Source organism: Heteronotia binoei, chromosome 5, assembly GCF_032191835.1.
Source record: "Heteronotia binoei isolate CCM8104 ecotype False Entrance Well chromosome 5, APGP_CSIRO_Hbin_v1, whole genome shotgun sequence".
NCBI classification, from domain to species: Eukaryota; Metazoa; Chordata; class Lepidosauria; order Squamata; family Gekkonidae; genus Heteronotia; species Heteronotia binoei.
Window position 1 is genome coordinate 5,270,937 of NC_083227.1, and position 62,776 is coordinate 5,333,712.

The following is a 62,776-nucleotide window of genomic DNA, read 5'->3' on the forward strand; positions in this document are numbered from 1 at the left end:
GTGGCTTTCAGCTTGAACTCCTTCTCTTGAGTAAACCTGGACTCTGTGGGCTGCTTTGAAATCTCACGAAGGCCTGACATGAAAGGGTGAGATGCAGTTCACCAGTCCCTCTCACGGTTTAAAATTTAGTCTCCTTTTAAAACACCATGTTCCAAACAGGCTTCTTTAAGTCGTATCTGAAAGCCAACATGGGGAGAGAGATTTTTTTTTTCCATTGGCCTGATCCAACATGGCTTCTCTTCTGTTCTTTTGTGACTCAGAGTGTTGGACTGGAAGGGCCATTGGCCTGATCCAACATGGCTTCTCTTATGTTCTTATGTGACACAGAGTGTTGGACTGGATGGGCCACTGGCCTGATCCACCATGGCTTCTCTTATGTGACACAGAATGTTGGACTGGATGGGCCATGGGCCTGATCCAACAGGGCTTCTCTTATGTTCTTATGTGACACAGAGTGTTGGACTGGATGGGCCATTGGCCTGATCCAATAGGGCTTCTCTTATGTGACACAGTGTTGGATTGGATGGGCCATGGGCCTGATCCAACATGGCTTCTCTTATGTGACACAGAGTGTTAGACTGGATGCGCCATGGGCCTGATCCAACATGGCTTCTCTTATGTTCTTATGTGACATAGAGTGTTGAACTGGATGGGCCATGGGCCTGATCCACCATGGCTTCTCTTATGTGACACAGAGTGTTGGACTGGATGGGCCATTGGCCTGATCCAACATGGCTTCTCTTATGTTCTTATGTGACACAGAGTGTTGGACTGGATGGGCCACTGGCCTGATCCACCATGGCTTCTCTTATGTGACACAGAGTGTTGGACTGGATGGGCCATGGGCCTGATCCAACAGGGCTTCTCTTATGTTCTTATGTGACACAGAGTGTTGGACTGGATGGGCCATTGGCCTGATCCAATAGGGCTTCTCTTATGTGACACAGTGTTGGATTGGATGGGCCATGGGCCTGATCCAACATGGCTTCTCTTATGTGACACAGAGTGTTAGACTGGATGCGCCATGGGCCTGATCCAACATGGCTTCTCTTATGTTCTTATGTGACATAGAGTGTTGAACTGGATGGGCCATGGGCCTGATCCACCATGGCTTCTCTTATGTGACACAGAGTGTTGGACTGGATGGGCCATGGACCTGATCCAACAGGGCTTCTCTTATGTTCTTATGTGACACAGAGTGTTGGACTGGATGGGCCACTGGCCTGATCCACCATGGCTTCTCTTATGTTCTTATGTGACACCGAGTGTTGGACTGGATGGGCCATTGGCCTGATCCAATAGGGTTTCTCTTATGTGACACAGTGTTGGATTGGATGGGCCATGGGCCTGATAAAACAGGGCTTCTCTTATGTTCTTATGTGACACAGAGTGCTGGACTGGATGGGCCACTGGCCTGATCCAACATGGCTTCTCTTATGTGACACAGAGTGTTAGACTGGATGCGCCATGGGCCTGATCCAACATGGCTTCTCTTATGTTCTTATGTGACATAGAGTGTTGAACTGGATGGGCCATGGGCCTGATCCACCATGGCTTCTCTTATGTGACACAGAGTGTTGGACTGGATGGGCCATGGACCTGATCCAACAGGCCTTCTCTTATGTTCTTATGTGACACAGAGTGTTGGACTGGATGGGCCACTGGCCTGATCCACCATGGCTTCTCTTATGTGACACAGAGTGTTGGACTGGATGGGCCATGGGCCTGATCCAACAGGGCTTCTCTTATGTTCTTATGTGACACCGAGTGTTGGACTGGATGGGCCATTGGCCTGATCCAATAGGGCTTCTCTTATGTGACACAGTGTTGGACTGGATGGGCCATGGGCCTGATCCAACAGGACTTCTCTTATGTTCTTATGTGACACAGAGTGCTGGACTGGATGGGCCACTGGCCTGATCCAACATGGCTTCTCTTATGTGACACAGAGTGTTAGACTGGATGCGCCATGGGCCTGATCCAACATGGCTTCTCTTATGTCCTTATGTGACATAGAGTGTTGAACTGGATGGGCCATGGGCCTGATCCACCATGGCTTCTCTTATGTGACACAGAGTGTTGGACTGGATGGGCCATGGGCCTGATCTAACAGGGCTTCTCTTATGTTCTTATGTGACACAGAGTGTTGGACTGGATGGGCCATTGGCCTGATCCAACATGGCTTCTCTTATGTGACACAGACTGTTGGACTGGATGGGCCATGGGCCTGATCCAACATGGCTTCTCTTATGTGACACAGGGTGTTGGACTGGATGGGCCATTGGCCTGATCCAACAGGGCTTCTCTTATGTGACCCAGTGTTGGACTGGATGGGCCATTGGCCTGATCCAACATGGCTTCTTTTCAGTTTTCTCTCTCTCTCTCTCTCTGGGGCAGTGATGCTCTGTATTCTTTGTGTTTGGGGGACCACAGTGGGAGGGCTCCTGGAGTTCTGACCCCACTGGTGGGCCTCTTGATGGCACGTGGTTCTTTTGGCATAGTTTGGTGTAGTGGTTAAGTGTGTGCAGACTCTTATCTGAGAGAACCGGGTTTCATTCCCCACTTCTCCACTTGCAGCTGCTGGAATGGCCTTGGGTCAGCCATAGCTCTCGCAGGAGTTGTCCTTGAAAGGGCAGCTACTGTAAAAACTCCCTCAGCCCCACCCACTTCACAGGGTGACTGTTCTGTGGGTGGGAAGGTAAAAGAGATTGTGACTACTCTGAGATTCAGAGTATGTGGCAGGATATAAATATCCAATATCATAAGAACATAAGAGAAGCCATGTTGGATCAGGCCAACGGCCCATCCAGTCCAACACTCTATGTCACACAGTGGCCAAAAATTTTATATACACACATACACTGTGGCTAATAGCCATTGATGGGCCTCTGCTCCATATTTTTATCTAAACCCCTCTTGAAGGTGGCTATACTTGTGGCCGCCACCACCTCCTGTGGCAGTGAATTCCACATGTTAATCACCCTTTGGGTGAAGAAGTACTTCCTTTTATCCATTTTAACCTGTCTGCTCAGCAATTTCATCGAATGCCCACGAGTTCTTGTATTGTGAGAAAGGGAGAAAAGTACTTCTTTCTCTACTTTCTCCATCCCATGCATTATCTTGTAAACCTCTATCATGTCACCCCGCAGTCGACGTTTCTCCAAGCTAAAGAGTCCCAAGCGTTTCAACCTTTCTTCATAGGGAAAGTGCTCCAGCCCTTTAATCATTCTAGTTGCCCTTCTCTGGACTTTCTCCAATGCTATAATATCCTTTTTGAGGTGCGGCGACCAGAACTGCACACAGTACTCCAAATGAGACCGCACCATCGATTTATACAGGGGCATTATGATACTGGCTGATTTGTTTTCAATTCCCTTCCTAATCATTCCCAGCATGGTGTTGGCCTTTTTTATTGCAAACGCACACTGTCTTGACATTTTCAGTGAGTTATCTACCATGACCCCAAGATCTCTCTCTTGGTCCGTCTCTGCCAGTTCACACCCCATCAACTTGTATTTGTAGCTGGGATTCTTGGCCCCAATGTGCATTACTTTGCACTTGGCCACATTGAACCGCATCTGCCACGTTGATGCCCACTCACCCAGCCTCAACAGATCCCTTTGGAGTTCCTCACAATCCTCTCTGGTTCTCACCACCTTGAACAATTTAGTGTCATCCGCAAACTTGGCCACTTCACTGCTCACTCCCAACTCTAAATCATTTATGAACAAGTTAAAGAGCATGGGACCCAGTACCGAGCCCTGCGGCATCCCACCGCTTACCGTCCTCCACTGCGAAGACTGCCCATTTATACTCACTCTCTGCTTCCTATTACTCAGCCAGTTTTTGATCCATAAGAGGACCTGTCCTTTTACTCCATGACTCTCAAGCTTTCTAAGGAGCCTTTGATGAGGAACTTTATCAAAAGCTTTCTAGAAGTCAAGGTAAACAACATCTATCGAGTCTCCTTTGTCCACATGTTTGTTCACCCCCTCAAAGAAATGTAACAGGTTAGTGAGGCAAGATTTTCCCTTGCAGAACCCATGCTGAGTCTTCCTCAATAACCCGTGTTCATCAATGTGCCTACTCATTCTGTCCTTGATAATGGTTTCTACCAACTTTCCCGGTATTGAAGTCAGACTGACTGGCCTGTAATTTCCCGGATCTCCTCTGGAACCCTTTTTAAAGATGGGGGTGACATTTGCTACCTTCCAGTCCTCAGGAACGGAGGCAGATTTCAATGAAAGATTACAGATTTTTGTTAGAAGATCCACAAGTTCAACTTTGAGTTCTTTCAGAACTCTCGGATGTATGCCTTCCGGACCCGGTGACTTATTAGTTTTTAATTTGTCTATCAGTTGTAGGACCTCCTCTTTTGTCACCTCAGTCTGACTCAGGTCTTTCAACACCCCTTCCAAAATTTGTGGTTCTGGGGCGGGCAAAAAGTTCTCGTCTTCCACAGTGAAGACGGAGGCAAAAAATTCATTTAGCTTATCAGTCATTTCCCTATCCTCCTTCAGTAATCCTTTTACCCCATGGTCATCCAAGGGCCCCACTGCCTCCCTGGCTGGTTTCCTACTTCTAATATATTTGAAGAAAGTTTTATTGTTGGTCTTTATGTTTTTTGCACGCTGTGTGATACAGAGTGTTGGACTGGATGGGCCACTGGCCTGATCCAACATGGCTTCTCTTATGTTCTTATGTGACACAGAGTGTTGGACTGGATGGACCACTGGCCTGATCCAACATGGCTTCTCTTATGTTCTTATGTGACACAGTGTGTGGGAATGGATGGGCTCTGGGCCTGAACCAACATGGCTTCTTTTACGTTCTCAAATCTGCTGTCCCAAACCTCCAGGAATTTCCTCAGTCTAGAGTTGGCAACCGTACCTCCGAGGCATGCAACTCCCAGCCTCAAAAGCTAAAAACGAGCTCACTGAGCTGAGCCAGGTGACCTAATTGGATAAATCCCTCCCTGCTTCCTGTGCCTCTCTTGCAGGTGATGGAAGGAAACCCCCAGTCCCCTCTGGGCCTTCTCCTCTTGCTGGCAGCGTGGAAACCATCTCTGTGCAGCCACATCAGGTAGGAGTAGAATCTCTGGAAACACAGGCAGGGGTCTTCCTGCATCCTTCTTGCCGCAGACTTTAAGACCTGCATGGTAGTAAGCACCACCGGATAAAATGGGACTTTCTTCTGAGTAGACCTGTTGCTACCTAACAGGGAAACTCTGAATCCCATTGACATGAGGGGAAGCTTCGGCCTCTCTTCCCTGTTGTTGGTCCTACGGAGGAACCGGTTGCCCACTGAATGAGACAGGAGGTTGGACTAGATTAAGGTTCCCAATCCCCAGATGGGGGCAGGAGATACCCCGGTTTGGAGGCCCTCCCCCCGCTTCAGGGTCGTTAGAAAGTGGGGGGAGGGGAGGGAAATGTCTTCTGGGAACTCTATTATTCCCCGTGGAGATTTATTCCCATAGAAAATCAAGGAGAATTGATCCGTGGGTATCTGGGCTCTGGGGGGGCTATTTTTTAGGGTACAGGCACCAAATTTTCGGTAAAGCATCTAGTGCCTCTCCCCAGAATACCCCCCAAGTTTCAAAACGATTGGACCAGAGGGTCCAATTCTATGAGCCCCAAAATAAGGTGCCCCTATCCTTCATTATTTCCTATGGAAGGAAAGAATTGAAAAGGTGTGCTGTCCCTTTAAAGGTGATGGCCAGAACTCCCTTTGGAGTTCAATTATGCTTGTCACAGCCTTGATCTTGGCTCCACCCCTAATGTCTCCTGGCTCCACCCCCAAAGTCCCCAGATATTTCTTGAATTGGACTTGGCAATCCTAGACTAGATGGACCCTCTCTGGTCTGATCCAGCAGGGGTCTTCTGATGCTCTTCTCAGGTGAAGGCCTCGGCCTCTCTGCCCTGTTGTTGGCCCTCCAGAGGAACTGGCTGGCCACTCTGTGAGACAGGAGGCTGGACTAGATGAACCCTCCCTGGTCTGATCCAGAAGGGCTCTTCTGAGGTTCTTATGAAGGCCTCGGCCTCTCTGCCCTGTTGTTGGCCCTCCAAACTGGTTGGCCACTGTGTGAGACAGGAGACTGGACTAGATGGACCCTCACTGGTCTGACCCAGCAGGGCTCTTCTGGTGTTCTTCTCAGGGGAAGGCTTCGGCCTCTCTGCCCTGTTCTTGGCCCTCCAGAGGAACTGGTTGGCCACTGTGTGAGGCAGGAGGCTGGACTAGATGGACCCTCACTGGTCTGATCCAGCAGAGCTCTTCTGATGCTCTTCTCAGGGGAAGGCCTTGGTCTCTCTGCCCTGTTGTTGGCCCTCCAGCGGAACTGGTTGGCCACTGTTTGAGACAGGAGGCTGGACTAGATGGACCCTCACTGTTCTGACCCAGCAGGGCTCTTCTGATGTTCTTATCTGGGAATGGCCTCGGTCTCTCTGCCCTGTTGTTGGCCCTCCAGAGGAACTGGTTTGCCATTGTGTGAGATAGGAGGCTGAACCCTCACTGGTCTGACCCAGCAGGGCTCTTCTAATGTTCTTATCTGGGGATGGTCTCAGCCTCTCTGCCCTGTCCAAGAGACAGCTGTGTAAACAGACACGAACAGAGAAGCCCCGAAAGACACACAACCAATAATTCTGCAAAGACGTATACAAAAGGTGCGTACATTTGAAAATGCATTACTCATACGTGCTGACTTGTTGAAAACACTTAGCACAGTTCATACAGAGCACTCGCTCAGTTTCACACAAACCCTTAAAAGTATATGATCAATAAATTCTGGAAATGATTTATACTGGCTCCGTAGAGCTCCCATTGATTAATTCAAAGTCCGAAAAAGATCCAGAATCCCGTTTGGTGGCGGTCTTGCGTGACAGGACACTGGTAAGACCCCGTCTCCCAGAATTGCTTCCTCAGGCGCATACGTGCTCCAGTCTACCTGTTTCAAGGGACTAACGTTGCCATTGATATTTGCACAACGCTTACTTTGAGCTCGGAAACGTTAGTCCCTTGGAACAGGTAGACTGGAGCACGTATGCGCCCGAGGAAGCAATTCCGGGAAACGGGGTCTTACCGATGTCCAGTCACGCAAGACCTCCACCAAACGGGACTCTGGATCTTTTTTGGACTCTGAATTAATCATTGGGAGCTCTACGGAGCCAGTATAAATCATTTCCAGAATGTATTGTTCATATACCATTAAGGGCTTGTGTGAAACTAAGCGAGTGCTCTGTATGAATTGTGCCAAGTGTTTTCAACAAGTCAGCACGTACGAGTAGTGCATTTTCAAATATAGTTTTGTATAAGTCTTTGCAGCATTATCAGTTGTGTGCCTTTCGGGGCTTCGCTGTTCGTTCCTCCAGAGGAACTGGCTGGCTGCTGTGCAAAACAGGAGGCTGGACTAGATGGACCCTCCCTGGTCTGATCCAGCAGGGCTCTTCTGACGTTCTTCTCAGGGGAAGGCCTCAGCCTCTCTGCCCTGTTCTTGGCCCTGCAGAGGAACTGGTTGGCCACTGTGTGAGACAGGAGGCTGGACTAGATGGACCCTCCCTGGTCTGATCTAGCAGGGCTCTTCAGATGTTCTTCTCAGGGGAAAGCCTCGGCCTCTCTGCCCTGTTGTTGACCCTCCAGAGGAACTGGCTGGCCCTTAGGTGAGACAGGAGGCTGGACTAGATGGACCCTCCCTGGTCTGATCCAGCAGGGCTCTTCTGATGTTCTCCTCAGGGGAAGGCCTCGGCTTCTCTGCCCTGTTGTTGGCCCTCCAGAGGAACTGGCTGGCCACTACGTGAAACAGGAGGCTGGACTAGATGAACCCTCCCTGGTCTGATCCAGCAAGGCTGATGTTCTTCTCAGGGGAAGGCCTCAGCCTCTCTGCCCTGTTGTTAGCCCTCCAGAGGAACTGGTTGGCCACTGTGTGAGACAGGAGGCTGGACTAGGTGGATCGTCCCTGATCTGACCCAGCAGGGCTCTCCTGATGTTCTTCTCAGGGGAAGGCCTCAGCCTCTCTGCCCTGTTGCCGGCCCTCCAGAGGAACTGGTTGGCCACTGTGTGAGACAGGAGACTGGACTAGATGGACCCTCACTGGTCTGATCCAGCAGGGCTCTTCTGATGTTCTTCTCAGGGGAAGGCTGAGTCAACCTTGGGCCAGCTATCTGAACCAGCTTTCGCTGGGATAGAACTCAGGTCCTGAGCAGAGAGTTCAGATCACAGTACTTGCAGTACTGCTGCTTTACCACTCTGCGCCACGGGGCCATCCATATATAGGGATACATCTCTCTCCTCCTTTTGGCATGATTTTAATGGGTTTAACCGTTTTAATGTATTATTTTAGATGGTATTGACTATTTTTAATATCCTACATACTGGGATTTAATGGGGCTTTTGTTTTATTTGGGATGGCTGTAATAGGGTTGCCAAGTCCGATTCACGAAGTATCTGGGGACTTTGGGGGTGGAGCCAGGAGACATTGAGGGTGGAGCCAGGAACAAGGGTGTGACAAGCATAACTGAACTCCAGAGGGAGTTCTGGCCATCACATTTAAAGGGACGGCACACCTTTTAAATGCCTTCCATCCATAGGAAATAATGAAGAATAGGGGCACCTTCTTCTGGAATTTAAACCCCTGATCCAATCGTTTTGAAACTTGGAGGGTATTTTGGGGAGAGGCACTAGATGCTATACTGAAAATCTGGTGCCTCTACCTCAAAAAACAGCCCCCCACCAGAGCCCCCGATACCCATGGATCAATTCCCCATTATTCCCTATGGGAATAAATCTCAATAGAAAATAATAAAGTTCGCAGCAGACATTTCCCTCCCCTCCCCCTGCTTTCTGATGACCCTGAAGCGGGGGGAGGGCCTCCAAACCGGGGGATCCCCTGCCCTCACCTGGGGATTGGCAACCCCACAACTTTTTTGGGAGCAGGAACTCCTTTCCATATTAGGCCACACCGCCCTGATGTAACCAATCTAGTTTGGTGAGCCAGTCTGGTGTAGTGGTGAAGTGTGCGGACTCTTATCTGGGAGAACCAGGTTTGATTCCCCACTCCTCTACTTGCACCTGCTGGAATGGCCTTGGGTCAGCCATAGCTCTCTTATCTGGGAGAACCGGGTTTGATTCCCCACTCCTCCACTTGCAGCTGCTGGAATGGCCTTGGTTCAGCCATAGCTCTCTTATCTGGCAGAACCAGGTTTGATTCCTCCCTCCTCCACTTGCAGCTGCTGGAATGGCCTTGGGTCAGCCGTAGCTCTCTTATCTGGGAGAACCGGGTTTGATTCCCCACTCCTCCACTTGCAGCTGCTGGAATGGCCTTGGGTCAGCCAGAGCTCTCTTATCTGGCAAAACCGGGATCAATTCCCCACTCCTCCACTTTCACCTGCTGGCATTGCCTTGGGTCAGCCATAGCTCTGGCAAAGCCTGCCTTGGCGCGGGAGGGCGGGATATAAAAATATTATTATTATTATTATTATTATTATTATTATTAGTATTATTATTATTATTATTATTATTATTATTATCCTTGAAAGGGCAGCTGCTGTGAGAGCCCTCTCCAGCCCCACGTACCTCACAGGGTGTCTGTTGTGGGGGAGGAAGGGAAATGACATTGTAGGCCACTCTGAGCCTCTGTCCTTGAAAGGGCAGCTGCTGTGAGAGCCCTCTCAGCCCCACCCACCTCACAGGGTGTCTGTTGTGGGGGAGGAACGGAAAGGAGTTTGTGGGCCACTCTGAGACTGTCCTTGAAAGGACAGTTGCTGTGAGAGCCCTCTCAGCCCCACCCACCTCACAGGGTGTCTGTTGTGGGGGAGGAAGGGAAAGGAGATTGTGGGCCACTCTGAGACTGTCCTTGAAAGGGCAGTTGCTGTGAGAGCCCTCTCAGCCCCACCCACCTCACAGGGTGTCTTTGCAGGGGAGGAACGGAAAGGAGATTGTGGGCCACTCTGAGACTGTCCTTGAAAGGACAGTTGCTGTGAGAGCCCTCTCAGCCCCACCCACCTCACAGGGTGCCTGTTGTGGGGGAGGAAGGGAAAGGAGTTTGTGGGCCACTCTGAGACTGTCCTTGAAAGGGCAGCTGCTATGAGAGCCCTCTCAGCCCCACCCACCTCACAGGGTGTCTTTGCAGGGGAGGAAGGGAAAGGAGATTGTCGGCCACTCTGAGACTGTCCTTGAAAGGGCAGTTGCTGTGAGAGCCCTCTCAGCCCCACCCACCTCACAGGGTGCCTGTTGTGGGGGAGGAAGGGAAAGGAGTTTGTGGGCCACTCTGAGACTCGTGAGTGGAGGGCGGGATATAAATCCAGTGTCGTCGTCTTCTTCTTCAATCCTCCTGGAGCTTACAGTAGGCCCTGTGCGAAGAGCCCTGTAAACTCTTGAAGGATTGGCTACATCAGGGGTGTGTGGCCTAACATGCAAAGGAGTTCCTGCTCCAAAAACATAAAAGAGCTCTGGCTGTAGCGATATGTAAATAGGTGTTAATGGTGATTGACCATAAATAAAGCTACAACTGAGACTTTTCCCACTCAGAGCAGACGCTCCCCACCAAGATAAACCGAGGTCTGATTCAGCACAGAAGCAATTTCATGTCTATACTGTCTGAGAGAAGACAATGTTTCTTTCTTTCAGGGCTTGTTGACTTCCGTGGAAGAAGCATCTGTGTATTTCTCCAAGGAGGAGTGGGATTTTCTGGATCCTGGCCAAAGGACTCCGCCCAGGGAAGCCATGATGGAGAACTGCAGGACTCTGACCTCTTTGGGTATGGCTCTCTCCAGGAATGTAGCTACAGGGGGCCTGAGGGGGGGCTGCCTTCGGACTTCCAGGCAGGCCCTTCCCCCCCCCCCCCCCCCGGCTTCCAGAGGGCCTCTGGCATGCAGTACGCTTTTTCGGGGTTTTTTGCCATGACTGAGTCTGCAAAGCGTCATCAGAGAAGCCATGTTGGATCAGGCCAGTGGCCCCTCCAGTCCAACACTCTGTGTCACATAAGAACATAAGAGAAGCCATGTTGGATCAGACCAGAGTGTTGTACTGGAGGGGCCATTGGCCTGATCCAACTTGGCTCCTCTTATGTTCTTCTGTGACACAGAGTGTTGGATTGGATGGGCCATTGGCCTGATCCAACATGGCTTCCCTTATGTGACACAGAGTGTTGGACTGGATGGGCCATTGGCCTGATCCAGCATGGCTTCTCTTATGTTCATATGTGACTCACAGTGTTGGACTGGATGGGCCATTGGCCTGATCCAACATGGCTTCTCTTATGTTCTTATGTTAAACAGAGCATTGGACTGAATGGGCCACTGGCCTGTTCCAACATGGCTTCTCTTATGTTCATATGTGACTCACAGTGTTGGACTGGATGGGCCATTGGCCTGATCCAACATGGCTTCTCTTATGTTATGTGACACAGAGTGTTGGACTGGATGGGCCATTGGCCTGATCCAACATGGCTTCTCTTATGTGACACAGAGTGTTGGACTGGAGGGGCCATTGGCCTGATCCAGCATGGCTTCTCTTATGTTCTTATGTGACACAGAGCATTGGACTGGTTGGGCCATTGGCCTGATCCAGCATGGCTTCTCTTATGTTCTTATGTGACACAGAGCATTGGACTGAATGGGCCACTGGCCTGTTCCAACATGGCTTCTCTTATGTTCATATGTGACTCACAGTGTTGGACTGGATGGGCCATTGGCCTGATCAAACATGGCTTCTCTTATGTTCTTATGTTAAACAGAGCATTGGACTGAATGGGCCACTGGCCTGTTCCAACATGGCTTCTCTTATGTTCATATGTGACTCACAGTGTTGGACTGGATGGGCCATTGGCCTGATCCAACATGGCTTCTCTTATGTTATGTGACACAGAGTGTTGGACTGGATGGGCCATTGGCCTGATCCAACATGGCTTCTCTTATGTGACACAGAGTGTTGGACTGGAGGGGCCATTGGCCTGATCCAGCATGGCTTCTCTTATGTTCTTATGTGACACAGAGCATTGGACTGAATGGGCCACTGGCCTGTTCCAACATGGCTTCTCTTATGTTCATATGTGACTCACAGTGTTGGACTGGATGGGCCATTGGCCTGATCCAACATGGCTTCTCTTATGTTCTTATGTGACACAGAGTGTTGGACTGGAGGGGCCATTGGCCTGATCCATTGGCCCTGTTGTTGGCTTTTCAGAGGAACTGGTTGGCCACTGTGTGAGACAGGAGGCTGGGCTAAATGGACCCTCCCTGGTCTGATCCAGCAGAGGTCTTCTGATGTTCTTAAGAAGGCCTCGGCCTCTGTGCCCTTTTTTCAGTCCTGCAAAGGAACTGGTTGGCCTCTGTGTGAGACAGGATGCTGGACTGACTGGACCACTGCTCTGATCCATCAGGGCTCTTCTGATGTTCTTCTCAGGGGAAGGCCTTGATCTCTATGCTTTGTTCGTTGAACTTCAGGAGCAACTAGTTGGCCACTGTGTGAGACAGGATGCTAGAGTAGAGGGACCACTGTTCTAATCCAGAAAGGCTCTCATTATGTTCTTGTGTACACAGAATGCTGGACTTGATGGGCCCTTGGGTCTGATCCAGCAGGGCTCTTCTTATATTCTTTTTCCTGTTCTAAGATGGTTTACTGTCACTAAAAATGGCTCTTCAGAGACTCATTCAGAAGTTGTGTTCTTTTACTGGAAGAACCCTGGGATTGAACCTGGAATTTTGTGCATGCAGCAGATACAGAATGTTACCCATCGCTTCACACTGATCCCCTCCTGGTCTCTTCTCTTGACCATCTCTTCTCTTTACTGCGCAGCCTGCCGGATTCACTTTGAGGTGCTGGTTATCACCTTTAAAGCCCTATATGGCCCTGTTTACCTTAGGGACCGTCTCTCCCCATGTCGGTGCGGGAGTTAGCAGAGTGAGCGTGGTGACCTGCCCAACACAGGGCTCCAGGAAAGAAATCAGCCAGACACCTGCAACTAGTGCCAAAATAGTGTATTTACAGATATATACAATAAGTGCTCACTAGTGCAGTCCAATATCTTACTCTAACAGACAAAATGCTCCGCCTACACACCAACTCTCGGAGAGAGACCTGTGTGGTCCACACACAGTCTACTTATAGTCCTACTAGCCAATCAAGGCTGTGCACTGTCATGCTGACTCAGCAGGTTTCTTCTCTTGGCTTCTGCCGGCTCAAACCGGCCTGCTGATAAGGTCATTGTGACCTAGCATGCCTGCTAGATCACCAGCTGTCAAAACATAGCTGTCAGACTGGGTGCAGATAGATTCATTACTCCAACACCCCACACTTCCCCAGAGGGTACTTAGATCTGGGACGCAAAATCTATTAGTGGTCCTCAGTGGGCCGAGGGAGGCTAGATTCAAGTCCACCAGAGAGCGGGGCCTTCTCGATTGCTGCCCCCTATTGGTGGAATCAGCTGCCGAAAGAGGTTAGGGCCTTGTGGGATCTCACTCAGTTTTGATTTTACTGGTTGTGAGCTGCCCTGAGCCTCTTTCGGCGGGGAGGGCGGGATATAAATCCGATAAACCTTAAACCTTATTATTTATTTCTGCAGATGATGGAAGAGGCAGTGAGGAGGAAGTCGAACCGCAGAGAAGAAAAGCTGAAGCAGAACAGAAGTGGAGGAAGAATCCCAGTCTTTCTGAAAATGCTGGCTCCCGTGATATTCCCGTTGGAGAACGAGATCACAAAGTGAACAATTCCTCTACAAGTGCAAACCTCTTAACCGATAGCTCAAACCTCAGCACGCATCAGAGGCTTCACGATCTGGAGAAATTTCCGGAGTATGAAAAGAGCATGAACCCTGCTTCTCATCCGAGAACAAACACAGAGGAGAAGCCGTATAAATGCTCAGAGTGTGGAAAGGGTTTCAGCCGGCGATATAACCTTGCTTCGCACCAGAAAAGCCACACAGGGGAGAAACCACATGAGTGTTTGGTGTGTGGAAAAAGCTTCAGTCGGAAGAACAACCTTGTTTCGCATCAGAAGATTCACACTGTGGATAAGCCATACAAATGCTCAGAATGTGGCAAAAGCTTCAGCCAAAAGATAAACCTTACCAGACACCAAAGAACTCACACGGGGGAGAAACCATTTCAGTGCTCAATATGTGGGAAAAGTTTCAGTCAACAGCATCATGTTACCACGCATCAAAAAAGCCACACAGGGGAGAAACCATATGCATGCCTGGAGTGTGGGAAAAGCTTTAGTCAGAAGATCAACCTTATCACACATCAAAAAAGTCACAAAGGGGAGAAGCCGTACAAATGCCCAGAGTGTGGAAAGAGCTTCAGTCGAAGCACGAGCCTTAAAGCGCATCAAAGAATCCACACCGGCGAGAAGCCATATAAATGCACTGAGTGTAGGAAGAGCTTCAGTCGAAGTACACACCTGAAGTCCCATCAAAGAATCCACACTGGGGAAAAGCCATATAAATGCCTGGAGTGTGGGAAGAGCTTCAATCACAGCATCAGCCTTACTTTGCATCTCAGGATTCACACAGGAGAGAAGCCCTATAAATGCCTGGAGTGTGGAAAGATTTTCCGACAGGCCCGAAACTTGCGGTCGCATCACAGAGTTCACACAGGGGAGAAACCCTATCAGTGCTCAGAATGCGGTAAGAGCTTCAGCCAGAGGGTAAACCTGAGGGCGCATCAAAGAGTTCACACAGGAGAGAAACTGCTGAAGTGCTCAGTGTGCGGGAAGAGCTTCAGAAGGAGTACACACCTTAGGGCACATCAGAAAATCCACACAGGGGAGAAGCCGCACAAGTGCATGCGCTGTGGGAAGAGCTTCCGGCACAAGGACCACCTCACTACGCATCAGAGAGTACACACTGGTGAGAAACCCTACAAATGCCTGGAGTGTGGAAAGAGCTTCAAGCATAACATAAGCCTGATGTTACATCGCAAAAACCACATGGGGGACAAACTGCAGAAATGAAAATGTGGAAAATTTGTTTCCACGTGATAAAGAGATGGGCGATTAGTCACGATACGTAGGAAGACCCGTGACCTGGAGCAACGTCCTTCTGAACACAAGGAGATGCGGCTGAAAGACTGGAAAGTCCAGTGTGTTCTTGGCTTGCTTGGGATCTCACAGAGACTTTAACACGTTGCTCTGAGATTTGGGTGGACCTGTCATTTTGCAGCTAAAGTAGGATTTGCAGTGATGGTTTTGTAAAAAAAAAAAAAGAATTGGATTGTTTAGAATGGCATTAAGCAGAGATACACCTGCTTTTCTTTTTCCCAGCGTTGTCCTGTGAGGTACATACATTATCCACTAAAACAAATACCTTGCTTAAGAAAAAAAAGTAGAACTTCCTATCTGGTTCATTCAGTTCTTCACTGAGCAATAGAAAATCAAGAATCTGGGAGCACCTCAAAAACTTACAAAATTTGTGGGACGGTAAGAGAGAGCCAGTTTGGTGTAGCGGTTAAGTGCACGGACTCTTACCTGGGAAAACCGGGTTTGATTCCCCACTCCTCCACATTCACCTGGTGGAATGGCCTTGGGTCAGCCATAGCTCTCTTATCTGGGAGAACCAGGTTTGATTCCCCACTACTCCACTTGCACCTTGGACTTGGGTCAGCCACAGCTCTCTTATCTGGGAAAACTGGGTTTGATTCCCCCACTCCTCCATTTGCACCTGCCGGAATGGCCTTTGGTCAGCCATAGCTCTCTTATCTGGGAGAACCGGGTTTGATTCCCCCCTCCTCCACTTGCACTTGCTGGAATGGCCTTGGGTCAGCCATAGCTCTCTTATCTGGGAGAACCGGGTTTGATTCCTCACTCCTCCACTTGCAGCTGCTGAAATGGCCTTGGGTCAGCCATAGCTCTCTTATCTGGGAGAACCGAGTTGGATTCCCCACTCCTCCACCTGCAGCTGCTGGAATGGCCTTGGGTCAGCCAGAGCTCTCTTATCTGGGAGAACCGGGTTGGATTCCCCACTCCTCCACCTGCAGCTGCTGGAATGGCCTTGGGTCAGCCAGAGCTGTGTTATCTGGGAGAACCGGGTTTGATTCCCCCCTCCTCCACTTGCACCTGCTGGAATGGCCTTGGGTCAGCCAGAGCTCTCTTTTCTGGCAGAACCGGGTTTGATTCCCCACTCTTCCACTTGCAGCTGCTAGAATGGCCTTGGGTCAGTCAGAGCTCTCTTATCTGGGAGAACCAGGTTTGATTCCCCACTCCTCCACTTGCAGCTGCTGGAATGGCCTTGAGTCAGCCAGAGCTCTCGTAGGAGTTGTCCTTGAAAGGGCAGCTGCTGTGAGAGCCCTCTCCAGCCCCACTCACCTCACAAGGTGTCTGTTGTGGGGGAGGAAGGGAAAGGAGATTGTAGGCCGCTCTGAGACTCTGTCCTTGACAGGCCCTCTCAGCTCCACCCACCTCACAGGGTGTCTGTTGTGGGGGAGAAAGGGAAAGCAGATTGTGAGCCGCTCTGAGACTCTTCGGAGTGGAGGGCGGGATAAAGGAGTGTCTGTTGTGGGGGAGGAAGATAAAGGAGATTGTAGGCCGCTATAACAGCGCGCCTACAGGTCTCACTGGATCGCTTCTATATGCGGCTTATGGCTACCCCAGCCCCTCTTCCACCTCAGTTCTTCCTTTTGAATTTTTCCCTCACGACTATGGAACTCAAGGGGTGGGTGTAATATGGATTTCTCACTACTAGTCTCTTCGGTGTGTTTGTTTTGCTGTTAGATGGATATAACCTCAGTTTGTAGGTAGAGGACCACAGCAGGTTTGATAGCTTTCCCAAAATACTGGCACCAGAGAACTTTAAAGTAAACCACAGAAATTTATTAACATACACACACCGTCTTCAGCTGGGGAATGGGAAATATATACATGGGCTATATTGTATCTCAAGCAGTTAACAGTTTCTTCGTAGTTCAGGCTTTATAATATCAAGTTCACTTAGGTCTCTCAGGTTTCACAGATCATACAGCTTTCACTCTCCAACACTATTCTGGGTTGGCCTCTTGGGTATAATGTGCCAAGTCCCTTAAGTCGACTGGTGTCTCTTCTCCCAGCCCTTCAGACTTCTAGACCCACATCTTTCCCTCAATCACCTCTTTAGCTCTTAAGAGAAGTGTCTCTGTGTCTGTGACCTCTCAGGTCTTTTACTGTGACTCTCCTTTAGTCACCCACAGCCCCTTGGCTGTCTAAATAGAGTGAACAGTGAGCTTTGCTTCTCTTGAAGACTCTCCTCAGCTCCTGTCTCAGCTCCTTCTCAGATCAACTGCTCTCTTCAGCAGTCTCCCTCAGACTCTTTCTGACACTAACTGCCCTCAGCCCGTTAGCTGTCAATCACCTCTGAGAGTTCCGAGTACTCTGGTCCCCACCCTCAGGTCACCTGACCCAGGCTCTATGCATCCTTAGTTTTCTTGTTAACCCCTTCATTAGCGTCACAGCCACTCTGAGCCTCTGTCCTTGAAAGGGCAGCTGCTGTGGGAGCCTTCTCCAGCCCCACCCACCTCACAGGGTGTCTGTTGTGCGAGAGGAAGGGAAAGGAGATTGTAGGCTGCTCTGAGCCTCTGTCCTTGAATGGGCAGCTGCTGTGAGAGCCCTCTCAGCCCCACCCACCTCACAGGGTGTCTGTTGTGGGGGAGGAAGGGAAAGGAGAGTGTAAACCGCTCTGAGCCTCTGTCCTTGAAAGGGCAGCTGCTGTGAGAGCCCTCTCAGCCCCACCCACCTCACAGGGTGTCTGTTGTGGGGGAGGAAGGGAAAGGAGATTGTGAGCCGCTCTGAGACTCTTCGCAGTGGAGGCTGGGATATAAATCCAATATCATCTTCTTCTAAACAGACTCAGGCTGGATCACAACGAATAATAATAATAATAATAATAATAATGAAAAAGGTAAGAAGGACTCCTTTAAGCGGTGGAAAACCAGTCCAAGTGAGATTAGTAAAAGGGAACACAGGCTGTGGCAAATCAAATGCAAGACTGTGATCAGGCAGGCAAAAAGGGACTATGAGGAGCATATTGCAAAAAACATAAAGACCAACAATAAAACTTTCTTCAAATATATTAGAAGTAGGAAACCAGCCAGGGAGGCAGTGGGGCCCTTGGACGACCATGGGGTAAAAGGATTACTGAAGGAGGATAGGGAAATGGCTGAGAAGCTAAATAAATTTTTTGCCTCCGTCTTCACTGTGGAAGACGAGAACTTTTTGCCCGCCCCAGAACCACTAATTTTGGAAGGGGTGTTGAAAGACCTGAGTCAGATTGAGGTGACAAAAGAGGAGGTCCTACAACTGATAGACAAATTAAAAACTAATAAGTCACCGGGTCCGGATGGCATACATCCGAGAGTTCTGAAAGAACTCAAAGTTGAACTTGTGGATCTTCTAACAAAAATCTGTAATCTTTCATTGAAATCTGCCTCCGTTCCTGAGGACTGGAAGGTAGCAAATGTCACCCCCATCTTTAAAAAAGGTTCCAGAGGAGATCCGGGAAATTACAGGCCAGTCAGTCTGACTTCAATACTGGGAAAGTTGGTAGAAACCATTATCAAGGCCAGAATGAGTAGGCACATTGATGAACACGGGTTATTGAGGAAGACTCAGCATGGGTTCTGCAAGGGAAGATCTTGCCTCACTAACCTGTTATATTTCTTTGAGGGGGTGAACAAACATGTGGACAAAGGAGATCCGATAGATGTTGTTTACCTTGACTTCCAGAAAGCTTTTGATAAAGTTCCTCATCAAAGGCTCCTTAGAAAGCTTGAGAGTCATGGAGTAAAAGGACAGGTCCTCTTGTGGATCAAAAACTGGCTGAGTAATAGGAAGCAGAGAGTGAGTATAAATGGGCAGTCTTCGCAGTGGAGGACGGTAAGCAGTGGGGTGCCGCAGGGCTCGGTACTGGGTCCCATGCTCTTTAACTTGTTCATAAATGATTTAGAGTTGGGAGTGAGCAGTGAAATGGCCAAGTTTGCGGATGACACTAAATTGTTCAGGGTGGTGAGAACCAGAGAGGATTGTGAGGAACTCCAAAGGGATCTGTTGAGGCTGGGTGAGTGGGCGTCAACGTGGCAGATGCGGTTCAATGTGGCCAAGTGCAAAGTAATGCACATTGGGGCCAAGAATCCCAGCTACAAATACAAGTTGATGGGGTGTGAACTGGCAGAGACTGACCAAGAGAGAGATCTTGGGGTCGTGGTAGATAACTCACTGAAAATGTCAAGACAGTGTGCGTTTGCAATAAAAAAGGCCAACGCCATGCTGGGAATTATTAGGAAGGGAATTGAAAACAAATCAGCCAGTATCATAATGCCCCTGTATAAATCGATGGTGCGGTCTCATTTGGAGTACTGTGTGCAGTTCTTGTCGCCGCACCTCAAAAAGGATATTATAGCATTGGAGAAAGTCCAGAGAAGGGCAACTAGAATGATTAAAGGGCTGGAGCACTTTCCCTGTGAAGAAAGGTTGAAACGCTTGGGACTCTTTAGCTTGGAGAAACGTCGACTGCGGGGTGACATGATAGAGGTTTACAAGATAATGCATGGAATGGAGAAAGTAGAGAAAGAAGTACTTTTCTCCCTTTCTCACAATACAAGAACTCGTGGGCATTCGATGAAATTGCTGAGCAGACAGGTTAAAACGGATAAAAGGAAGTACTTCTTCACCCAAAGGGTGATTAACATGTGGAATTCACTGCCACAGAAGGTGGTGGCGGCCACAAATATAGCCACCTTCAAGAGGGGTTTAGATAAAAATATGGAGCACAGGTCCATCAGTGGCTATTAGCCACAGTGTATGTGTGTATATAAATTTTTTTGCCACTGTGTGACACAGAGTGTTGGACTTGATGGGCCGTTGGCCTGATCCAACATGGCTTCTCTTATGTTCTTAATAATAATAATAATAAATACCCTACAGATCAAAGTTAAAATACTACATTAAAATTAAAACCGTAAAAGCAGTAAAACAATAAATAAAATGCACCTCTGGCGGAAACGGCGCAGCGTATCAGGTAAACAGTTATAGGCCCATGTTAAATGATGGTAATAGCGATAAGATAGCACTGTCAGATACGCAATGTCACCACAAGGGAGGCCAAATCTTGCCAACCCTGACTTGGAAAATTCCTGGAGTTTTGGAGACAGAGTCTAAGGGCAGAGCTTGGAGAGGCGAGGGAGATCAATGGGAGCTTCCGAAGAGTCTACCCTCCATGGCTGTCTAGTTCTTCCGAGGAACTGATCAATGTCATCTGGAGAACTCCAGGCACCACCTGGAGGATGGCAACCCCATTGGGAGTAGAGTGTGGCAGGAAAGGGGGACGTTGGCCAATGTTCCCTCTAAGCTGCAAAGTCTTGCGAGCAAAAAATTTACTTTTTTGTGCGCTACTGGCATTACAGTTGTGAGCTACTGCATAAATCAGTGTGCCCTGGGGTCTTCCTTCCTGAGCTAAGACAAAAATGTGTGAACTGGAGGCTAAGAATCTGTGAGCTAGCTCACACTAACTCAGCTCAGAGGGAACACTGGACATGGCAAATTTACAACGTTCGCCTTCCATGTAATTCTGGCGCTATCTCCCTTTCTCGCAATACAAAAACTCTTGGGCACTCCATGAAATGGATGAACAGTAGGATTAGAGCAGGCCAAAGGAAATACTTTTTCACCCAAAGAGTCATTAACACTTGGAATTCGCTGCCGCAGGAAGCGGTGGTGGCTACAAGCGTAGATAGTGGCAAGAGGGGCTTGGATAAACAGATGGAGCGGAGGTCCCAGGCGTACTCAGTTTAAGTCACCACATTTTAAGAAGGATCTAGACAAGCTGGAATGGGTCCAGAGGAGGGCGATGAAGATGGTGAGGGGTCTGGAGACCAAGTCCCATGAGGAAAGGCTGAAGGAGCTGGAGATGTTTAGCCTGGAGAGGAGGTGGCTGAGAGGTGATATGATCATCATCTTCAAGTACTTGAAGGGCTGTCATATAGAGGATGGGGTGGAATTGCTTTCTATGGCCCCAGAAGGTAGGACCAGAACCAATGGGTTGAAATTAAATCAAAAGAGTTTCCGGCTCAACATTAGGAAGAAGTTCCAGACCAGTTCCTCAGTGGAACAGGCTTCCTCGGGAGGTGGTGGGCTCTCCTTCCTTGGAGGTTTTGAAACAGAGGCTGGATGGCCATCTGACAGCAATGAAGATCCTGTGAATTTAGGAGGGAGTGTTTGTGAATTTCCTGCATTGTGCAGGGGGTTGGACTAGATGACCCTAGAGGTCCCTTCCAACTCCATGATTCTGTGATTCTACTACATTGTTATATATGATGAAATAATTATACGACTCATGGCCCAGTTGCTAACAGACCGCGGACCGGTACCAGTCCACCGCCCGGGGATTGGGAACCAATGCTTTCGGATCCAACTGGAATGCTGTGGGGTAGCAGCTGACAGGCTTCCATTTGTTTGAGCCCCTGGAGAGCCACTACCAACCCGAGTAGGCAATTCTGCCCTTGAGGGAGCACTTGTCTAACACAGGAGAAGGCAGCTTTGGGGGTTGGGAGAAGGTGCGGCTTCCTGACAGAGCATCTGCTTGGCATATGGAAGGGCCCAGGTTCAATCCCCAGCAACTCCAGTTGAAAGACTCTGTCTGTGACCCCAGAATGCAACGTGGTACTGGTTTAAGAGCCAATGACAGCGAAGTGAAATTCTCTGGTAGGCAGTGGTTTAGAAGGTAAAACGGTACAATGACAGAATAGTAACATTAACAAATTTGAGCATATCAAAGATTTCAGGTTTTGACAGCTGGTAACATCATTAGGGTTTGCAGAATCTTTCGGGCTCAAGTGCCGTGTTCTACTGGAGAAAGTTTTCCTTCCAGACCTTTCGTTCTCAGCTGCGGAGAACATCCTCAGCGGCGTTGCTCCGGCTGCAACGCCACTGAGGATGTTCTCCGCAGCTGAGAACGAAACGTCTGGAAGGAAAACTTTCTCCAGTAGAACACGGCACTTGAGCCCGAAAGATTCTACAAACCCTAAATTGAGCATACCTTTGATCTGAGTAGCAAGAGCACGCAAAAGCAACAAATCAGCAGAATGTTGAATTGTGAAATTGTCTGTCACTACATTTTAAAAAAAAGGTTTTTCAGGGCATCTTCGAGAAGACCTTAACAATATTTACAAACACACCCACCTCACACACACACACACACACAAACGAAGCCTTCCAGTGCTTTGCTTTCAATCTGCAAACGTAGGGCTTTTTATCACTCCCCCCTGCCCCCTTTTTTAATTGCACTGAACCTCCACCCCGATGAAAAGTCCTGTTGGGTCTTGGTGGGCTATGCAATTATTGGCCGAGTGTGGCTGGAGAAAGTCGCTTCCTCGGGAAATCCAGTTGAAGGGTTAAAACCAGAGAGTCGTGCAGGCTTCGAAAGAGTAGGGAGAAGAGAAGGAGGGGGAAACGGGGAAGCCATATCCTCCCCCCACCCCGAAGAAGGGGGCCTTTGTTTCTCCGAGGCATGCAAGCTAGCGGCTGTGCGTCCCAGGGAGGAGCTGGTGAGCTCTTGGGGTGGGGGGTTGGGGAGACTGCATGGCAGAAAAGTGGGGCACGGGGTGGGGGGAAATTGCATGGCAGAAAAGTGGAGAGGAATGCCCGGGTGCAAGAACTCCAGAAGAGCCCTGCTAGATCAGGCACTGGGTCCTTCCAGTCCAGCCTCCTGTCTCACACAGTGGCCAACCAGTTCCCCTGCATGACCAAAAACAGGGCAGGGAGGCTGAAACCTTCATAGAACATCCAAAGAGCCCTGCTGGATCAGACCAGGGAGGGTCCATCTAGTCCAGCCTCCTGTCTCACGCAGTGGCCAACCAGTTCCTCTGGAGGGGCAACAACAGGGCAGAGGCTGAGGCCTTCCCCTGAGAAGAACATCAGAAGAGCCCTGCTGGATCAGACCAGGGAGGGTCCACCTAGTCCAGCCTCCAGTCTCACACAGTGTCCAGCCAGTTCCTCTGGAGGGCCAACAACAGGGCAGAGAGGCCGAGGCCTTTCCCTGAGAAGAACATCAGACGAGCCCTGCTGGATCAGACCAGGGAGGTTCCATCTAGTCCAGCCTCCTGTCTCACAAAGTGGCCAACCAGTTCCTCTGGAGGGCCAACAACAGGGCAGAGAGGCTGAGGCCTTTCCCTGAGAAGAACATCAGAAGAGCCCTGCTGGATCTGACCAGGGAGGGTCCATCTAGTCCAGCCTCCTGTCTCACACAGTGGCCAACCAGTTCCTCTGCAGGGCCCACAATTGGGCAGAGAGGCTGACCAATTTTCCCTCTAAGCTGCAAAATCTTATGAGCAAAAATTCTACTTTGTGAATTTACTGGCATTAAAGTTGTGGGCTCCTGCATAAATTAGTGTGCTCTGTCCTTCCTGAACGAAGACAAAAAGGTGTGATCTGGAGGCTAAAAATGTGTGAGCCGGATCACGCTAACTCACTTTGAAGGAACACTGGCTGGGACCTTCATAAGAACATCAGAAGGGCCCTGCTGGATCAGACCAGGGAGGGTCCATCTAGTCCAGCCTCCTGCCCCACACAGTGGCCAACCAGTTCCTCTGGAGGGCCAAGAACAGGGCAGAGAGGCTGAGGCCTTCCCCTGAGAAGAACATCAGAAGAGCCCTTCTGGGTCAGACCAGTGAGGGTCCATGTAGTCCAGCCTCCTGTCTCACACAGTGGCCAACCAGTTCCTCTGCATGACCAAAAACAGGGCAGGGAGGCTGAAACCTTCATAGACCATCCAAAGAGCCCTGCTGGATCAGACCAGGGAGGGTCCATGTAGTCCAGCCTCCTGACTCACACAGTAGCCAACCAGTTCCTCTGCATGACCAAAAACAGGGCAGGGTGGCTGAAACCTTCATAGAACATCCAAAGAGCCCTGCTGGATCAGACCAGGGAGGGTCCATCTAGTCCAGCCTCCTGTCTCACACAGTAGCCAACCAGTTCCTCTGCATGACCAAAAACAGGGCAGGGAGGCTGAAACCTTCATAGAACATCCAAAGAACCCTGCTGGATCATACCAGGGAGGGTCCATCTAATCCAGCCTCCTGTCTCACACAGTGGCCATCTAGTTCTAGGGTTTCCAGATCCAACTCAGAAATACCTGGGGACTTTCGGGGTGGAGCCTGGAGCAAGGTTGAGACTAGCATAACTGAAAGTCAGAGGGAGTTCTGGGTATCATATTTAAAGGAACCATACTCCTTTTAAAAACATAAGAGAAGCCATGTTGGATCAGGCCAATGGCCCGTCCAGTCCAACACTCTGTGTCACACAGTGGCAAAAAACCCCAGGTGCCATCAGGAGGTCCATCAGTGGGGCCAGGACACTAGAAGCCCTCCCACTGTGCCCTCCCCAAGCACCAAGAATACAGAGCATCGCTGCCCCAGAGAGTTGCATAAGAACATAAGAGAAGCCATGTTGGATCAGGCCAATGCCCCATCCAGTCCAACACTCTGAGTCACATAAGAACATGAGAGAAGCCCTGTTAGATCAGGCCAATGGCCCATCCAGTCCAACACTCTGTGTCACATAAGAACATAAGAGAAGCCATGTTGGATCAAGCCAATGGCCCATCCAGTCCAACACTCTGTGTCACACAGTGGCTAAAACAAAACAGGTGCCATTAGGAGGTCCATCAGTGGGGCCAGGACACTAGAAGCCCTCCCACTGTGCCCCCCTACAAGCACCAAGAATACAGAGCATCACTACCCCAGATAGAGAGTTCCATAAGAACATAAGAGAAGCCTTGTTGGATCAAGCCAATGGCCCATCCAGTCCAACACTCTGTGTCACGCAGTGTCCAAAAAACCCCAAGTGCCATCAAGAGGTCCATCAGTGGGGCCTGGACACTAGAAGCCCTCCCACCGTGCCCCCCCCAAGCAACAAGAATACAAAGCATCAATGTTGCCTCTAAGCTGAGTTAGTGTGAGCTAGCTCACAATTTTTTAGTCTCCAGCTCACACCTTTTTGTATCAGCTCAGGAAAAATGGCCCCAGAGCAAACTAATTTAACGCAGTAGCTCACAACTTTAATGCCAGTAGCTCACGAAGTAGAATTTTTGCTCACGAGACTCCACAACTTAGACGGAACATTGCAGAGCATCACTGCCCCAGACAGAGAGTTCCAGCAATATGCTGTGGCTAATAGCCGCTGATGGACCTCTGCTCCAGATGCTTATCCAATCCCCTCTTGAAGCTGGCTGTGCTCGTAGCTGCCACCACCTCCTGGAGAGCCAGTTTGGTGTAGTGTTTAAGTGCGCGGACTCTTATCTGGGAGAACCGGGTTTGATTCCCCACTCCTCCACTTGCACCTGCTAGCATGGCCATAGCCCTGGCAGAGGTTGTCCTTGAAAGGGCAGCTGCTGTGAGAGCCCTCTCAGCCCCACCCACCTCACAGGGTGTCTGTTGTGGGGGAGGAAGGGAAAGGAGATTGTAGGACGCTCTGAGACTCTGTCCTTGAAAGGGCAGCTGCTGTGAGAACCCTCTCAGCCCCACCCACCTCACAGGGTGTCTGTTGTGGGGGAGGAAGGGAAAGGAGATTATAGGCCGCTCTGAGCCTCTGTCCTTGAAAGGGCAGCTGCTGTGAGAGCCCTCTCCAGCCCCACCCACCTCACAGGGTGTCTGTTGTGGGGGAGGAAGGGAAAGGAGATTGTAGGCCACTCTGAGCCTCTGTCCTTGAAAGGGCAGCTGCTGTGAGAGCCCTCTCCAGCCCCACCCACCTCACAGGGTGTCTGTTGTGGGGGAGGAAGGGAAAGGAGATTGTGAGCCTCTCTGAGACTCTTCGGAGTGGAGGGCAGGATATAAATCCAATATCTTCATCTACCTCACAGGGTGTCTGTTGTGGGGAGGAAGGTAAAGGAGATTGTGAGCCGCTCTGAGACTCTTCGGAGTGGAGGGCGGGATATAAATCCAATATCTTCTTCTTCTTCTTCTGTCAGTTGAACAAAGTTTTTGAGTCCAGGGGCACTTTTAAGACCAACAAAGTTTCCCTGTGCACACACACTTTCTCAGGTATTTGCACACAAAAGCTTAGACCAGAGGTGTCAAACTCAAATGTTATGAGGGCCGGATCCTACATATATTTGACCTTGTCGGGCTGGGCCACGTGCGTCATAAAATGTAGCTCCGATATAAACTTTATAAAAGACACAGACGGACACAATTGAAGATTTTTTAAAAACTTAAAACATGCTTAAAACATTAGCACTCGTTGATTTTAAAGGTGCTTCCTTTGTATTTCTCCCATGGGATCCAGGGAACTGGGCAAAGGAAGCTCCGGTTCAATTGAAGGAAGAGAGGCTTGGCTCAGTAGCTCTGCTGTGTGATTGAGAGAGCCTGGCAAAGCAAGCTATTCCTTCCCCCTTCCTCCCCAAGGGAGGAGCCTCAGCCAATGGAGAAAATAGAGGCTTTGCTCTGTATCTCCTGTGTTAAGCCTAGCGAGGCAAGCTGTGATGCAGAAGAAAGCAAGAGAGAGGGAAAAGAAAGCTGAGGACAGCCAGTTACTCATGGGCTTGATAGAAGCCCTCTGGGGGGTGGGGACCTGATTTGGCCCCAGGGCCGCATGTTTGACACCCCTGGCTTAGTCCTTGAATGGAACTTTGTTGGTCTTAAAGTTGGACTCAAACTCAATTCTATTGCTTCAGACCAACCTGGTAACCCACTTAAATAAATCGTCCTGGAGATCAGTTGAAAAAAACAGTGGCTCTCCAGATGTTTTTTGCCTACAACTCCCATCAGCCCCAGCCAGCATAGCCAATGGCTGGGGCTGAGGAGAGTTGTACATATGAACATATGAAGCTTCCTTATACTGAATCAGACCTTTGGTCCATCAAAGTCAGTATTGTCTACTCAGACTGGCAGCGGCTCTCCAGGGTCTCAAGCTGAGGTTTTTTCACACCTATTTGCCTGGATCCTTTTTTGGAGATGCCAGGGATTGAACCTGGGGCCTTCTGCTTCCCAAGCAGATGCTGTACCACTGAGCCACCGTCCCTCCCCATAGTTTTCTGCAAAAAATTTTTTGTTGTATCTTTGGACTTTCTAAATTAATTACTAAGGTATTGACATGCAGAACACATCAATACTTAAATATGTTTGGTGTCTGTTGGCAAAGAAAGTATTGAGGTATGAAAGTATGAATTTATACCCCATCCAACCCCCTAGCAAAAAAATATCCAGGCCTCATGTCAAGAGAAATATTTGTGTCTTGTGTGTAACCCCAGAAACTCTAGTGTCTGAAACAATATCAAAAGGTAAGAAGGCACTGTGAATCATAGAATCATAGAGTTGGAAGGGTCCTCTAGAGTCATCTAGGCAAAAAACATCTGGAGAGCCACTATTCCGTACGCCTGTTCTAGAAGATCTCCAGGCCCCACCTGGAGGCTGGCAACCCCATGCCACTGGTCTGAGTCTTGTGTTTGCCTTGCTTTCTTGCAGGGAGAACCCCCGGGTGCCGGCTGGAGTCCTCTGGGCCTCCCCAGGAAGCCTCTTCCCACACTGTGGGTTGCACGCAGGAAGACCGATTGATTCCCCTTTGCAAGGGTTTGTCCTCCGCCTTCCCCTCCCCTTGCATTCAAGCCAGTAGCTCCCTTGGAGGCTGAGATGCAGCACGGCGTGAAGGAGGAAGAGGACATCTCAGGTGGCCTTCAGTCAGGGGAGCAGCGGTGGGCCGCCTTGGAGACTGCCACGGATCAGGGCGTGAAGACGGAGGATGAAGATTCCCCGGGGATGGACCACGGGGGCGCAGAGGTGAAGGAGGAGGAAGAGGACTTCTTGGCTGAGGGCAGTGGGGCGTTCTGGGAAGAAGCCGTGCAGAAGGTGGTGGTGGGGAGCGCGACCGGCTTGGAACTGCGTCGCCAGAGCTTCAGGCGCTTCCGCTACTGGGAGGCCACAGGGCCGCGGGAGGTCTGTGGACATCTCCACCGCCTGTGCCAGCAGTGGCTGCAGCCAGACCAACGCAGCAAGACTCAGATCGTGGACCTGGTGGTCTTGGAGCAGTTCTTGGCTGTCCTGCCTCCGGAGATGGAGAGCTGGGTCAGGGACCAGGGGCCGGAGACCTGTGCCCGTGCGGCGGCCCTGGCGGAGAGTTTTCTCTTGGACCAGGTGGAGAGTGTGAAGCAGGAAGAGCAGGTGAGAGAGATTCCTCCTGGGATCGCCCAAGGGCAGAAAATGTGCAAAAGGGGAACCTAACAACGACCTCCCCCCTTCCCCATGGGCCAGCTTTTTCTGGAAGTCGCCCCCCAAAAGAGCTGTCCTGCCTTCTTTGCCTTGCTTCTTCCCACTTTGAGAGCCAGTTTGGTGTAGTGGTGAAGTGTGTGGGCTTTTATCTGGGAGAACTGGGTTTGATTCCCCACTCCTCCACTTGCACCTGCAGGAATGGCCTTCGGTCAGCCAGAGCTGTCGCAGGAGTTGTCCTTGAAAGGGCAGCTGCTGTAAGAGCTCTCACAGCCCCACCCACCTCACAGAGTGTCTGTTGTGTATGTGTGGGGAGGGGGAGACTGCTCTGAGACTCTGAGATTCAGGGTATAAATCCAATATCATAATCTTCTTTTCCTGATCCCTTTCCCTGTTCCTTATCTGTTGTTTCAGGAGATGGAGCTCTTAGCAGTCATGACCACCGATGGTCAAGAGGAGGGCGAGTCTCCTTTGGATGCTAAACAGAGACAGAGTCTCCAGCAGGTGAAGCGGGAGGAAGACAGAAACGCCACCTCCCTGGGTAAGGAGTAGCTTTTGACTTGGACTCCTCCTCCTCTTGAGTGAGCCTGAAATCAATGGGACTGCAGGCTTTTGTGTTCCTCTTCAGCTTGTGTGAGGATTCAGTCTGGTGTAGTGGTGAAGCGCTCAGACTCTTATCTGGGAGAACCGGGTTTGATTCCCCCCTCCTTCACTTGCAGCTGCTGGAATGGCCTTGGGTCAGCCAGAGCTCTCTTATCTGGGAGAACCGGGTTTGATTCCCCACTCCTCCACTTGCACCTGCTGGAATGGCCTTGGGTCAGCCAGAGCTCTCTTATCTGGGAGAACCGGGTTTGATTCCCCACTCCTCCACTTGCACCTGCTGGAATGGCCTTGAGTCAGCCAGAGCTCTTTTATCTGGGAGAACCGGGTTTGATTCCCCACTCCTCCACTTGCACCTGCTGGAATGGCCTTGAGTCAGCCAGAGCTCTCTTATCTGGGAGAACCGGGTTTGATTCCCCACTCCTCCACTTGCACCTTCTGGAATGGCCTTGGGTCAGCCATAGTTCTTATCTGGGAGAACCGGGTTTGATTCCCCACTCCTCCACTTGCACCTGCTGGAATGGCCTTGAGTCAGCCAGAGCTCTCTTATCTGGGAGAACCGGGTTTGATTCACCACTCCTCCACTTGTACCTGCTGGAATGACCTTGGGTCAGCCATAGCTCTCTTATCTGGGAGAACCGAGTTGGATTCCCCACTCCTCCACTTGCAGCTGCTGGAATGGCCTTGGGTCAGCCATAGCTCTCTTATCTGGGAGAACCGAGTTGGATTTCCCACTCCTCCACTTGCAGCTGCTGGAATGGCCTTGGGTCAGCCATAGCTCTCTTATCTGGGAGAACTGGGTTTGATTTCCCACTCCTCCACTTGCACCTGCTGGAATGGCCTTGGGTCAGCCATAGCTCTCTTATCTGGGAGAACCGGGTTTGATTCCCCACTCCTCCACTTGCACCTGCTGGAATGGCCTTGGGTCAGCCATAGCTCTCTTATCTGGGAGAACCAGGTTTGATTCCCTACTCCTCCACTTGCACCTGTTGGAATGACCTTGGGTCAGCCATAGCTCTGGCAGAGGTTGTCCTTGATAGGGCAGCTTCTGGGAGAGCCCTCTCAGCCCTGCCCACCTCACAGGGTGTCTGTTGTGGGGGAAGGAGATAAAGGAGATTGTAAGCCGCTCTGAATCTCTGATTCAGAGAGAAGGGCAGGGTATAAATCTGCAATCTTCTTCTTCAATTGGTCCAAACGAGCTCTTTGAAATGTGCCCGATAGCTAACATGGGAAAGGATTTAAAAAAAAAAAAAATTCAATCATGTAAAATGTAGGCAAAGAATTCTTGATTCATTGCTTTCCTTAATCCCCCTGAAGATGCAATAAGGTGAATTTAGTTAGCAAATTTACTTAGCAGATGCCTTATCAAAGAAGAGTTTTTGTCTGTGTTGCACGAGGATGCGGGCAGCCTAAAATTTCCTCTTTGGGGGGGGGGCATTGCAAATGGGAAGGGTCTACAACAGGACAAAAAAAACCCCTCTCTATGATCCCTGGCCAAACTGGCCTGGAGAAAAATTGCTGACTGACCCCAAAGTGATAATCAGCATTTCCCTGGGCGTATAAGGAGGGGCCACAGGAACTATGCAGCCCTTCCTGCCCTCCTTCTCATTGCCTAATTCACAGCATCAGGATTGCTGTCAGATGGTCATCAAGCCACCTCTGTTGAAGAACCGCCAAAGAAGAAAAGCCCACCATCTCCCAAGGAAGTCTGTTCCACTGACGGCACACCCTAATTGTCAGGAAGTTCTTCCTGATGTTTAGCAGAAAACTCTTTTGATTTCATTTCAACCCGTTGGTTCTGGTCTGATCTTCTAGGGCAGGTAGCTCTCCAGATGTTTTTTTGCCTACAGCTCCCATCAGCCCCAGCCATTGGCCATGCTGGCTGGGGCTGATGGGAGTTGTAGGCAAAAAAAACATCTGGAAAGCTATCGTTGGCCACCCCTGACATAGGGCTTGAAACGTAAGAGCCAGCTCTTCAAATGAAGCCAGGCTACTGACAGGGTAAAATACCTTCCCGTTAAAATGCTTGGGGCTCTTTAGCTTGGAGAAACGTCGACTGAGGGGGTGACGTGATCGAGGTTTACAAGATTATGCATGGGATAGAGAAGGTTTACAAGATTATGCATGGGATAGAGAAGGTAGAGAAAGAAGCACTTTTCTCCCTTTCTCACAATATGAGAAATCGTGGGCACTCCATGCAATTGCTGAGCAGTCGGGTTAGAACGGATAAAAGGAAGTCCTTCTTCACCCAAAGGGTGATTAACATGTGGAATTCACTGCCACAGGAGGTGGTGCTGGCTACAAGCATAGCCACCTTCAAGAGGGGATTGGATCAACATATGGAGCAGAGGTTCATCAGTGGCTATTAGCCACAGCATTTTATTGGCACTCTTTGTCTGGGGCAGTGATGCTCTGTATTCTTGGTGCTTTGGAGGGGTGGGGAGAAATAGTGGGAAGGTTTCTAGTGTTCTGGCCCCACTGATGGACCTCCTGATGGCGCCTGGGTTTTTTTGGCCACTGTGTGACACAGAGTGTTGGGACTGAATGGGCCACTGACCTGATCCAGCATGGCTTCTCTTATGTTCTTATGTGACTCAGAGTGTTGGACTGGATGGGCCATTGGCCTGATCCAACATGGCTTCTCTTATGTTCTTTTGTGACACAGAGTGTTGGACTGGATGGGCCATTGGCTGATCCAGCATGGCTTCTCTTATGTTCTTATGTGACTCAGAGTGTTGGGCTGGATGGGCCATTGGCCTGATCCAACATGGCTTCTCTTATGTGACTCAGAGTGTGGGCTGGATGGGCCATTGGCTGATCCAGCATGGCTTCTCTTATGTTCTTATGTGACGCAGAGTGTTGGACTGGATGGGTCGTTGGCCTGATCCAACACATCTTCTGCCTTATGTTCTTATTTCCTTTGCCTCGTAGGTGATGGAGTAATCAGCTGCTTGATGGCATCCAGAGCAGAAATGGCCTCTGTTCAGCCAGATCAGGTATGGAGAGCCTTTGCAGAAGGTGTGGGGGGTGGGAGGTGGTCGCTGGGGGGCCTCTGTCCCTAACTCATCATCTGGGGGCTGCAAGTTTTTCTTTCTGACAAAGGAGCCCCCTCCCCCAAGAAAGGCTTTGAATGTCTCTGATGGAAGGTTTGGATCTTGCAAAGGGCTGCCAAGTCCAATTCAAAAAATATCTGGGGACTTTGAGGGTGGAGCCAGGAGACTTGAGGGGTGGAGCCAGGAGACTTTGGGGGTGGAGCCAGGAGCAAGGTTGTGACAATCACAACTGAACTCCAAAGGGAGTTCTGGCCATCACACTTAAAGGGACTGCACACCTTTTAAATATCTTCCCTTCTTTGGAAAAAATGGATAGGGGCACCTTCTTTTGGGGCTCATGGAATTGGACCCCCTGGTCCAATCTTTTTGAAACTTGGAGGGTATTTTGGGGAGGGGCACTGGATGCTATGCTAAAGATTTGGTACCTCTATCTCAAAAACACCTCCCTCAGTTCCCCCGATACCCATGAATCAATTCCCCATTATTCCCTATGGGAATCGGTATCCATAGGGAATAATGGAGTGCCCAGCAGACATTTCCCTCCCCCCCCCTCCACTTTCTGATGACCCTGAAGCAGGGGGAGGGCCTCCAAACCGGGGGATCCCCTGCCCCCACCTGGGCACTGAAAGTGCTCCGTTGTTTCTGCTTGCTGAGGGGGTCAGAGAATTCTTCCGGCCCCTAAGCAAGCAGAAACAACTGTGTATGATGAAGGCAGAATGGAGAAGGATGCAGCCAGGCACTGGAGGCTGGTTAGGGGCCCCAAGTCAGGGGGCCCTGCCTAGCAGTCAAGGGGCTGTGCCCCCACGGGCTCCCTCGTAGCTACAGGCCTGGCCCCCACGGTCCCATCAGCTCACTTGGAGAAGGCATTTCTCACTTTAAATATCTTCTCCAAGCCAGCCAGCAGCTTGGAGAATGCATTTAAAGATGCTTTCTTCCCACCTCTCTCTCCCTCCTTCCTTCCTTCCTTCCTTCCTTCCTTCCTTCCTTCCTTCCTTCCTTCCTTCCTTCCTTCCTTCCTTCCTTCCTTCCTTCCTTCCGTCTCTCAAGCATCTGACATTCATGCCTTGTGGCTCTCAAACGTCTGATGTTTATTCTATGTAGCTCTTACATTAATCAAGTTTGGCTGTCCCTGAACTAGACCATCTCAAGTTCCTAGTCCTGCTCATCGTCTAAGGCGATTTATGCCACCACGTGTCAATAGCGTCCTTCCACCCTCAATATGGGACAAACAGGCCAGTCCCTTCAACAAAGAATTACATAACTCTGACATTAGAAACTGTGACATTCAAAAAACAGTGTGTGTGTGTGTGTGTGGGGGGGGACATTATAACCTTCCAGGGCATTCAGTTGCTGACCTAAGAACAGTAGTTCTTTTACAAAGGGATTTCAAAAGGAGATTGGAAAGTGAGACTGCTGAATTGCAACGAATGATGGAGCTCAAGACAATGCGTCCTCCTGGACTGAATGGAGACCTAGGTTTCCTGTCTTTTTCCCAGTACTGATTTCTCCATGCTACTGTCCCTCTGCATATCACACCTAATCCAATTACACCAGCTATGGGAATTTGGCATCCGAAATCACTCCACTCTCACATATATATGTAAGAACAGATGGACTCACCTTCTAGCTGTATCTAAAGAAGTGGGCAGCGACTTATAAAAGTTCACACATAGCAAGAAATATTGTTGGTTTTTAAGTCGCTACTGGACTCTTGCTTTTTTCTACTCCCTAGTAGTCTTATACTGTCTCTGAGGTTATTTCTTTTTCCTTCCCCCACCCCTCCCAGGGACTGGTGATCTTCGAAAAGTTTGCAGCATATTTCACTGAGGAAAAATGTGCTCTGCTGGATTCAAGCCAAAGGCCTCTGGATGCAGAAGTCCTGACAGAGAACAAGGGGAACTGGGCCTCTCTTGGTAAGGTCCCTCTCGCCTTCTGGGGCAAGAGTTGTAGACAGCAGGGAGACACTTGCAAAGTTGGGAAGGGGATGCAGACATCCGTGGGAAAAATCCCTTCACCCAAAACTTCCTCTCCCTGTTCTTCCCCATGCTGACTTTTCCACTGGAAGATTTTGGTGTAGTGGTTAAGTGCATGGACTCTTATCTGGGAGAGCCAGGTTTGATTCCCCACTCCTCCACTTCCAGCTGCTGGAATGGCTTTAGGTCACCCACAGCTCTCACAGAGTTGTCCTTGAAAGGGCAGCTTCTGTGAGAGCTCTCTCCACCCCACCTACCTCACAAGGTGTCTAAGAAGAAGAAGACATTGGATTTCTGTTCCGCCCTCCACTCAAGAGTCTCAGAGCAGCTCGCAATCTCCTTTATCTCCCTCCCCCACAACAGACACCCTGAGAGGTGGGTGGGGCTGAGAGGGCTCTCCCAGCAGCTGCCCTTTCAAGGACAACTCCTACGAGAGCTATGGCTGACCCAAGGCCATTCCAGCAGCTGCAAGTGGAGGAGTGGGGAATCAAACTCAGTTCTTCCAGATAAGAGAGCTCTGGCTGACCCAAGGCCATTCCAGCAGCTGCAAGTGGAGGAGTGGGGAATCAAACCTGGTTCTCCCAGATAAGAGAGCTATGGCTGACCCAAGGCCATTCCAGCAGCTGCAAGTGGAGGAGTGGGGAATCACACCCGGTTCTCCCAGATAAGAGAGCTATGGCTGACCCAAGGCCATTCCAGCAGCTGCAAGTGGAGGAGTGGGGAATCAAACTCAGTTCTTCCAGATAAGAGAGCTATGGCTGACCCAAGGCCATTCCAGCAGCTGCAAGTGGAGGAGTGGGGAATCAAACCTGGTTCTCCCAGATAAGAGTCCGCACACTTAACCGCTATACCAAACTGGCTCTACTGTGAGGGAAGAAGATAAAGGAGATTGTAAGCCGCTCTGAGACTCTGATTCAGAGATAAGGGCAGGGTATAAATCTACGGTCTTTCCTTCTTTTGAAACAAACACAGCCCAGTCTTATCAGATCACAGAAGCTAAGTACAGACAGTACATGAATGGGAGCCCTCTAAGGACATCTTAGCAGATAAAGACAATAGCTAAACCACCTCTGCTTCTCGTTTGCCCCGAAAGCCCATTGCTGGAGTCACCATAATCCATTGTTACTTGACGGCACATATGTACATACAGAAGTCGGCTGGCTATAAATTGCTTGATGTTCTTATCGAGCCTCAGTTTGGTATAGTAACGAATGACAGACTCTAATCTGGAGCCAGTTGGGTGACCTTGGTCAGTTCTCCCAGATCTGTTCTCTCAAGAGCAGTTCTCTCAGCGCTCCATATGCAGCCAGTTGGGTGATCTTGGTCAGTCACAGTTCTCTCAGATCTGTTCTCTCAAGAGCAGTTCTCTCAGCGCTCCATATGCAGCCAGTTGGGTGATCTTGGTCAGTCACAGTTCTCTCAGACCTGTTCTCTCAAGAGCAGTTCTCTCAGCGCTTTCTCAGCCCCCACCTATACCACAGAGTATATGCTGCGTGGAGAGGAAGAGAAGGAGACGGCGAGCCGCTCTGAGACGGGTTATAAACCCAATCTCCTCTTCTTCTTCCTCGTTCTTTTTCAATGCCATTATTTTTGTTACCTGCCTTGGGTCCTATTTGTTTGGGAGAAAAGTGGGCCTATCAATATTTTACATACAACAAAACGTTTTATTGTCTTTCATTTCTGGGATTGTGTGTGTGTGTGGGTGTGTGTGTGGACATCCAAAGGGGCTACTTTGGAATCCCTGAATATTTCTCCTTATGGGAAGCTCCAGAAATAATCAGGGCGTTGCTTGTTTTCCCTCTGAAGCTGAACTTTTTGTTCCCAAGGCTGATCCCTCCTGGCTGGAAGAAGGGGGAAATTCATTTGCCGCAGCCTCTGAGAACAAAGCAAGTAGCTGTACTGGTGTGCGGTGGGTTCTTTATTCAACCTAAAGAACCAGGAGTTCTGCTGGAAAGCATTTGTTCTGTCTGCGTATCAACCACTTGACTATTGAGAGAATAGTGGAAAGAAACAGACATTTTGGTGAGGGAGCAGGGCCCAGCCAACTCTGAAAGAGAAGGTAGAATCACTGAATGGTAGAATCACGGAGTTTGAAGCAGTGTCTCTTCAACGCTGTGAGTGTGAGCTAGCTCACAGTTTTTCAGCCTCCGGTTCTGTTATGTATCTGGTCTCAAGTGAGAACTGAATTGGGCGTTCCTGCCTGGCTCATTGGAGCCAGACGACCAGAGCTTGGAGACTCGGGAACAATGGCAGTTGGATCCAAATCCCTGCTGCCCTGCACCAATCACGGACCCCCTACTGATTTGAATGGACCAATAGAGCGGGGGTGGCCAACGGTAGCTCTCCAGATCTTTTTTTTGCCTACAACTCCCATCAGACCCAGCCGTTGGCCATGCTGGCTGGGGCTGATGGGAGTTGTAGGCAAAAAAAAAAAGAGAAGAAGTCTGGAGAGCTACCATTAGCCACCCCTGCGCTATATTATAGGTTCGTACATTTTTGTCTTAGGAAAAAATGGCCCCAGAGCAAACTAATTTATGCTCACAACCTTAACGCCTGTAGCTCACGAAGTAGGATTTTTTGGCTCGCAAGGCTCTACAGCTTAGAGGGAGTATTGCTTGGAAGGTACCTGCATGAACATATGAAGCTGCCTTATACTGAATCAGACACTTGGTCCATCAAAGTCAGTAATGTCTTCTCAGACTGGCAGCGGCTCTCCAGGGTCTCAAGCTGAGGTTTTTCACACCTATTTGCCTGGACCCTTTTTTGGAGATGCCAGGGATTGAACCTGGGACCTTCTGCTTACCAAGCAGATGCTCTACCACTGAGCCACCGTCCCTCCCCTGCTCTCCAGGGTCTCAAGCTGAGGTTTTTCACACCTATTTGCCTGGACCCTTTTTTGGAGATGCCGGGGATTGAACCTGGGACCTTCTGCTTCCCAAGCAGATGCTCTACCACTGAGCCACCGTCCCTCCCCTCATCTAGTCCGACTCCCTGAACAATGCAGAAAATTCACAAATACCTCCCCCCGCCCCTACACACACTCCCAGTGACCCCTGTTCATGCCCAGAAGACGGCAAAAATCCTCTCCAGGAATCCCTGACCAAACTGGCTTGGAGAAAAATTGTTTCGTGACCCCAAATTGGCAACCAGAATTTCTCTGGGCATGTAAGAAAGAGCCATGAGAACTAAGCGCTGATTCAACCCTTCATGCCTTCTCAGGATATGCCTAAGGTATATTAGGGAGAGCATCTTTCTTAGGGGATGGGTGAGAGACACTCCTCTTGTCCATGCATATGTATTGAGGTGTGTGGAGCAGTGTCTTCCACCCCAGAAATCACATCAACATTTCAATAACATTAGGAAGGACTTCCTGACCGTTAGAGCGGTTCCTCGGTGGAACAGGCTTCCTCGGGAGGTGGTGGGCTCTCCTTCCTTGGAGGCTTTTAAGCAGAAGCTACATGGCCATCTGACAGCAATGCTGATCCTGTGAATTTAGGGGAAGGTATTTGTGATTTTTCTGCATTGTGCAGGGGGTTGGACTAGATGACCCTGGAAGTCCCTTCCAGCTCTATGATTCCTGACCGTTAGAGCGATTCTTTAGTGGAACAGGCTTCTTTGGGAGGTGGTGGGCTCTCTTTCCTTGGAGGCTTCTAAACAGAGGCTAGACGGCCCTCCGACGGCGATGAAGATCCTGCGAATTTAGGGGGAGGTGTTTGTGAGTTTCCTGCATTCTGCAGAAGGTTGGACTAGATGACCCTGGAGGTCCCTTCCAACTCTAGGATTCTATCATTCTATCATTCCTGACCGTTAGAGCGATTCCTCAGTGGAACAGGCTTTCTTGGGAGGCAGTGGGCTCCCCTTCCTTGGAGGTCTTTAAGCAGAAGCTACATGGCTATCTGACAGCAATGCTGATCTTGTGAATTTAGGGGGAGGTGTTTGTGATTTTTCTGCATTGTGCGGGGGGCTGGACTAGATGACCCTGGAGGTCCCTTCCAACTCTGTGATTCTATGATTCCAAGTAACAAAGGACTAAGTTCCCTCATCAGATTTCTTTTTTTATTCCTGCAGGTGACAGGCAGGAGAAGAAGGGGGACTTTGAACTTCAGGGAAGAGAAGTGGAAGGAAAACAAAGGGAATCCTCTCCCTCTGAAGAGGCCAACCCTTGTGAAATTCCAGTCCAAGAAGGTCAAGAAGGAGACAAAACGAACAATTTCCCTCTAAGTGCAAACATCTTAACTGTCGGCTCAAGCCTCAACACCCATCAGAGAATTCACAATGTGGAGACACCCCCAGAGCGCAGAAAGACCTACAGTCAGAACTTAAACCTCACTTCTCATACGAGAACTGATACAGAAGAGAAGCCATATAAATGCTCAGAGTGTGGAAAGGGTTTCAGCAGGAGGTATAACCTTGTTGCTCATCAGAAAAGCCACACAGGGGAGAAACCCTACAAATGCTTAGAGTGTGGCACAAGTTTCAGTCGGAGTAATAACCTCACTTCACATCAGAAAATCCACACCATGGGCAAGTCATATCAATGCTCAGAGTGCGGCAAGTGCTTCAGTCAGAAGATAAACCTTACTAGACATCAAAGAATCCACACAGGGGAGAAACCGTTTCAGTGCTCCGAGTGCGGAAAGGCCTTTGGTGAACAGCACCACCTTACCACGCATCAAAAAAGCCACACCGGTGAGAAACCATATAAATGCTCAGAATGCGGAAAGAGCTTCATTCAGAAGATAAACCTCATAACGCATCAAAACACTCACACAGGAGAGAAACCATATAAATGCTTGGAGTGTGGAAAGAGGTTCACTCAGAGCACAAGCCTTAGGTCACATCAGAAGATCCACACTGGTGAGAAACCATATAAATGCACTGAGTGTCGGAAAAGCTTCAGTCGAAGCACACACTTGCGATCCCATCAAAGAATCCACACAGGGGAGAAGCCGTATAAATGCCTGGAGTGTGGAAAGAGCTTCAATCACAGCATCAGCCTTTCTTTGCATCACAGAATACACACTGGAGAGAAGCCGTATCAGTGTTCAGAATGTGGAAAGATTTTCCGCCAGGCTAGAAACCTTAGGCTACATCACAGGATTCACACTGGGGAGAAACCATATAAATGCCCTGAATGTGGAAAGAGCTTCAATCGAAAGGAAAACCTGAGGGCCCATCAAAGAGTTCACACAGGCGAGAAACTATTGAAGTGCCCTGAGTGTGGGAAGTGCTTTAGACGGAGCACTAATCTTCGGGTGCATCAGAAAATTCACACAGGGGAGAAGCCATATAAGTGTTTGCGGTGTGGAAAGTGCTTCCGGCACAAAGACCATCTTACTAAGCATCAGAGAGTGCACAGTGGGGAGAAACCCTATAAATGCCTGGATTGCGGAAAGAGCTTCAAGCACAACCTAAGCCTTACTTTACATCACAAAATGCATACCAGACAGAAACCTTAGAAATGGTGAACATAGGGAAAGAAGTTCAGCTTCAGGACATACCAGACTCTACATTGGGGTGGCCAAACTGTGGCTCAAGGACCACATGTGGCTCATATTGTGTGACTCCTGAAGCCTTCACCACCCCATTGGCTGGCTTGGAAAAGGGATATGTCTCTTTAAATCATTTCTCCAAGCCAAGCCAACCAGTGGCTTGGAGAATGCATTTGAAGTTAAAGTTGCTTCATCCCTCCCTCATCCCTCCCCCCATCTATTTGCTTTACTTCCCTCCCTCCCTCCATCTCTCCCTCCCTCCCTCCCTCCATCTCTCCTTGTGGCTCTCAAACATCTGACATGTATTCTGTGTGGATCTTATGTTAAGCAACTTGGGCCACCCCTGCTCTGCATCAGCTAACCCACATGGAGTGAAACCCTATAAATGGTTAGGATGTGAAAAGTACTTCACCTCCAAGCAAAAGTATGTGGAGAGCCAGTCTGGTGTAGTGGTTAAGTGTGCGGATTCTTATCTGGGAGAACCGGGTTTGATTCCCCACTCCTCCACTTGCAGCTGCTGGAATGGCCTTGGGTCAGCCAGAGCTCTCTTATCTGGGAGAACCGGGTTTGATTCCCCACTCCTCCACTTGCAGCTGCTGGAATGGCCTTGGGTCAGCCAGAGCTCTCTTATCTGGGAGAACAGGGTTTGATTCCCCACTCCTCCACTTGCAGCTGCTGGAATGGCCTTGGGTCAGCCAGAGCTCTCTTATCTGGGAGAACCGGGTTTGATTCCCCACTCCTCCACTTGCAGCTGTTGGAATGGCCTTGGGTCAGCCAGCGCTCTCTTATCTGGGAGAACCGGGTTTGATTCCCCACTCCTCCACTTGCAGCTGCTGGAATGGCCTTGGGTCAGCCATAGCTCTCTTATTTGGGAGAACAGGGTTTGATTCCCCACTCCTCCACTTGCAGCTCCTGGAATGGCCTTGGGTCAGCCATAGCTCTCTTATCTGGGAGAACCGGGTTTGATTCCCCACTCCTCCACTTGCAGCTGCTGGAATGGCCTTGGGTCAGCCAGAGCTGTCTTATCTGGGAGAACCGGGTTTGATTCCCCAGTAGCGGAGCAGTTGGAGATGACATCTTTCAGAGTACAAAGTTTGAGTCCAGTGGTACCTTTCCAACAACATTTTAGTCAAGCTATAATCTTTTGTGTGCATGCATAATGAAAGCTTATTTTGTTGTTGTTCAGTCGCACAGTTGAGTCCTGCTCTTTGCGACCCCATGGACAGAGTCACGCTAGGTCCTCCTGTCTTCCACCATCCTCTGAAGTCTGCTCAAATTCGTGTTTGTTACATCAGTAACGCTGTCCAGCCATCTCCTCTTTTGCCGTCCCCTTCTTCTCTTGCCTTCTGTCTTTCCCAGCATCAGGATTTTCTCCAGGGAGTGCTCCCTTCTCATTAGGTGGCCAAAGTATTGGAGCTTCAGCTTCAGCATCTGACCTTCCAGGGAACAGTCAGGGTTGATTTCCCTTTGGACTGACGGATTGGATCTTCTTGCAGTCCAAGGGACTCTCAAGAGTCTTCTCCAGCACCGCACCTCAAAAGCATTTATCCTTCTGTGCTCGGTCTTCCTTACGGTCCAGCTCTCACAGCCATACACTGTTGTTCAGTCGCACAGCTGAAACCGACTCTTTGCGACCCCATGGACAAAGTCACACCAGGCCCACCTGTCTTCCACCATCCTCCGAAGTCTGCTGAAATTCGTGTTTGTTACATCAGTAATACTGTCCAGCCATCTCATCCTTTGCCATCCCCTTCTTCTTTTGCCTTCTGTCTTTCCCAGCATCAGGGTCTTCTCCAGCGAGTGCTCCCTTCTCATTGGGTGGCCAAAGTATTTGAGCTTCAGCTTCAGCATCTGACCTTCCAGGGAACAGTCTGGGTTGATTTCCCTTAGGACTGATGGATTGGATCTTCTTGCAGTCTAAGGGACTCTCAAGAGTCTTCTCCAGGGTGTGCTCCCTTCTCATTGGGTGGCCAGAGTATTTGAGCTTCAGCTTCAGCATCTGACCTTCCAGGGAACAGTCGGGGTTGATTTCCCTTCGGACTGACGGATTGGATCTTCTTGCAGTCCAAGGGGCTCTCAATAAAACTTGGTTGGAAAGGTGCCACTGAACGGAGACCAACATGGCTCTACACCATAATCTATCTTTCCTGGTGTTTGAGTAATCCTATGATTAAGCACTGAGGCAGATAAACCTTGACGGCCAGGGGCAGGCCTGTAGCTACAGAGGGGCCTGCGGGGGCCGTTCCCCCTGACTGACGACCCCTGACCCACAGTCTTCCCTTCCTACTGCCTCTGCTGTGGCCTGGGAGTCAGGTGGGCGGATTCTGAGAGGTTGGTCCTCCCTGTTCAGAGACGGGGGCGGGGGGGGGGGAGGGGAGATGGCCCTTTGGAAAGAAAGGAAGCCCCACCTGTGCCTCTTTGCTGCCAAGGACAGTGTGGAAGAGGTCAGACAGGCTGAGCATCAGTGCCCCGGAAGAATTAAATTAATTCAAGTGCCATCAAAGATTTCAGGTTTTCACGGCTGGCATCGTCATTAGGGTTTGTAGAATCTTTCGGGCTCAAGTGCCATGTTCTGCTGGAGAAAGTTTTCCTTCCAGAAGTTTCGTTCTCAGCTGCGGAGAACACCCTCAGTGGCGTTGCAGCCGGAGCAGGCGTTCAACTCAATGCACAGCAGCCAAGAAGGTCCGAGCGCCTGCTCCGGCTGCAACGCCACTGAGGATGTTCTCCGCAGCTGAGAACGAAACGTCTGGAAGAAAAACTTTCTCCAGTAGAACACGGCACTTGAGCCCGAAAGATTCTACAAACCCTAATTCAAGTGCCCCCTGAGAAATTTAAATGCCGCCCCCCAAATTTGAAATCCTGGCTACGGGCCCGGTCAGGGGTCAGAATCAGGGGTCGGATGGATATATTCAAAATCATTTTAACCGTTGCCGAACCCGCCCCCCCCCCCCCCCCGAATGATAGAGTGCCGGCATCGGTATACCGACCATTCCCATCGTCGTAGTATTCTGTGGGTCCCAGAAATCCTTGCAAGTATACTGAAAGGTTCATTTACCGCTGGAAGAGAAAGCGGTAGAGACTACATGCATGAAGCTGCCGTGTCCTAAATGAGACACTTGCTCCATCAAAGTCAATATTGTCCTCTCGGACTGGCAGCAGCTCTCCAAGATCTCAGACGAAGGTCATTCACAGCGCCTGCTGTCAGACTGGAGATGCCATGGACTGAAACTCAGACCTTCTGCATGCCAAGCAGAGGTTCTGCCACTCAGCCACAGACCCTCCCAGCGGTAGCCAGAAAATGTCAGGTGGGGGGGCCCAAGGAATTAAATTTCAGGCGGAGGGGTCCATCGTACTTGCGGCCCCCACTCTCTCCGCAGCTGCTGCTCTGGTGGCCCCCCCCCCCGCCGTGCCTCCCCCTCCCTCCCTCTGTCCCACCAAGTGCAGGAAAAGCAGGATCTGGGGAGGAGGCAGCGGATAAGAGCCGTTTGCCTCCGTGCCAGTTTTCCGGCTCTTCAGGAGTGGGGAGGTGCCACAGAGAGAGGTGAGGTCGCCGGAGCGGCAGTGAGATCGGGGCCGCCAGAACAGCAGCTGCGGCAAAAGCAAGAGCACGAAAGTGGCAGGGAGAGCTGGGCTGCCAGGAGGGGCCGCAAATATGGAGGGTGGGTTGGGTGGACGGGCTGTGCCCCCCGTGCTCCTCCCTCCCCTCTGTGGCTACAGCCTGCCTCCCAGGATGCTTTGCTACTTCTCTTGTGCAGTTGAGGGCACAGTCAAATGCCCAAGCATAATTTTCTAGTTGCCAAAAAGCAAGAAAAAAACCACTGGGAAACCCAACATCGTATTCCCTAGGAGTGCCAGTTTGGTGTAGTGGTTAATTGTGCGGACTCTTATCTGGGAGAACTGGGTTTGATTCCCCACTCCTACACTTGCAGCTGCTGGAATGGCCTTGGGTCAGCCAGAGCTCTCTTATCTGGGAGAACCGGGTTGGATTCCCCCCTCCTCCACTTGCAGCTGCTGGCATGGCCTTGGGTCAGCCATAGCTCTGGCAGTCCTTGAAAGGGCACCTGCTGTGAGAGCCCTCTCAGCCCCACCCACCTCACAGGGTGTCTGTTGTGGGGGAGAAAGGGAAAGGAGATTGTATGCCACTCTGAGCCTCTGTCCTTGAAAGGGCAGCTGTTGTGAGCGCCCTCTCCAGCCCCACCCACCTCAAAGGGTGTCTGTTGTGGGGGAGGAAGGGAAAGGAGATTGTAGGCTGCTCTGAGCCTCTGTCCTTGAAAGGGCAGCTGTTGTGAGAGCCCTCTCCAGCCCCGCCCACCTCACAGGGTGTCTGTTGTGGGGGAGGAAGGGAAAGGAGATTGTAGGCCGCTCTGAGCCTCTGTCCTTGAAAGGCCAGCTGCTGTGAGAGCCCTCTCAGCCCCACCCACCTCACAGGGTGTCTGTTGTGGGGAAGGAAGGGAAAGGAGATTGTAGGCCACTCTGAGCCTCTGTCCTTGAAAGGCCAGCTGCTGTGAGAGCCCTCTCAGCCCCACCCACCTCACAGGGTGTCTGTTGTGGGGGAGGAAGGGAAAGGAGATTGTAGGCCACTCTGAGCCTCTGTCCTTGAAAGGCCAGCTGCTGTGAGAGCCCTCTCAGCCCCACCCACCTCACAGGGTGTCTGTTGTGGGGGAGGAAGGGAAAGGAGATTGTGAGCAGCTCTGAGCCTCTGTCCTTGAAAGGGCAGCTGCTGTGAGAGCTCTCTCAGCCCCACCCACCTCACAGGGTGTCTGTTGTGGGGGAGGAAGGGAAAGGAGATTGTGAGCCGCTCTGAGACTCTTCGGAGTGGAGGGCGGGATATAAATCCAATATCATCTTCTTCTTATCGGCTCCACTGAAACCTTTACTCTACTCCCATGCGAAAGATGACTCAAAGTGTGCTGCAAGGGAGTTTTCAGTGGTAGAGCGTCTGCTGGGCAAGTGGAAGGTCCCAAGTTCAATTCCCAGCATCTCCAAGTGAGGATCAGATTGCAGATGATGGGAAAGACCTCTGCCTGAAATCCCGGGGAGCCGCTGCCAGTCTGTGTAGACAATACTGACTTTGATGGACTGAGGGTCTGATTCAGTAGAAGACAGCTTCATGTATTCAAGTATTAGTTTGTACCCTGCAGAATTAACCAGTAAAGTTCAACTACATAGGGCAGGGGTGGTCAACAGTAGCTCTCCAGATGTTTTTTTGCCTACAACTTCCATCAGCCCCAGCCAGCATAGCCAATGGCTGGGGCTGATGGGAGTTGTAGGCAGAAAACATCTGGAGAGCTACCGTTGGCCACCCCTGACATAGGGTATGATGGCAGTCTTTAGCTTAGATAACACACACACACACACACACACACACCAAAAGGCTAGTAGCCACAAGAGCTAACAAAATGGAAATTCAGACATAGCCACTTTCTCCAAGCATCAGAAGCCAAGGGCAGAGATCAGAAAGGGTACAGGCGTTTCAGCTACCGGATGTATGGAGAGCCAGTTTGGTGTAGTGGTTAAGTGTGTGGACTCTTATCTGGGAGAACCGGGTTTGATTCCCCACTCCTCCACTTGCACCTGCTGGGATGGCCTTGGGTCAGCCATAGCTCTGGCAGAGGTTGTCCTTGAAAGGGCAGCTGCTGTGAGAGCCCTCTCAGCCCCACCCACCTCACAGGGTGTCTGTTGTGGGGGAGGAAGGGAAAGGAGATTGTAGGCCGCTCTAAGACTCTGTCCTTGAAAGGGCAGCTGCCGTGAGAGCCCTCTCAGCCCCACCCACCTCACAGGTTGTCTGTTCTGGGGGAGGAAGGGAAAGGAGATTGTAGGCCGCTCTGAGCCTCTGTCCTCGAAAGGGCAGCTGCTGTGAGAGCCCTCTCCAGCCCCGCCCACCTCAAAGGGTGTCTGTTGTGGGGGAGGAAGGGAAAGGAGATTGTAGGCTGCTCTGAGCCTCTGTCCTTGAAAGGGCAGCTGTTGTGAGAGCCCTCTCCAGCCCCGCCCACCTCACAGGGTGTCTGTTGTGGGGGGAGGAAGGGAAAGGAGATTGTAGGCCGCTCTGAGCCTCTGTCCTTGAAAGGGCAGCTGCTGTGAGAGCCCTCTCAGCCCCACCCACCTCACAGGTTGTCTGTTCTGGGGGAGGAAGGGAAAGGAGATTGTAGGCCGCTCTGAGCCTCTGTCCTCGAAAGGGCAGCTGCTGTGAGAGCCCTCTCCAGCCCCGCCCACCTCAAAGGGTGTCTGTTGTGGGGGAGGAAGGGAAAGGAGATTGTAGGCTGCTCTGAGCCTCTGTCCTTGAAAGGGCAGCTGTTGTGAGAGCCCTCTCCAGCCCCGCCCACCTCACAGGGTGTCTGTTGTGGGGGGAGGAAGGGAAAGGAGATTGTAGGCCGCTCTGAGCCTCTGTCCTTGAAAGGGCAGCTGCTGTGAGAGCCCTCTCAGCCCCACCCACCTCACAGGGTGTCTGTTGTGGGGGAGGAAGGGAAAGGAGATTGTAGGCTGCTCTGAGCCTCTGTCCTTGAAAGGCCAGCTGCTGTGAGAGCCCTCTCAGCCCCACCCACCTCACAGGGTGCCTGTTGCGGGGGAGGAAGGGAAAGGAGATTGTGGGCCGCTCTGAGCCTCTGTCCTTGAAAGGGCAGCTGCTGTGAGAGCCCTCTCCAGCCCCACCCACCTCACAGGGTGTCTGTTGTGGGGGAGGAAGGTAAAGGAGATGGTGAGCCGCTCTGAGACTCTTCGGAGTGGAGGATGGGATATAAATCCAATATCTTCATCGGTACGGGCTTTTCAGCCATGCATTGAGTGGGAGATGAGTTTAGGGGACTCCCCTCGGTGTCGTTCCCCGTTGCCAAAGTGGGGCGGGATTTGCTGTTTTTTGCTTTTCACATTTGGATGGTTTTGGAGTGTAATAATGCATAGGCTTTGCTTGCTACGCTGGTTTTCCGTGTTCTCCATTGTGACTAATACAATCTCCATGGAAACTAACGCTTGCTATAAGAGGGAGTTGATGTTCCTTTATGGGTCCTACACTAATCTGGCTCACACGCTTAGAAGAAGATGCGAAGAGGGTTCATGGAAGCTCTGTTCTGTGTTCGATCTATACAGTGATACGAGGCATTAAGAACACAAAGGGCTTATTTTGAGCGGAAACGCAGCTCCAGCTGGCTTGGCGTCATGGGGTGCAACTGAGTTCCCACTGGGCTTTTTCCACAAAAGAAAAGCCCTGTGTGAAACCATGGTGACATCACAGGGTGTGGCCTATATGCAAAGGAGTTCCTGCTGGGCTTTTTCCTGCCAAAAAAGCCCTGAGGACACACATTGTGTTAATTGAATTTCATTCATGAATCCATACCACAGACTGAACCAGAGTCACAATTTCCCTCATCATTTTCTGGGCACATAGCTCTATTATCTGGGAAGAGCCGAGTTTGATTCCCCACTCCTGCACATGCAGCTGCTGGAATGGCCCTGGGTCAGCCATAGCTCTCTTATCTGGGAGAACTGGGTTTGATTCCCCACTCCTCCACTTGCAGCTGCTGGAATGGCCCTGGGTCAGCCATAGCTCTCTTATCTGGGAGAACCAGGTTTGATTCCCCACTCCTTCACTTGCAGCTGCTGGAATGGCCTTGGGTCAGCCAGAGCTCTCTTATATGGGAGAACCGGGTTTGATTCCCCATTCCTCCACTTGCACCTGCTGGAATGGCCTTGGGTCAGTCATAGCTCTCTTATCTGGGAGAACCAGGTTTGATTCCCAACTCCTCCACTTGCACCTGCTGGAATGGCCTTGGGTCAGCCAGAGCTCTCTTATCTGGGAGAACAGGGTTTGATTCCCCACTCCTCCACGTGCAGCTGATGAAATGGCCTTGGTTCAGCCATAGCTCTCTTATCTGGGAGAACCGGGTTTGATTCCCCACTCCTCCACTTGCACCTGCTGGCATGGCCTTGGGTCAGCCATAGCTCTCTTAACTGGGAGAACAGGGTTTGATTCCCCACTCCTCCACGTGCAGCTGATGAAATGGCCTTGGTTCAGCCATAGCTCTCTTATCTGGGAGAACCGGGTTTGATTCCCCACTCCTCCACTTGCACCTGCTGGCATGGCCTTGGGTCAGCCATAGCTCTGGCAGAGGTTGTCCTTGAAAGGGGCAGCTGCTGTGAGAGCCCTCTCCAGCCCCACCCACCTCACAGCGTGTCTGTTGTGGGGGAGGAAGAGAAAGGAGATTGTAGGCTGCTCTGAGCCTCTGTCCTTGAAAGGGCAGCTGCTGTGAGAGCCCTCTCAGCCCCACCCACCTCAGAGGGTGTCTGTTGTGGGGGAGGAAGGGAAAGGAGATTGTAGGCCGCTCTGAGCCTCTGTCCTTGAAAGGGCAGCTGCTATGAGAGCCCTCTCAGCCCCTCCCACCTCACAGGGTTGTCTGTTGTGGGGGAGGAAGGGAAAGGAGATTGTGAGCCGCTCTGAGACTCTTTGAAGTGGAAGCTTGGGATATAAATCCAATATCTTCTTCTTCTTCTACAAGTAGCTTCAGTGCCCCCTGAAACATCCCAAAGTCCCCCAATTCCTGTGTATCGCCCAGCCAGCTTTTTAGGCGACCCCCGTCTGATTGTGCTAATCTGCCCTGGAGACGGGATGGGGCCATCTCCTGCCAGAATGTGTGGAGGGTTCGGGACAGCTCTTTTTGAGCTGGCCCGATATGGGACGCCTCCGATTGCCTGCCTGTTATCAGCCTCTGTGTCCTTTAAAAAGTTTCTATCTCCTCTACCTGGTATTAACATGGCCCGGCCCCAGAAAGTCCCATTCAGCTTTTTCACTGAGAGTCAAGGAGGGGTCACACAGCGTGAGACAATTTAGACACGCGAATTAATTCGCACCGTATATAGGCATATGCACTGACCCCCAACTCTTGCAGAAGATTAAGCCACTTTAGTTGAACTCAGCTGCAGAATTGCCCATTAGTCTTTTACTGTGCAAACTTTCTCCGGTGCAATGAAATATTACTGTAGAACAAACAATGAACTGCTCAGAAATAACTATTTTATTTGAAACAATGCATGCGCTTTGGATGAGGCGGGAATTTGATGACCAGGAAAAGTAATCATACAAGTACAGAAGAATGCACAGAATAATAATCAGGTCTGCAAACATTTTTTCACACTTAGCTAAATACACAGGCCTGGCGCATGTTCTGCCGCCCAAGGCAGAACCCCAACACGTGCCCCCTCCAAGTTGAAACTTGCCCGATGCGCCATGATGACGTCACTGTGACGTCATCGTAATGGCCACTGGGAACTCAGTGCCACTTTTTCGGCTCTGAGGGATCAGGGGGAAATCCTCTGATCTCTCAAAGTCAAAGGAACACGCACCCTCAGCCCACAGAGGACGGAAGGGGACGGAAACACGGCTCTTTTGGCTTTGAGGGAATAGAGGAAAATGGCACTCTCTGAGTTTGCCCAGGACTGAAAGTGCCGTTGTTTCTCGGTTCTGAGGGGGCCGGAAGACCACTCTGGGGGCCAGAAGGGGGCCAGAAGATCACTCTGACCACTCATCGTTCAGAAACAATGCACCCTGCAAGAGCCGGCACCCCAGGCAATTGCCAAATATTGGCTAATGAACACACCGCCTCTGCTTTACAATTCACTAAGATTTAGGCAAGGCAGATTTTAAGCTATGTACAATGGAAAGCACAGCAAATGTGATATGCTTGCCTGATATAAAGTATTTTCTGATCGGAAGCCACGAGTAGAAAGCCTCATTAGATGCTGGCGTTTCTTTAACTTGGAGAAACGTCGACTGTGGGGTGACATAATAGAGGTTTACAAGATTATGCACGGGATGGAGAAGCAGAGAAAGAAGTTCTTTTCTCCTTTCTCACAAGAACTCGTGGGCGTCCGATGAAATTGCTGAGCAGTCGGGTTAGAACGGATAAAAGGAAGTCCTTCTTCACCCCCAAGGGTGATTAACATTCGGAATTCACTGCCACAGTAGTGGTGACAGCTACAAGCATAGCCAGCTTTAAGAGGGGATTGGATAAAAATATGGAGCCAGAGGTCCACCAGTGGCTATTAGCCACAGTATATATAGTATATATATATATATATATATAGTGTGTGTGTGTGTGTGTGTATGTATATATATACACACAGACACATATATTGGCTACTGTGTGACAAAGAGTGTTGGACTGGCTGGGCCATTGGCCTGATCCCACATGGCTTCTCTTATGTTCTTATGTGACACAGAGTGTTGGACTAGATGGCCATTGGCCTGATCCAACACGGCTTCTCTTATGTGACACAGAGTGTTGGACTGGATGGACCATTGGCCTGATCCAATAGGGCTTCTCTTATGTTCTTATGTGACACAGAGTGTTGGACTGGATGGACCATTGGCCTGATTCAACAGGGCTTCTCTTATGTTCTTATGCAATACAGAATGTTGGACTGGATCGGCCATTGGCCTGATCCAACAGGGCTTCTCTTATGTTGTTATGTGACACAGAGTGTTGGACTGGATGGGCCATTGGCCTGATCCAACAGGGCTTCTCTTATGTTCTTATGTGACACAAAGTGTTGGACTGGATGGGCCATTGGCCTGACCCAACAGGGCTTCTCTTATGTTCTTATGTGACACAGAGTGTTGGACTGGATGGGCCATTGGCCTGACCCAACCGGGCTTCTCTTATGTTCTTATGTGACACAGTGTTGGACTGGATGGGCCATTGGCCTGATCCAACAGGGCTTCTCTTATGTTCTTATGTGACACAAAGTGTTGGACTGGATGGGCCATTGGCCTGACCCAACAGGGCTTCTCTTATGTTCTTATGTGACACAAAGTGTTGGACTGGATGGGCCATTGGCCTGGTCCAACAGGGCTTCTCTTATGTTCTTATGTGACACAGTGTTGGACTGGATGGGCCATTGGCCTGATCCAACATGGCTTCTCTTATGTGACAGAGTGTTGCACTGGATGGGCCACTGGCCTGATCCAACATGGCTTCTCTTATGTTATGACACTCTTAATAGAGGTGAAAAAGGAAGAGAAATAAAACTTTTCACCTTGAACATGTGATTGTTCTCCAAATAAAACAACTGGACTCTAAAGCGATTATGTGAAGGAGTAACTATACTACAAGGACTCGAATACATCTTGATAAGCGCCATTCTCAAAACAAGGTTGCTTATTTCTGTTGGAGCACAATTGTCTTCATTTTATTTTCAAGTTTCAAGCCTTATATTCTATTTTGACTACAAGTCCACCATACATGAAAGAAAATTCCATCTATGCTTAGACATTTCCAACATTTTTCTTTGTAGTTTTTATGTGCTTTCTCAGTGTCCTTTGGAGTTATATAGCATCTGAAAAACATTTTGTACCAATTTTTTCCTAGTCTCTGGCTGAGGGTAAATTTGGGATTTTTGTCAGCAGAACAAACACTGAACTTCTTAGAGACAATGCTTTTATTTTTTTAAAAAAGTTCACTTTTTCTTTGGGGAGGAAGGGGGGAGGGACAGCTTGCTTTGCCAGGCTCTTTCAATCACACAGCAGAGCTACTGAGCCAAGCCTCTCTTCCTTCTATTGGCTGAGGCTCCTGGCCCCCTGGAGAAGGAAGGAAAGAGCCAGAGCTTCCTTTGTCCAGTTCCCTGGATCCCCTGGGAGAAATACGAAGAGCACTTAAGACCAACGAGTGCTAATGTTTTAAGCATGTTTTAAGTTAAAAACAAAATCTTTGTGTTTGTCTGTGTCCTTTATAAAGTTTGTATATCTGCTACTTAATCTTAACTAGAGCCAGTTTGGTGTAGTGGTTAAGTGTGCGGACTCTTATCTGGGAGAACCGGGTTTGATTCCCCACTCCTCCACTTGCACCTGCTGGAATGGCCTTGGGTCAGCCATAGCTCTGGCAGAGGTTGTCCTTGAAAGGGCAGCTGCTGTGAGAGCCCTCTCCAGCCCCACCCACCTCACAGGGTGTCTGTTGTGGGGGAGGAAGGGAAAGGAGATTGTGAGCCGCTCTGAGACTCTTCGGAGTGGAGGGCGAGATATAAATCCAATATCATCTTCTTCTTCTTAACTATGCACATACATGGCCCAGCCGGACAAGACCTCATTTTAAGTCAGATTTGGCCCTCATACCAAATGAGTTTGACATGCCGCCCTCATAAGATCATTACACAACACTTTTGATAGAGGTGGCAGAGGAAGAGAAATAAAATTTTTGACCTTGAACATGTGATGGTTCTCTAAATAAAACAATTGGACCCTAAAGGGATTATGCAAAGAGAGCCAGTTTGGTGTAGTGGTTAAGTGTGCAGACTCACAGTTATAATTCTTAACCACTGGTCCGGAATTCAACTGTCATCCTCAAAGAAGTCTTTAATTGTCAAACTCTTAGCAGCTGCAAAAACAACGATAGCACAATCCTGGAAAAACGCTAATAAATTGTCACTTGACATTTGGCTTCTTAAAGTTTGGGAGCATATTGAAATGGACAAAATTCAGGCAGCTTTAGATTATAATGATCCTTATCAGGCTTACTCTAAATACTTGGCAGTTTGGCTCCCTATCTTAGAAAAACTCGACAGTGACCCGTTTTATATCAATTCTTATACTAAAAGTAAGATGTATAAAGATTTTTGTTGCTATAACGATATGTTGAAGCAGTTAACTGTACAAATACTATATTATTTTAGCCTTTCCCCTAGTTTTATTGTCTTGTAATAATCTCAGTATTTTTATTTTAGTGGACTGTCTTGATTTTTATTCTTTGGGTCCTTGTTACATTTATTGTCCTATTTTATAATGATATTCTTTGTAATATCTTTTGTAAGCTTTGCAGTTACATGCTGTATGTAAGATGTGTCTATATCTCAATAAAATTACTTAAACATTAAAAAAAAAAGTGTGCGGACTCTTATCTGGGAGAACCGGGTTCGATTCCCCACTCCTCCACTTGCACCTGCTGGAATGGCCTTGGGTCAGCCATAGCTCTCGCAGGAGTTGTCCTTGAAAAGGCAGCTGCTGTGAGAGCCCTCTCAGCCCCACCCACCTTACAGGTTGTCTATTGTGGGGGGAGAAGGCATAGGAGATTGTAAGCTGCTCTGAGTCTCTGATTCAGGGAGAAGGGTGGGGTAGAAATCTGCAATTTTTCTTCTTCTAAGGAGTAACTATACTAGGTGGACAAGAATGCATCTTGAAAACTGCGGTTAAATTCTCAAAGCAAGGTTACAAGCAACTGTTCACAATTCCAGAGCGATACATCTACAGAGGCTGCTGAACTACACAGTGCATCAGCACTCATACACATAATTCAAATCATTAATGCGACCATATTTTCTCTCCTTTGTGTGCATCCTTCAGTGGGAAATAAGGTGTGCCCTCTGGCGGAACCTTTACCCACATAGCAGGCATTACTATGGAGTCTACCCTGCGTGAATTCTTTTGATGCAAAGTAAGACTGTAATTGAAGCTTTTCCCACCCTCCAGGCATTTGTATGGTTTCTCCCCCATGTGAATTTTCTGATGGACACCTTGCTGTGAACTCTGACTGAAGCTTTTCCCACACTCCAGGCATTTGTATGGTTTCTCCCCCATGTGAATTTTCCGATGGACACCTTGCTGTGAACTCTGACTGAAACTTTTCCCACACTCCAGGCATTTGTATGGCTTCTCCCCTGTGTAAATTCTTTGATGGGAAGTAAAGGTGGAACTCTGGTTGAAACTTTTCCCACATTCCATACATTTATATTTCCGGATTTTATAATTTTTATTGGATTTAACTACAAAAGAAAGAAGCGTAAGCATAGATACAAAAAAAGGGGGGGGGAGGGCATACACAGAATGGGAAAAACAGGGGGGGGGGGGTGGAAAGAAAAATACAAATATATCAGTTTTAATTCTACCTCCAAATAAAATATCCAATTCGTTCTACCTGCAAGTATAGAGTTCTCCATATATTTCACCATCTATCTTTCATTATAATACATTTTTACTAAACTATTATTTGCAATACAAGTCTAAACAAATCTTCTTCAACACATATAAGTATAAACAAGTCAGAGCAATCTCAACCTGGAACTAGCTACTTTGGCTTAACCATGTTGAAAACATAGACTAATTTGTTAGTTAACACTATCCTCATTAACATAACAAAAAAATCATATCTTTATCCTTAAGACGCTAAAAGAAAAATACAACATAGTATTTTGTCTTTGTTTATATTTTATCTCAATATAAACAGTTTCTCCTGGGGGACATACTAAAGACAAATCTGCCAGTTTGCATAATAACTGTGCTGTCTGCCTTTTTAACAATTAATCCAGCTCTTATATCCCTATTGGGCTAGAAAAAACAATTTATTATAACCCAAAAATAAAAATCACATGCCTGTTCTTATTGAGAGTTCCATATCCAACTACCCACCAAGATAAGAACATTTCAAGAAACCTTTCTTACTAAAAAGAAAGGTTTGCCAGGCTCTTTCAATCACACAGCAGAGCTACTGAGCCACAGCAGAGCTACTGATTTGTAACTAATATGCACCTTCTCTCTCCTTAACACAGTCTGTGACCAATATCTTTATCCTTGACAGATTAGAAATAGAGCACAATAATTTATCTATCTTAATATAGACAATTTCTTCAAACACACATATTAGAAGGAGATCTACTAATTTACAAACTAATTACGACGTCTACCTTCTTAACAATTATAGATTAACTTGTAGGATGATCCATATCAATAACAAACATAAAAAGCTAATATCATTATTTGTTAAAAGCAGGTTCGCCAATTTATGAAATAATTACGCTATCTTCCTTCTTAAAAGTTAATCTAGATTAACTATTTTTACATAAAATCCTCTTCAAAGACTCTTTAGTCCTTTAGCTTTTATATCCATATTATTTTAGACAAGACAACTTATTGTAGCCCAAAAAAAACAAAAGAAAAGAAAAAGAAAAAGGAAGCTCGCTTAGCCTTCTAATATCACATATCAGATTTTCTTGCAAAGTCCATATCCAACCATCCACAGAGAAAAATCTAGTTCAGGAGGCTCTTCTTTCTGAAAGATTTCCACATCATGATTTTCTGGTTAAAATGCACCTTCCTACTTCTTAATGCAGTCATCCTTCTCGAAGAAAGTGGGAAAAATTCCACAGCCTTTGTTCCTCTCGACATAGCTTGAATGAGTCTCCATTTCCGGTCTTCTTTTTTAATTACGCCACAGGGTTCCATTTCGATTTTCTTTTGTTCGTTTTCCAATGAGTCGTTCTCCCATTTCAATTCCACAGACGTCACCGGGTTTTCGCACACTGCAGGAATTCATACGGTTTCTACCTTTTGTGAATTCTTTGATGAGAAGTAAGACCAGAACTCTGACGGAAGCTTTTCCCGCACTCCAGACATTTGTACGGTTTCTCCCCAGTATGAATACTTTGATGGGAAGTAAGGAGGTGAGCCCAGCGAAAGCTTTTCCCACACTCCAGGCATTTATACAGTTTCTCCCCTGTGTGGATCTTCTGATGGACACTAAGGTGTGAACTGCAATGGAAGCTTTTCCCACACTCCAGGCATCTGTATGGTTTCTCCCCTGTGTGAGTCCTTTGATGAGAAGTAAGACTGGAACTCTGACTGAAGCTTCTCCCACACTCCAGGCATTTGTATGGTTTCTCCCCTGTGTGACTTCTCCGATGGGAAATAAGGTACCCATTCTGACTGAAGCTTTTCCCACACTCCAGGCATTGGTATGGTTTCTCTCCTGTGTGAATTCTCCTATGGGAAATAAGGTACGCACTCTGGCTGAAGCTTTTCCCACATTCTAGACATTTATATGGTTTCTCCCCTGTGTGAATTTTCTGATGGACAATAAGGTGTGAACTGCGAATGAAGTTTTTTCCACACTGCAGACATTGATATGGTTTTTCCCCTTTGTGAATTCTTTGATGCAAAGTAATACTGCAAATCTGTCTGAAGCTTTTCCCACACTCTAAGCATTTATATGGTTTTTCCCCTGTGTGTGTCCTTCGGTGGGATGTAAGGCATGCACTCTGTCTGAAGGTTTTTCCACACTCCAGACATTTATATGGTTTTTCCCCTGTGTGAATTTTCTGATGAACATGAAGATTTGAGCTCTGACTAAAGCTTTTCCCACACTCAAGGCATTTATATGGTTTCTCCCCTGTGTGAATTCTTTGATGGAAAGTAAGACTGGAACTATGCCTGAAGCTTTTCCCACATTCCAGGCAGTTATATTGTTTCTCCCCTGTATGAATTCTTTTATGGGAAGTAAGGTCGTTACTCCAACGGAAACTTTTTCCACAGTCCAGGCATTGATATGGTTTCTCCCTGTGTGAGTTCTTTGATGAGAATTAAGTTTTCCTCTTTCTCTGAAGCTTTTCCCACACTCTAAGCACTTAAATGGTTTCTCCCCTGTGTGAATTTTCTGATGAACACGAAGATGTGAACTGTGAGTGAAGCTTTTCCCACACTCCAGGCATTTATACGTTTTTTCCCCTGTGTGCATCCTTCGGTGGGCAGTAAGGCATTTGCTGTTCCTGAAGCTTTTCCCACACTCTAAGCATTTATATGGTTTCTCTCCTGTATGAATATTTTGATGGGAATTAAGACAGGAACTGTTAGTGAAGGTTTTTCCACACTCCAAGCATTTATATAGGTTCTCCTCTGTGAGAACTGTTTGATGAGAAGTTATCTGCGCTCTCTGTCTGAAACTTTTCCCATGCTCCGGGCATTGGTTTATTTTCTTTACATTTATTTTCTTTACTTTATGTTCAGTATTAATACCTGATATTGCTGTGAAATTTAGTTTGCTTGCAGTATGCTCATTCACGTTGCCTCCTTGCCATATTTTTTGCTGTAAAGAGTCATCACCCTCCAAAAGGCCAGAATCATTGTTCCCTTGTCCTTCTTCCTTCTTTGGTGCATCCAAATATTCAGACTTCTGTTTCGCATCGGAATACGTATCCTCTTCTTTAATCAGTCGGTGTTCTTCGCTTCGTTCGCTGGCTGCGACACATCTGCTGATGAAAGAAAGGGATACCTGGTGATGATAGAACCCTTTCCACAAACACTGAATTTTGAGTCAGGAGCACCTAAAGACTAATAAGGTTTTCTGAGCCTAAGCTTTCAGAGTCAAGGCTCCCTTCGTTATATTTGACTCAGGGTGGATGGATATCTCTCAGTCTTTATATTCCTGTCAGCACAGCAAACTTTGCAGCAGGAGCATCTTTGCATATTAGACCCCCCCCCCCGATGTAGCCAATCCTCCTGGAGCTTTCAGTAGGACCGGTAAGAGGAGCCCTGTAAGCTCCTGGAGGATTGGCTACATCAGGGGGAGTGTGGTCTAATATGCAAAGGAGCTCTGCCTGTCAGAGGGTGGGAGGGGTGGTACAAAAAATGGAACCCTGGAGGCATGCACAGTGTAAATGCATACATCAGAACAAAGGAGGAATGCTTAGGGGCACAAGAGAAAAGCTTAGGGGCAGAAAATTAGCATCTGGATAGGAATCCTATGTCCCTGTTCAGTCCTGGGGGCGGGACCCATTGTTTTGAATTTGTGAATGAACGTTAAGTTCAGCAATCATGCATTTTAATTTCTCCTCGAAGCGTCTATGTTTGACGACTGCCACTTTCAGATCCATTGATTCTTTTGTGTAGGACATCAGAAGAGCCCTGCTAAATCAGACCAATGATCCTCAAGTCCAGCATCCTGTCTCACACAGCAGTCAGGCAGTTCTCTGGAGAGCCAACAACAGGGGCATAGAGGAGGAAGAAGAAGAACTGCAGATTTATACCCCGCCCTTCTCTCTGAATCAGAGGACTCAGAGCGGCTTACAATCTCCTATATCTTCTCCCCCCGCAACAGACACCCTGTGAGGCGGGTGGGGCTGAGAGAGCTCTTACAGCAGCTGCCCTTTCAAGGACAACTCCTGCGAGAGCTATGGCTAACCCAAGGCCATTCCAGCAGCGCAAGTGGAGGAGTGGGGAATCAAACCCGGTTCTCCTATATAAGAGTCCGCGCACTTAACCACTACACAAACTGGCTGAGAGGCTCCCTGCTGGAGGTCCTGTCTCCCACCAACCCACAGTGACCTTGAGTTTCTGTCTCCAGGATCTGGCATTACATTTTATGGCACACATGGATGGTCTGACAAAGCGACATTTATAGGAGATCTGGCACTCGTAAGAAATGGAGTTCGAGGCCTCTGTAAAAAGGGTCAAGTAGACGTTCAAAAAGCAAACACAAACACAGAAATGCTGATCCCTCCTCTTCATCGCAGCCCAGGAGAAACAGCCCTTCCTCTTCTTCCAGCCGAGATACGAGGTCAGGTTTGGCGATCATAGGTCCTGTTGATCAGGGAGAAAGAACACAAAATTACACACCTTCTGTGTGCCACAAATTCAACAGTTGCAAGCCAGATTGACTGTCCCTCCAGAAATACACAACAGGCAAGTAACAGGGAGTATAAAGATTCGAGACCCGTCTCTCTTTCTCATTCCAAGACTCTGTAACAGCGCCCAGAGGGTAAGCAACACGTGGAATTCACTGCCACAGGAGGTGGCGGCGGCTGCAAGCATAGCCAGCTTCAAGAGGGGGGTTAGATAAAAATATGGAGCAGAGGTCCATCAGTGCTATAAGCCATCAGCATATTATTGGAACTGTCCGGGGCAGTGATGCTCTGTATTCTGGGTGCTTGGAGAGGGCTTCACTTGTGGACCTCATGATGGCACCTGGGTTTTTTTGTGTCCACTGTGTGACAGAGTATTGGACTGGATGGGCCCACTAGGCCTGAGCGAACATGGCTTCACTTACAGCCAGTTTGGTGTAATGGTTAAGTGTGTGCACTCTTATCTGGGAGAATCGGGTTTTATTCCCCACTCCTCCACTTGCAGCTGCTGGAATGGCCTTGGGCCAGCCATAGCTCTCTTATCTGAGAGAACAGGGTTTGATTCCCCCCCCTCTTCCATCTGCAGCTGCTGGAATGGCCTTGGGTCAGCCAGAGCTCTCTTATCTTAAGGGCTTTCTTATTATCATTCCTCACTGCAAGAAGGAGCAAAGGATCCTCACCCAAAGAGGCCACGTTCCCATAATTCTCCAGCATGACTTCTTTGTAGAGAGCTCTCTGGGCCGGGCGCAGCAGCGTCCACTCCTCCTGGGTGAAATGCACAGCCACCTCTTCGAAGGACACCCCCACCTGCAAGAAGGAGAAGGAAGCATTTCCTTACAATAGCGGTCCCCAACCATATTAGCACCAGGGACTGGTTTTGTGGGAGAAAGTTTTTCCAGGGACCTGCCACAGGGGGCAGTGTGTGTGATGGCTTCGGGATGATACAATTATCCACTTTATTTTGGTGTAGTTAAGTGTGTGGACTCTTATCTTGGAGAACCGGGTTTGATTCCCCACTCCTCCACTTGCAGCTGCTGGAATGGCCTTCGGTCAGCCATAGCTCTCTTATCTGGAAGAACCGGGTTTGATTCCCCACTCCTCCACTTGCAGCTGCTGGAATGGCCTTGGGTCAGCCAGGGCTCTCTTATCTGGGAGAACCGGGTTGGATTCCCCGCTCCTCCACTTGCAGCTGCTGGAGTGGCCTTGGGTCAGCCAGAGCTCTCTTATCTGGGAGAACCGGGTGTGATTCCCCACTCCTCAACTTGCAGCTGCTGGAATGGCCTTGGGTCAGTCATAGCTCTCTTATCTGGGAGAACCGGGTTTGATTCCCCACTCCTCCACTTGCAGCTGCTGGAATGGCCTTGGGTCAGCCAGGGCTCTCTTATCTGGGAGAACCGGGTTGGATTCCCCGCTCCTCCACTTGCAGCTGCTGGAGTGGCCTTGGGTCAGCCAGAGCTCTCTTATCTGGGAGAACCGGGTGTGATTCCCCACTCCTCAACTTGCAGCTGCTGGAATGGCCTTCGGTCAGCCATAGCTCTCTTATCTGGGAGAACCGGGTGTGATTCCCCACTCCTCAACTTGCAGCTGCTGGAATGGCCTTGGGTCAGCCATAGCTCTCTTATCTGGGAGAACCGGGTTTGATTCCCCACTCCTCCACTTGCAGCTGCTGGAATGGCCTTGGGTCAGCCATAGCTCTCTTATCTGGGAGAACCGGGTTTGATTCCCCACTCCTCCACTTGTATCTGCTGGAGAGCCCTCTCAGCTCCACCAGGTCAGCCATAGCTCTTGCGCAGCTCTCCTTGAAAGTGCAGCTACTGGGGAGAGCTCTCTCAGCCCCACCTACCTCACAGGGTGTCTGTTGAAGAAAAAGATTTGCAGATTTATATCCTTCTCTCTGAATCACAGACTCAGAGCGGTTTACAATCTCCCATATCTTCTCCCCTCCACAACAGAAGCCCTGTGAGGTGGGTGGAGCTGAGAGGGCTCTCACAGCAGCTGCCCTTTCAAGGACAACTCCTGCGATAGCTATGGCTAACCCAAGGCCATTCCAGCAGCTGCAAGTGGAGGAGTAGGGAATCAAACCCGGTTCTCCCAGGTAAGAGTCTGCACACTTAACCACTACATCAAACCGGCTCTCCAAACTGTTGTGAAGAAGGAAGATAAAGTAGGTTATGAACCATTCAGAGTAGAGGGCAGGATATAAATCCAATGTCATCATATTCTTCTTCTTCTTATTATTACTAAAAGGTAGAGGTAGTCCCCTGTACAAGCACCAGTCGTTTCCGACTCTGGGGTGACGTTGCTTTCACAACGTTTTCATGGCAGGCTTTTTAACGGGGTGGTTTGCCATTGCCTTCCCCAGACATCTACGCTTTCCCCCCAACAAGCTGAGGACTCATTTGACCGACCTCGGAAAGATGGAAGGCTGAATCAACCTGGAGCTGACGACCTGAACCAGCTTCCGCTGGGATTGAACTCATGAGTAGAGGGTTATACAACTCATGGCCCGGTTGCTAATAGGCCACAGACTGGTACTGGTCCACGGACTGAGGATTGGGGACACCTGCTGTACAAGATTGGAAAGCTAGTCCGTGGGGTGGGGTGGGGTGGGGGACAGACTGAAGAGATGGAGAGAAGAGCTCCCTGGGGACATTTTCCCCTCATCCAGGCCTCCTTGGGAAAGCAGAGGGGCTTTCTTCACTCGCTGTGGTTTAGGCAACCTTGTGGGAAAGAAGTCAGAGGTGTCCGGACGACAAAGGACTTAGTAGGTTCTTTTGGGAACTTCAATATTGTTATGGAGACATTCCGAGTTGGGCCCAATGAAAAGTAAGGCTCTGATTTTCCTGCTTCTTTGTAGAAACCATCCTAGCCCGAGAGTGACTGTTTTTCTGGCTTCCCAGCGGGGAACGTAAGAATTAATGGGAAGGAGCCAGATCCTCTGAGCATTAGAAGATAGCCCCCCTACTGTCTGCCGCACGCCTCGCCCCATACCTGAGCCGGCTGCATGGCGCCTCCTCTCCCTTCAGCACACAGGGGAAACGGTGGAGGAGAAATCCTGAAGGGGTCCCTTCCACTCCTGCCTGGTAGGGAGAGAAAGAAAGAGGGTAGGAAATCCTTTTTGCTCCGTGTGCATTTTGGGGACCAGTCCCTGAAGTAAACCTCTCCCCAGACTGAATTCAGGCCTGGAAAGCAGGGTTGCCAGCCTCCAGGTAGGGCCTGGAGATCTCCCATTTTTACAACCGATCTCCAGCTGGCAGAGAGCAGCTTCCTTGGAGAAAACGCCTGCTTTGGAGGGTGGACTCTGTGGCCTTGGACCATGCTGAAGCCCCTCCCCCAAACCCTCCCTTTTTCCGTCTCCACCCCCAAAGTAGCCAGTTATTTTCTTACACAGACCAGGCAACCCTACTGGAAAGAGTTAATTAAGATGCTATAGTTCCACACTATCACTTCTAAGATATTGTTCTCCATGCAGGGCTTTTTCTTGTAGCAGGAACCCCTTTGCATATTAGGCCACACACCCCTGATGTAGCCAATCCTCCAAGAGCTTACAAAAAAGGCAGTCCCCTGTGCAAGCACCAGTCGTTTCCGACGCTGGGGTGACGTTGCTTTCACAACGTTTTCACGGCAGGCTTTTTACGGGGTGCTTTGCCATTGCCTTCCCCAGTCCTCTACGCTTTCCCCCCAGCAAGCTGGTTACTCATTTGACCGACCTCGGAAGGATGGAAGGCCAAGTCAACCTGGAGCCGGCTACCTGAAACCAGCTTCCGCCGGAATCGAACTCAGTTCGTGAGCAGAGTTCAGACTGCAGTACTGCAGCTTTACCACTCTGCGCCACGGGGCTTACAGGGCTCTTAGAATCATAGAGTGGGAAGGGACCTCTAGGGTCATCTAGTCCAACCCCCTGCACAATGCAGGAAACTCACAAACACCTCCCCCTAAATTCGCAGGATCTTCATTGCTGTCAGATGGCCATATAGCCTCTGTTGAAAAACCTCCAAGGAAGGAGAACCCACCAACTCCCGAGGAAGCCTGTTCCACTGAGGAACTGCTCTAATGGTCAGGAAGTTCTTCCTAATGTTGAGCCGGAAACTCTTTTGATTTAATTTCAACCCATTGGTTCTGGTCCTACCTTCCAGGGCCACAGAAAACAATTCCACACCATCCTCTAGAAGACAGCCCTTCAAGTACTTGAAGATGGTGATCTTATCACCTCTCAGCCGCCTCCTCTCCAGGCTAAACATCCCCAGCTCCTTCAACCTTTCTTCATAGGATTTGGTCTCCAGAGCCCTCGCCATCTTTGTCGCCCTCCTCTGGACCCATTCCAGCTTGTCTATATCCTTCTTATAATATGGTGCAAATGTGGTGTGGTCGCTTTACACTGACATGCTTTGGAATCATAGAGTTGGAAGGGACCTCCAGGGTCATCAAGTCCAACTCCCTGCACAGTGCAGGAAACTCAGAAACACCTCCCCCTAAATTCAAACGATTCACATTGCTGTCAGATGGCCGTCTAGCCTCTGTTTAAAAACCTCCAAGGAAGGAGAGCCCACCACCTCCCGAGAAAGCCTGTTCCACTGAGGAAATGCTCTAACGGCCAGGAAGTTCTTCCTAATGTTGAGCCGGAAACTCTTTTCATTTAATTTCAACCCATTGGTTCTGGTCCTATTTTCCGGGCCCACAGAAAACAATTCCATCCCATCCTCTATAGGACAGCCCTTCAAGTACGTGAAGATGGTGATCTTATCACCTCTCAGTTCTTAGTACAGGGCCTACTGTAAACTCCACGAGGATTGGGGGTGTGTGGCCTAATATGTAGGGTTGCCAACCCTCATTTGGGGGCAGGGGATCCCTTGGTTTGGAATCCCACCCCCTCCTTCAGGGTCACCAGAAAGGGGGCAGGAAGGGAAATGTCTGCTGGGCATTATGAAAACCGATTTCCATAGTGTATAATGGGGGATTGATCGGTGTGTATTGGGGGCTCTGGAAAGGCTGTTTTTTGAGGTAGGGACACCAAAATCTTCAGCATACCATCCGGTGTCTCTCCTCAAAACACCCTCCAGGTTTTAAAAAAGTTTTGATGAGTGGGTTCAATTCTATGAGCCCCCCAAAAGGTGCCCCTATCCTTCATTATTTCTGAAGGAGGGACG

The 62,776-nt window shown here is 49.3% G+C and overlaps 1 protein-coding gene and 1 pseudogene across 1 annotated transcript; one reads left to right on the forward strand and one right to left on the reverse strand.

The window, feature by feature from the left end:
* Window positions 1-13,742: 13,742 nt before the first annotated feature.
* Window positions 13,743-39,266, forward strand: LOC132572152 (zinc finger protein 845-like). Its single transcript, XM_060238954.1, has 2 exons — window positions 13,743-14,879; window positions 38,336-39,266. The coding sequence occupies exons 1-2, from the start codon at window positions 13,795-13,797 to the stop codon at window positions 39,228-39,230; spliced, it is 1,980 nt and encodes a 659-aa protein (XP_060094937.1). The 5' UTR covers window positions 13,743-13,794; the 3' UTR covers window positions 39,231-39,266.
* A 13,276-nt stretch (window positions 39,267-52,542) lies between these two features.
* LOC132571580 (zinc finger protein 420-like) lies at window positions 52,543-60,635 on the reverse strand (annotated as a pseudogene).
* Window positions 60,636-62,776: the final 2,141 nt, after the last annotated feature.

Bases quoted from the DNA above. Each gene is read 5' to 3' on its own strand.
- LOC132572152 (XM_060238954.1), top strand. From the start codon at position 13,795: ATGAACCCTGCTTCTCATCCGAGAACAAACACAGAGGAGAAGCCGTAT. The intron at 14,880-38,335 runs GCATAACATAAG...CAAGTGCTTCAG, and splicing joins GAGTGTGGAAAGAGCTTCAA to TCAGAAGATAAACCTTACTA.